Consider the following 72,089-nt stretch of genomic DNA (forward strand, 5'->3'; position numbering starts at 1 on the left):
TTTTTGTTTGCTTTTTATAAGGATGATTGTCTTGAATAAGTGTTTATTTTTAGGTTAGTGTTTAATTTTGTGAGTATTTAAATAAAATCTAAATAAACTATTATTTGTTTAAGTAAAATGTTGATATGAAATAACATTATTTTTGAAAAAAAAAACATAGTCAAGGGTTGCTATCATATCATATTATATCATATCATATCATATCATATCATTTATTGTATGTTTTCTTTGATTGAATCTCAATTTATATTGAATATGTCTGGGAGTGGGGCCGCTAACTTTTGCTTTTGAGTGCTTTTAAAAGTACACCGGCCTCTGAAAAGCATTAAATTATTTATTTTTTAATTTATTTTTTATAATTTTAATGTGTTGATATTTAAAATAAAAAATATATAAAAAATTCATTTTCATATATTTTTAAACGAAAATAACTATTAAAAACCACCAAACAGCATGACATCAAACACGCAATTAATATAATATCAAACTATTTTACTTGATTTTTTTGGGAATAGAAATTAAGAAGAGAGATTCAAGTCAATATTTTTTTCTGAAGAGGGGAACATGAATACCCTGATTATATTACATCATTTTCCTACGTCTTTGAAAACTAGAGTTGTTTGGTGGATGTAATACACAGCCAGTTTAAGAAAGAGCAGACCAAGCATTGTCGATCGTATGTTACAATACTCCTGCTTTTTGTGAGGGGTTTGGTCATATTATCATTCACTTATTCAATGAAAGATACCCTGATTGGTCCAGAGAAAAAAGGTTGATTGAAAATTAATAATAAAAAAATTCCCTATTGTTGGTTTAGGTTTATAAAAAAGGGATCTTTTTGGTTTTTGAAGAACACAATTAATATATTTTATCTTTCAATTTCATACCCTCATTATTGCTAATAATAATTCTTTACGTTAATCCAATATCTTTATTATAATTTACATGATGTATATGGAATTTGTTCAGTGAAGAAGTTTTTTTAGTTGGTATTTATAATTAATATAGTATCAGCTCAAGTTTGAGGCTTTGAATAGGTGGTCAAAGACAGCTCAAGTTCCCTTTACTCCTATGTTTTTTTAATTTGTAGTGGTGACTTTTTTTAAAAATATATTTTTAAAATATATTAAAATAAATTTTTTATAAATTTATTTTTATATCTGTATATTAAAACAATTTTAATTTTTTTAAAAAAACTCTAACACGAACATCACTTTCAAAAGATTCTGTTTGTTTTTACGTTTTAAAAGTGTTTTTGAAAAAATTAAATTTTTATTTTATTTTTTAAGTTGAAATTAATTCTTTTTAGTATTTTTAAATTATTTTGATGTGCTATATTAAAATAATTTTTAAAAAATAAAAAGTATTATTTTAATATATTTTCAAACAAAAAAATTCTTTAAAAATTATCTTTATCCCAGTCCTAAAATCACTATTAGAAAGAGGCTTTTAGACTTTAAAACGTAGTTCAAGATTTCGGCTTCCTTTTTGGTAGCCTGTTTTTAGTGATTTAGGTGATTAGTCCACAAGTTAATTCAATGGATTATGCAAATCACTTTTTTAAGTCGGTTCCTAACATCTCTAATTTGTTTTTAAAAAAGTAGTCAAAGTTAAACATCACCAAAGCGTATGGGTTTTAAATTGTCCGGCGACGCACCTAGCTCTGGCCTGGAATAATTAATTTTTGAGACAGGGTGTGGGCCCCGGAGATCTAAAAATATATTCCGAAATACTGGTCAATTATGTATGGCACCGAAGGCATTCCAACGTACCAAACTATTCGAGCAGCCCAACTACCTTTGAAAAATTGAAATAAATAAGCCTATTATTTATTGTCTCATAAAATCTTAGGCATTGGTCCGTTGGATATTGCATGTTTAACCACAGGTATTGAAGTTGATTCATGACAACGATTGAAAAAGTTAATCCCTTAATTTTATTTCTTAAAAAAAAAATTCAAAATATTATCATTTTATTTTTTTTCAAAAAAAGTTGATGACTTTTTTTGATAAACTTTCACCGGGTCAATCTAGATAGTAAATCAACCAGTATTTTTAACCGAATCATTCAAGTTTTCATTTATTTTTTGTTTTTTTATGAACCCCAATAGATTTAGATTTAAAAAATCAATCTTCTTAACTGTTAAATGTTTTATAACAATAGTTTATACGCATATTTACTTGAATATTTGAATTTTGGATGACCTTGAAAACCTTTCAAGAGAATGTTTAATTGAAAGAGTTGATACAAATTTCAAAATTTCTCAATTGAATAAAAAATTACTATAAATCACACAATTCTATGCATAAAAAACATGAACATGTAATATAGCATTGTTGTTGATGGTGCACTTAAAATGGCTCTTTTTTTTAATAAAAAAACTGTTTGGGCCATGTGGCCCAGATGTCAAGATTTGTTGTTGCCGTTTGGGCTACATGCCCAGACAGCTACAAAGTACACAAGGAATTCTCGGTCCGGCCTAAATGCACCTTGCACGTTTTTCTTTTTTTCGTAAGCACGTTTCAATATACTTAGTTTAAAGGGGTTCCAAATAATGTTTCATTAAATTAATTTTTTTATTTAAAATTATTTTTTATATTTTAAAATTGTTTTGATATGTTAATATTAAAAATAATTTTTAAAAATAAAAAAATATCATCTTAATGATTTCCGAGCGAAAAATACTTTAAAAAACATCCGTTACCATACTTCTAAACATTAGTCCTGAGGATTCAAAATGCGGTGCCGTGCACTACTCATGCATACAGTGTTTTTCATGATTAAGTAACACATTTTATGAAATTCTTGGCAAGTGCAAAATTTATGCACATATTTTAGCCAATAAATAACATTGCAAACATAAACTATTTTTTATTCAACTTAGATGTTTCTTTCATGACCAATAACAATTTCTTGCCAATATATTACTAACATTCATCATAACTCAACCAATAATAATGTTAGACACTGCAATCAATGAGTATCAATATTTTCACTAATCAAACGTAACATCATTCTCCACGTTTGAGGTGAGTTGATGTGATCAATATCTATAAATACTTTAGATTATCAAATAAATGAACAGGTTCTCAGACTCAATATTTTTTCTACAACTATTTACTCTATATATTTTTTTTTATAGATATTTACTGACTTAAACATTAAAGAGTTTCTCGTACCATAAATAACTTGTTTTTTTAGGGAAACTTTCATCATCGTTCAAGCCCAGCTACCAAACCCACATACATTTCAAGTCCATACCCAGTTCCACAAACCATGGAAGCCCAAATTATGTGGGAAGTTTTTCCCCACTTCATCACTTGTAATAACACAACTTTTGCGGCAACTATGTATATGCAATGTTTTATTGGGCACCAGGATCAACGGTGAAGAAAGTTTTGAGGGTGTTTGAATGAGAAGTAGAAGTGTGAGTTTATTTTGTGAAAACTTTGCTTTCTTGCAAAGTGTTTACTTACAGGAAAAGCTAACAAATGCCAGTAACTATGATGAGAAGATAATTTTGATGAGCACAAGGATAATTATCGGATTTTTTTTTTAAAATTTAATATGTAAACTGCATATCCTCCCTGTTTCTTTTTTTTCTTTTCTTTTATAATTAAGGCCAGGCTGAACATTTTAGCTCTTGACCTATTGGTTCTTGGCTTGCAGTTTTTTTTCTCCCTTGATACCATCAAAACCTCTGCTGCTGGCGCTCGAATGGACTGCACTTCAAGAGCCAGCACCACTTCCATCTCCTTTGACGGAGCCAGTGAGGACCCCATCTTCTTGCTCTTGGTCTAGCATTTTGAAGAATTAATCACTCCATTAAATTAAAAAAAAAATATTACATGAAAATTACTGAATAAAAAAAACATCTAATAGGTGTAAAATTATATCCAGCCATCTACATGCATGAAGTATATAGCTGGACACTATGACTACATTTTTGTCATGTAACAAATCATTCTATGAAAATAATCTTGTTTAGGAAATTGTCTAGTAAAACCAATTATATATATTTGCAAGATAATATAAAATATAAACAAAAATTATTAAATAAATGATAAGTATAAATAGAAAGTATTTACTTGTAGAATTTCAAATCAAAGCATTGCTAATTAAGGTTGATGTCCCTGCAAATTTAAACAGCTTTTTGTTCCTTGATCACTCCCTTTATCTACAAGTTGTCTTCCCTTTTCCAAGTTCTAAACTTTCACCTCCTACATTGCTTTCATCCTTCAAAATTCCATAGCTGCGACTGACTTCTTTCCACTCTGCCTCGTAAGACAGGTACCCATGTCGTCCCATGTATCGTTTCAGCTCAGCACGAAGGTTCCTTATGGGCTAACAAATAAACATTATTCAAATTTTAGTACAATAAAATCAAGCAAGGCAGTAGAAATTAATGAAGTTCGAAGAAGAAAATGATGGGGGGGGGGGGGGGGGGGGGGATAACTGCCAACATTGGAATCGAAGGCAAGACGAAAGAAGGCAACAGAAACGAGATGTTTGCCGACTGATTCAGCCAACATTGGAATCGAAGGCAAACGAATTAAGGCAATAGGGACGAAATGTTTGCCGACTGATTCAGCCAACTTGATCTGACCAAGCCAACAAGAAGCAGTTTCAAGCTTATCAAACCTGCATTTGCTACAATACTTTGCACTATGATAAGGGGTGCCTGCTGCAACTTTGTTCTCAATCATAGAATGTGAAGCCACCGGAGTCCTAGGCTCCAAAAGACTCGGCCGAACCTTTTCTCGGGCTTCTGTACTTTCTTCTTGAATCTTTCTGGTTTCTTGGCAACTTGATCGGTTGTGACATTTATGCTAGGATTTCCTCTTATTGTTATAGATTTGGGTTGCTTGGTAATTGGATTTTCGGTTGCTGTTTTGACATGAATGTTTGTGCTTCGAATGGTACCAAACACTCGCTTCTGCCTGGAAAAAAAGAAAGAAGGAAAACGAAGAAAACTGCAATGAAACTCAAGATCTTTGAAGGTGGAGATAGAAGTGATTCGGTTCATAATAAGCATTGATTTACTTGGGAATTGGAGGCTCCTTTTCGGCCGCAGTTCTTGTCGATGCATCAGTAATTTTGCGGGTAGTCTTGGGTTTCAAAGCCAGTGTTTTCGCCGCGAGCATCCCAAAGAAGCATGCCTGGGATTCAATGGAAAAAAGAATTATTTACAGCAAATTGTTTTTTGCAAAATAATAAAAAAAGTTCCAATTACCTGGAAATGGGATTGGATGATCCATTGCATGCATGGAATAATAAAGTGAGATATATATATCTCTGAATTTTTTTTAAAATTTTTCTTTGCCTATGTTTGCCGAAGCCAGAGGATTAAGCACGGTTTTCCTTTCAAATTATTCAATAATTTGAAAGGAAAACTGTGCATAATTTGATGCTTAAATTACAGAAACGGGCGGCAACAGTTCAGGATCATGATCATGGCAGTTGGATTAAGGAAGTCGTTTACATGGGCTAGGGTTTTGTTTCCCAAATAAGGCCTAGCATGGTATAGTTTGGGGCAATGAAGCTTTTAGCCATCCTATATAATAAATTCTTGACAGTTTTTATTGTTACTGGTTAAGAAAAACTGATTAAATTGAGAAAATAAAAAAAAAAATAATTGAAAAAATTGAATCGTAAAAAAAACCGATTAAAATTTTGAAAAAACTGACCGGTTCGGTTTTATAAGCCTGAAACCGAACCGAACCCAAACCGAAAAAAAACCGGAAAAAACCGAGCCAAACCGGAAAAAAACCGAGTTAAGCTGGAAAACTAAAAAACCGAGCCAAGCAAAAAAAAACCGAGTCAAACCGGAAATACCGAGTCAAACTGAAAATGAATTAATTATAGTATATTTAGGTTACAAACTATTAAATATTATTATTTATTATAGCATAACAATTTGTTTCTATCAAAACAAAAATAAATAATATCCATTTTATAACAAGTAAATCATTATGAGTTCTTAATTAGATTAGCTCAATAAACATAAAAATTAATTTAAATTCTTAAAATTAGCGAAAATACTGTAGATGTTACTGTGGATTATATCACATTTGCTGTAGACTTCAACAGTAAATAAGATCTCTTCCTTGATTTTTCATTTATTTTCTTTTTAATCCTTTTTTACATTTTCTTTTCGTGTGGAGAAGAAAACTCAGCCATTGCCTGAAGAACCATGAGCTCTTATTAATCCAGCCCTCAACATCCCCCATTCTCTTCCTTTCCCTTACCTTCCTCTCTCTCTGCACAGGGAAACAGGAGAATGAGGGGAAGGAACTTGCAAAAAAATTAGTTTCTCGAGAGAGAAGACAACACAACAACCAGCGGCAGCTATTGATGAGAAGGAATTGATGGTGAATCCGTTCTTGGTTAAGGCTCTGCAGAACAACATCACCATCGCACCAGTTAGTGCTTGCTTCCTTTTTTCCAGTTTTTTTGATGTGGTTTTTAAGCTTCTTTAGTTTGTTCAAATTTTTTGCGTTTTAGTTTATTTTCAACGAACAAATTTTTATTTTATTTTTTATTAGATAATTAAATAAAAATTATTTTATAAAAATAAAATTATTAAACACAATTAATTCTATAAACTAGATTGTGAGGTGATGGTATATTTTAAAAATAATTTTTACCTTAAAGTTTTTTTATAAGTTAATCCATAAACCTATAAAATCAATCTATTGATATTAACATTAAATCAGCTATCATATAGTTTAATTGAAAACTTACACCAAATAAAAAAAATAATCTAGGACACAAGAAATATAGTTTAATTGACTTTATTAGTGGGCTAACAAACCTAAAAGGCCCAACTCTTAGGGCCATGGTATAGCTGAGGCTGCTCTTTGTCGTCCACGTACACATACAGTGGGCGTAGTCTTAATCGTGGATGGTGGAATTACCGACACAAGAAATATATTTTGTTGCTACAATACCCAGTTTAGTCCGACTGATTATTCTGGTAAGTTATTATTTTATTTTAATAACTTTAATTCATATAAAAAAATATAATATTTTATTTTATTAATTAGAACAGCTTTAATTTAATAAAAAAGTTGGTTTTCTCCATAATCAACCAGGGAAATATTATAGCTCATATATTACTGGATTGACATGGCTGTTTCGAAGGTTTTTTTTTTTTTTTTTTTAAAAAAATCAAAGTTTTGGTTGATTAGTTGACCTGCGAGTCAACCCAGGAAGTTAAATTTTAAATAGAGTCGAGAGTCTTATAATTATAATATTTTAGTTAGTTTTTATACTTTGAAAATAATGATTTTATTATTATTCCTCCATTAAAATTGCCACATGATATTCCATCTAAAAAAAAAAAAAAAAATTTAAAAAGAACGTCAGAATACAATTTTAATTTTCAAAGCCGATGGAATGGATCTCAGGGAAGTCCTACAGCTTCTTCCATTACGTAGCTTGCAAAATCCATTACGCCATGCATTTTCATCTTCCTCCACCATTCTCTCTCGCCTGGTAGTGGCGTCCTGCTGTGATCATTTTGCCTTGGTCTTCTTCGACTTGCCTTGCTCACCTCATTAGACCTAGCTTTAAAGAATTACTGCAGGAAAGTACAAGGTTGGTAAGCACATATTTATATTGACAAGGACTTTGCAGTTAAATTCCATAAAGAGGATTTGATGTGTCCATTGATTCCACCATACGTGTCAACTCATATGCTTCTATTATCTTGCTCAGTTTTTCCCTTATAATTTCTTTTTTTTTGGTCAACTTTTTGCCAACTCTTGCCACTTGCACATCTACTAGCTACCTGCTTTTATCTTAGTCTCCAAACATTTGTCAGTCATATCCCCGGCCCATGTAGCACATTCCTCTAGTAGTAGCGAAGGGAATTTTAACTTTGTCCAAGTGCAAAGGGGAAAGAAAGACTCAATCCTGCTAACTAGAAGATAGCAATGGACAATATGGGTTCATCACTAGAGAGTGATCCTTCAAGAAGGCCCATGAGAAGGAGGTCTCATACTAGAAAGACTAACACCCAAGATCGTGTCATCAACATGGCTGAAGCAAGAAGAGAGATTGCTCATGCTTTGCACCTTCATAGATCATCATCAGCCTCATCCCCGTCCTCAGCCTCATCCGGTGCTTCAAGAAGGGATCCTACCATTTTGTTAGGTAATAATTACAGTAACTATGGCATCAATAATAAGTCTTGTTTTGCTAGAAATTCTCAGTACCTTTGCTATTCATTGACGGATACTTTGCCAACCCCTGAGCCTGTCTGGTCTACTACTACTACAACAACAGTTCTGACAACACCACCCCCAATGGAAAGTACAGAATTTGAGTGGGGAGAAAATCAAGCTGCTTCGTATAGTTGGTGGCTAGGGTTCTTAAAGACCTTGGATGGTAATAGTAATACCCGGCCATGTCTTAAAGATGAAGCAGAAATGATCAGTGATCCTAGAGTGTTTGGTCAGTGTGAGATTAATGTTTCAGGGCTTGAAGAATCAAGTCATGACCAGCTTACCTCAATATCTACAGATGAATGGTTGACGTTTCCAAACAATGAAGATCAAGATGAGAGGCAATTAGTCCCTTAAGTAAGTTTTTTTGGGAGATGAACTTTGGCTAGCTAGTTTAATAAGCTGATTATATTAAACCTATTTATGTTAGCAAGTAAAGGCATGCTCTAATCTGCGAGTTCTGGAATAAGGATGTTTATAGCTAGAGTCGTTTCTTGGGCTGTTAAACCTTGAAAGAAGTCGTTCAGTGTAAAAATTTCTCAATCAAAGCATGCCTGGTGCTACAATCTTGATGCCTGAGTGGGTCTTTTTATGGAATAAGACACATTTGCACCATGCCATGCCCACGCGAATGCGTTGCTACACCAAAGATAGAATTCTAAGTGCGTCTTTATGTGGAATATATTGACACATTTGCACTATGCATATGAATGTGTCTCCACATGAAAACATTGGTGAGGTCAGAATGCCTGCTGTACTTCAACGATGTTTGGTATAATACCATTGATTAAAAAAACTTGTATGTTTTCAAAATCCAATAATGTAATCAGCTTCGAACAAATCATTATAGCAACTAACAAAATAGTGATCAATGACTAAATTCGTATAATGTCGCTTAAAAAATTGCAAGAAATGAGTGACTTTTATATATCTTTCTCCAATCCTTAGCGTATATTGTTTTATTGGTTATGAGACGTCATTTAATTAAAGCATGGTTAAGTATATGTTTGGTGAATAGTGTTTTTATAAAAATATTTTGGATATTTTACCGGTTATACAAGCTATTTTTAAACTTATAAAAACAATCAATTTACATCGTGTCAAATCTAATGTTGTTTAATTAGAAACTTACACTAGATAAAGAGTTTTAAAATTTACTTATTTATCTGAGTTTAATAATATTATCAAATAATTAGTGACTCAATTTGTATAATGTCGCTGCAAAATAGTAAGAAATGAGTAACTTTTAGATATCTTTCCTCAATCTTTAGGTATAATAGTGATTAATGTATATTGTTTTTATTGGTTAAGAGAATCCTTAACGTATATTTTTCTTTATTGGTTAAGAGACGTCATTTAACCAAAGCATGGTTAAGTATATGTTTGGTGAATATAATTTTTATAAAAATATTTTTTAAATTGAAAATTAATTAAAATAAAGTTTTTTAATATATATTTTTAAACTTTTAATATTAATATATTAAAATTATCAAAATGACATGGGTACTAATGGTGTTAACTGTTAACTTGTATGAGTTGATTATTCTTCATGGGTTTAGGACAGGAATGTTGGGCCAAAGCCTGGTTTTGAGCAACATGGCTATTTGTGTTCCTGGATTCAGTATATGATTGTTGGTCCAAATCTTCAGATAACTATCACATTTATACATACTATACTAACAGTTATTTATTAAATATTTTTTATTTTAAAATATATTAAAATAATATTTTTTATTTTTTAAAAATTATTTTTGATATCAACCCATCAAAATAATATAAAAATACAAAAAAATTTCAAATACTTTTAAAATACAAAAACAAATAGACCTTGGCTCATGAAAAAACTAGACTTGTAAAAAGGTTTCTACTTCAAGCAATTCAAATTGGGATACTAGCTCAAAATTAAGCTTTGTCTGAATCCAAATTTAGATGGTACCATGGTGGCTTTGAATAATACTAAGATTTCTTACAGATAAAATTATAGATGTTTTAACCCAAATAAAATTATTCTCAAAGGATAAGTTTCGACTCACAGAGATATCATCATTGGCTAATGGTCCCCGGTATCCCGGGCAGATCGATGGATAAGATTGTCTACAAATTATTTCTTGACGGAATGTTCTCAACAAACCGACCTTAGCTCAGTTGGTAGAGCGGAGGACTGTAGTTGTTGCTGTGATCCTTAGGTCGCTGGTTCGAATCCGGCAGGTCGGATTTTTATTTTTTATTTTTTAAGTTCTTTTCCACCTATAAAAATTTCTTAAATTGTAGAACACAATTATCTTTGCAGAATTGATTTCTCTTCATTTTATCTTATCATTCCCCATCTTCATTTTATCTTATCATTCCCCATCAACACACACATTGTTTATTTTTTTTTAAGTTCCAAATGGGTTTCGATTAAATGTGAAAAAAATGACACAAATTTACAACCTAACATTAAGGATCCAAAATGCAGAGAACTTGCAATAAATTCTGAGTTGTAGCTTGTCATTTTCCAGCAATGGGACATTGAACTTTGAAGCCAATCAAGACGATATATTACAAGACAACACGACATGAACAGCAAGGATCCTCTAAAGTCCAGCCAGATAACAATGGATTAATTAGCGGATGAAAAATGGAGTAGTGGAGAAGCAAAAACGATTATCGCCATGAACGCATGCAAATCTAACATAAGGAATCTGTCATACTGTCATGCATCTTTCAATCTGATAGCAGCAACACTCAAAATCTAACGATGATCGATGGGATAGAATCCATGTGGGGTTTCAATTCATTGAACACTGCATTAGGCGAATATTTTCCAAATCCCATGCACACGAGTGGATCTTGATTGGATCCAACTGGTCTTCTTAAATGCATGGATGGGTACGTAGATCAAAATTAATATATATATGTATATATAATTGTCTCCTACTTATTTAGTCGATCTCTTCTTTATTTAATTTCTAAATTGAATAAAAAGAAATCGGTGTGGTTAGGCTTGAAGCACTTAGAGATTTGCATAGCTAGCAGGAGAGGGCTCCACTTTGATTGCAGTCCTTTCTTTTTCCAAGCTCATAATATTTTATTTTCATGATCATCAATAATATGAGCGTGGAGTCGTGGATTGATATTGATGGTTCACCAAATTAGCTAATGTTAGATAAAGACTCCAAAAACTTTTTATATTAATGTTTTTTTTTTAATGGAATTTAGGAATTTTGGGCTGCTTGTAAAGTAGATAATTACAATTAATTAATCAATATATATATCATCTAAATTTTAAGTTGTAGATAAATCTCTTAAGTGAAGAAAATAGCACTAGATCGCCTGTATATAAAAGTCTTTACTCTTTAATTAATTATCAATTATTTGGGATATTTTATTGAATTAATTTTATATATTTTTATTAGCATGTTTTAACCATTTTGTGATTTGTAATAATAAAAAGCAGGCATAGGCTTAGAAATTTGTTTTTATTATTTATACAGTTTCACTCAGCCTATAAATAAGCATGTAATAGAAAGAAATGTTTTGAAAGGCTTCTATTAATCAATTAATAATATATTTTCTTATAAAAAAGTCTTAGTTTTTTATTTTTTAATAAGCACGTCATGAATCCTAAAATTCATGCTTTACTTTGGTGGAATCCATGATAATTTTCAAATTTAATTATGCTTCAATTGTGGACCAACACCTCAAGTAAATATTGGTGTATGCTTGGGTGATAGAGAAAAATTACAAAAATATTTATAGAATTTTATTTTATTTTATTCTTGGTTTCGATTTTTTTTCTTCAGAAATTTCTTCTCCCCCTCCAATTGACAGTCGCATCGTAGCATCCGCTTTTGTCTCGAGCAATTCAGGTAGGATAATTGGGTGGCAGGAGGGCAGTTTGGGAATTTTAAATCACGCGCCCCCGGAAAGCGACTGGGAAGCTACCTGGAGCCGCTTCCACCAGAAAAGGACGACAAGAAAACAGTCAAGAAATGTGTCCAGCCTGGCATCTTTTGAGCAGCCACCATCAACATCACTGCAATTGAGAAGAATATCCCTACAACTCATTGCTCTTTGTGATTTATCATGTTTGTATATTGTGCTCAATCCCTATATTGCTTAAAAATTCACAAGTTATTCTCTTTAATTTCAGAGATCATAATTCAATTATTTGAAACTCTTCGACTATTTTTTTTAAGTTAAAAAATTAAAGTATATTCAAATTAATTTATACGTTAATCAAAATTATATATTTTTTTGTGAGATTTTAAGGATTTACCTATCATATGCAATGATGTTTTCTCAATATTTTAACTTAAATAATGGGTAGCTAAGTTGTATACTAACAAGAAAATATAGGTTCACGAGATTTGAGGTCTTTCAACAAGAGAGACTAACTTATTAGCTCCTCAAGATACAAGGACCAATTCATGATTTTTTCATTAGAAATATTTAGAAATGTGATAACAGTTATTTTTTAAAATGTTTCTCACTTGAAAATACATCAAAATAAATTTTTTATTTTTTTAAAATTATTTTTAATATCAACACATTAAAATGATCTGAAAAAAAAAATTAATTTGAAGTAAAGAAAAAAATATAAAAAATAATTTTTTTTATTTTAAATTAATATTTTTTTTTGTGTTTTCAAATTATTATTTTTTAAATAATTTTAAAACACAAAAATAAATAAACTTATCTTGGTGTCTCGCGATGATAACATAGATTTCAAGAAAGAAAATGAAGAGCTATATAATATTATTTGGGGATGTCAAAGAGTACTTATAAATTATTTCTATTTTGTTTATTATTTATCAATTAAAAAATTTATACATTGAGTTTGGGTGTTCATCTAATACCTAGTAGTATTTATTATTTTATAAAAAATAAAAATAATATATATATTTATATATATTTGAGATATTAAATGATAAAAATATAAATAGTATATATGTGTGCATCATGTTAATATTAATATATGTATATATTAAATTAAATTAAAAAAAATATACATACCTCACATACATACATACATATCGATTTCGAGCAAGTTTGTTAATATCCATAAGCTCAATTAAAAAATATTAAAGGAGAAAATCAAAACATAAACTATAATAACCATAATATATATATATATATATATATAGAGGTTTGACCAAAACTTATATTATTTAAACTCATATCAAAATCTATGTTATAACATGGAGCAAAGTAACTCAAAATGACTAAAAATGAAAGAAGAAGGGACGTGAACCAAAATATTTATTCCAAAGAGAGCAAATATTTATTTATACGTTGATGAAGGTTACTGTTGCTGCTGCAAAAATAATAATATGCTTTTGTTTATGGATTCAGAGCCTCAAAACAACACAAGTTGTATATGGGATCTTCACCAAAGTTTCAGATCTCATTCTTTAATTTTCAACCCACTTAATATTGTTTTATTCTGATTTTTTTATTTATTATATCGAATAAAGTAATTATTTATATTAAAAAAAACTATCCATCTAAATTGCCAATCCTAACTAATGTTATTGGTCGTGGGTTTCTTCTTTTTTACTAGCATCTGACAATTTTCTGTCCAAAATCCTTGGATTATCGATAAAACAAAACTAATTGATAATGCGATCAAAGTAGATTCGCACCTTCTAATTAATTAATTTAAAAAATATAGATTTGCAAACACTGATACACAAGTGAAACGCAATTTATGAAATTAATTATTTAATATTATTGTGCTTTTAAAGCATATTTTCTTATATGCTTTTGATCTAAAAAAGTTTTTTATTTTTCATATATTTTTCTTTGAAATCAAAGAGAGTTTGATTTTTTTTATTTATAAAAAAAACAGTTTTATTTTTATACAAAGAGCCTATTTGGCTCCCGCTGTCTCTATTATAATTATCATTAAAAGCATAATTTAAATTAATTAATTTTTTTTTTGAGAAATTATACATTTTCTTTAGATCAATTACTTATGAAATGAATTCGTTATTTTTAAAACTCACATATCATCAAAATTATAAGTAAAAAGAAGTAATAATAAAAACATTATATTTTTTTAAGTGAATAGAATTATTATATATGTAATTAAGATCCATGCTATTTTAAAATATTTAAATTTATTAACTATTCAATAAATATCAACTATATATAAAAAATAAACTGGGGTTAGGTAATTTTAAAATATTTAAGATTATTTTTATCTATTAAATAAAATAAGCTACAGGGGGGGGGGGACAAACGCAAGGTACCTCATGCTTTTCACCGGAAATTTTTAATAATTAAAATGACAACATACTCCCTTAAATTTTGTAAAACATTATATATACATATAAATTATGCTAGTGTTTTACATAATTCTAAAATTATGTTCATATTATCTTATTAATATAGTGAAAATAAAAGTTCTGAGCACTCATATAAGAATATGACTTGGTTAGATAGAGATATTCCATCAATGAATATGTAAATAGTCTAGAAATTTATTCATATATCAATAAAATAAAGTTAAGTCTAATAAGAGGTCAAATCAAAAATACTAATTTTTGATTTTACTCATGTATCATGCTTAAATGTTTTCAAGAGATTCTCAAGGTTTAGTTCTATAAAAGATCAAGCTCCGAAAGACCTTCAAATTAGATACCAAAAATGTTGTTTGAATTATTATTTTTCTTAATTTATTTTTGAATTTTATGTTATTTTTTTCGTTTTCTATTAGTTTATTTTTTATTCAGGGATTATAATTTTCTTTCCTTGTTAAGGTCGTCTAAAGTCTATTTAATGACTTCTAAACATTCTAGGAAGACATAACTTATTTGACTTATTTTTCATAAAACTATAACTTAGGTTTTTTGGTGTGATAACCCAACCAAATACTCTATTTTTATTTTCTCTTGTTTTTTTTTTATTTGTGTTTATGTCTACATCATATTTCGATTTTTTTAAATTAAAAATTATTCTAATAAAAACTATGCATATATACACACAAGTAAATATATAATTAAGAAGTTATAAGTCATTCACTATAAATATAATGAAATTATTAAAAAAATTTTAGTCTGTTATAATTTTTATTGGTTATTTTGTATCACTAAAGCATAACAATATGTTTTTTTTCTTCTAGTAACCTGGTGGCTATATATCTCAATTCCAACCATCTCAACTCGATTATTCACTATAAATTTATTTTTAATTAAAAAATATTTTTAAAAAGTATATTATACCACAAATAACAAAAACACACTCCACCAAGAACAAGGTAAAAGTATAATAATATAATTTAACTAAATATTATTTAAATATTATTCAAATACTGCCTTATGATCAGTTATTCTACAAAACATAACAACACGACAAAACATTTATGGTGCCAACATTTCAACTTGTAGAACCTGTAAGAAACTTATATTAAAGTTTATTGTGCATAACTTTATTAATAAATTAATTTATTTTTAAAGTTTACTCGAGGCCTTGTTCGACAAATGCACATTGAAATACGCTTCTCCCTCCCTCCCTCTTTTCTTTTCTTTGAGGTTTGGATCGAGCATTAACATTAAAATTATAATAAATTCAAGAGAAATTTTTCAACTGTAAATTAAGAGTATTATTTCATATAATTATATAACGTGTGCTTTCTTTTACGGTGAGAGGGGCACTATCTTTGCTTCTTTATCTTACTTTTTGACACTTCTAGGACTCTTCGATTCTAAGAGAATTCCACAAGCCTTGGAATTGGGAAGAAATATTAGCAGAAATTAACCTCTCTGTCTTTTTCATGCAATTGTTAGCAGAAATTAACCTCTCTGTCTTTTTCATGCAATTGGGAAGAAAGCCGCATGGCATGAAAAGGGATAAAGGGATGATATTAAAATGTCATATTCATTCTTTTCGAAATCTAAGATAAAACTTCTCTTTTTTCTTTTCTTTGTGTTTGTCGTAATGTAACTTTTGCGGTCATAATTTAAAAATACATATTAAAAAAAAAATATAAATTATATTTTTTTATTCAAGGTTTTAAAATAAAATTTTCTTGAAATTCATGTAAAACTATATTATGTACTAATTAAATAAATATTTTTAAAATTATAATTATAATAAAACACAGTTTAAACTACACCTCACCGTATTTTAAAATGCACCCTACATTTGATTCGGCATAAAATTAAAAAGAATCACATAATTAGCCAAATCTATCATCCTAGGGCGAGTCATTTCTTAGAACAAGATTCATATAAAAACAATGGAACAGACAAGAAAATATATGTTCTACGTTGATTTTAGCATGTAACTTGAAATGACATGACAAAACTTTTCTAGGGTAGATTAGTCATTCTGAGAAGATTGAGGATCAAGAATTTGTATCTATCTGGTGAAGATTCTAATCATATACCGAACACATTGTATTGTCCCCAGAAGAGCACTGAGCTTGTAATTATTGATAGCTTTATATATTTGGATCAAAATATTATTTCGGCAATCAATACATCTTATTCTTTGGAGTTAACATTGACCATTGGATCTCTCATGTCATCAAAAATAGCCAATCACAACCACTGGTGTCTCATCAATAATCATGGTGCCTCCCCCCACACAACTCTCCAAAATTTTGTTATAAATAAGTGCCATTAGCCATATCATGCAGCAAAACATTCAAGTTTTAGTTTACTAATATATTCCCTTAAAAAAACATCAGAATGTCTGCCAATGACGCCGTCGTATTGGCCATGCCGGTATCCGATTTGAATGCAGAAATGCAGAACAAGGCTATTGTTGATGCACTATACAAGGGATTATCAAATGGTGAGATCGAGACGGTGGCCAGATTCATTGCAAGTGACCTAGAATGGTGGTTCCATGGACCTCCAAAATGCCAACACATGATGAGAATGCTCACAGGGGAGTCGAGCCAGACCAAGTTCAGGTTCGAGCCGAGAAACATAGAGGCCATTGGTGATTGTGTGATCATAGAGGGCTGGGAGGGTGCACAAGTGTACTGGGTCCATGTATGGACCTTGAAAGATGGTGTGATCACACATTTGAGAGAGTACTTCAATACATGGCTCACAGTGACAGATATTAGCCCACATGGTTGGAAAATTAGGCATGAGAACCACACCTTGTGGGAGAGCCACCCTAGAGACCTTTTTAACCGCTCATTGCCTGGCCTTGTCCTGGGCATTTAGGGGCTTGTGTACTTCTGTATCATATGGGACATTGCCTTGAAAGAGAAATGGACCTTGTTAAGAATCTAAGTAAAAAATGGAAATCCTGTAGTGTATCAACTAGTTTAAGTCATGCTAATGTGTTTTTCTGCTGTGTAACTTTTGAAGAAATTACATGATGTTGAACTCTTAAGCTTGGACCCAAAAAACTAGACGCCCATAATCCGGTTAACTGGGTTGTTGCACCATATGCAAAATATGTCGATGATATACTTGGAGTCGTCCAAGACTTCATTTCTGGCAGGAGACCATAAAGTGGCCCATTGATATTCATGACACTGCTCCACCATTCAGCACCGGTGTGGTGTCTATCAAAGTATCTAATTGAGAGTGGCTAGAGAGAAAGGGGAAAACGTTTTTTTATTTTTTTAAATAGCTTTATCCTAGTTAATGGATTTCTCTTACGAACTACAATCATTGCTGTAAGATACCCCAGTTAATTAAAGAATTTCGATGTCTATATATATAGTTTGAAAACCGATGAACCAACACCCATATTGCAGTTAATTGAGCTTTTTACAATATTTTTTTATCACTTAACTTAGATAGGTCACTTATGCTTTATTGCGGGTCAAATTAAACTTTTTTTGTAACGTTAAAAAATAATGTTCGATCATTGCTAACGTGTTTTAAAAATTAATTTTTTTTTCTAACTCGATACATATATGTTATTGGATTCATTAAGTTAATTTCATTTAATTTTATAATAAAAAAAATAACAAGAGTAAATAAACTAAATTTAAAAGAATAGCTGAATTCAAGAGTTAATTTTTCCAATTGGATTAGGATTGAATTAAATTACTTAATTCAATTTTTTTTAGTGTGGTAATATCCTATTAGGATTTAATTAAAATATTTAATTAAATAATCTTTAGAATTTTTTTTTTTAAAGTAAGGATAGTTTTTAAGCCAAAAAGTTTTAATTAAATGATGCTAAAATAGTTTAGGATATTAATAATAATTATAATATGATTAATTTTTTTAATAAATATATATTAAATAAAATTTATTAAGTTAAAGAAATTATCAAATTGAATTTAAATTTAATATTTTAAATTGTTAAAAATATTATTTTAAATTGTACATAAAACCAATAATTATAAGTGGACTTATATATAAAGCGGTAAATTTGAGAATTAATAAAAGTATTAAAACTCTGAACTTGTTTGAATGGATTGCCTTGTTCTTCCCTGGCCACGATGAGAATTTAAACGGGTTAATTTTTCCATTGCGTCTAAAAGCCCAAAGCTACATTATGCTTTGTAAGGTGAGCACATTCTTGTTCCTCTGCAAAACTTAGTTCCAATCCGAGGTTAATGTACAAAAGCAAGTGTCCCAGGAGCACTGTCTCAAGATAAATTTAGACAACTGAATATATAAATTATATCCTGAAATTTTATCTAATAATTTAAGTTATTGGGTTGAGATGGTTCTTTGACATGATATCAGAGCCTTGATGACCAAGTGGTCTCGAGTTCGAATCTCACCATTTCTATTTATTTGATAAAAAATTAAGCATAAGGTAATGTGGGCTTGTGCAAATTTCAAACCCAAATGACTTTTACTTGAGGGGGTGTATTAGAGAATAATATAGATCATATCTTGAGACTTCACCTAACAGCTTAAGTTATTAAGTTAAGATGGTTCCTTGATACTAAAAACAAGGTTCTACAAGAGTGACTTCTAAGCCACCTTAATATGCCTTTCTCCTTGTCTTGTTAAATAGTTTCCATCGATAAGAAAAAAGTACATTCATCGAAGTTGTCTAAGAAGTCGACTTTACATCCAGGCTAACAATGGTTGCATGGTCACCAACGTCAAACCAGTGTCACTATAGGCTGGTTCATGATTTGGGCTCTTAAAGCAGGAGGTATTTCTGGTGGTTCGAAATTCATGATGGTTCAAAATCTAATTAATATGCTTGGGGATATACTTTTTTTTTTTTGGATATCAGATTATAAATTAATTAAATATTCATTTAAATAACTCTACTTTTCGTAGTAAAAGAAACAATTTAACTTCTAATACCTATAAAAAGTTATTTTTTAAGGGATTCAAGGACACTCACATAATAAAATTAAAAAAAAATATATTAAAAAATATTAAATTTTAAGAATAAAATTATTTGTTATTATCCCATCAATGTTTTGCAAAAAAAAAATAAAATTAAAAGTTGTTCCTTTTTAACTTGGATAATTCATAGCATATTTATAGGCTAAGTTAATCTCCAAACTTTACAAGAAATCAAATCAAATTCGGGCTAATGGTGCACAATTCTCTTTGTAAACATCATTTCTCGTTGATTTGTACTCCCATCATCACCAATCAACATTACATATTTAATGAAGGTGGGTTCAAGATTATATACGAGTGTGGTGAGCCAAATATTTGACCAGTCACCAAAGGAAACGAGGGGACCTCTACCATTCTTTCTCTGAGAAATTGCTATCAGAAGAATTGGCACTCATTACCCTCTGGCCCATATCTTAATTCGCCAAGGCCATCGGTTTTTGATATAGAAGGAGACCTGAGTAACCAAAATTTAGCATCGTCCTGTAAAAAAACAAATCATCATGACTCAAAAATTAAGGTACCAATTAGCCAAGGCCATCACTTTTGGTGTAAAAAGAGACCCATGCAACCAAACCTTAGCATCTTACTTTGATTAATTTGTTAAATAAGATTTTAAAATATAATTTATATAAGTTTTTAATATTTTTTTAAGTGAAAACTCATATTAATAAGGCTCTCATATTTTTTTGTCGAAACACTAAACACTTATATATTTAACCTCTCAAACTATTATTCATATACCCAAGCCTCTTATTATTTCCATATAGATCAAACCAGTCACATTATATATAGGAATCACTCCAACTACGTACCTCAATAATTTTGGGATCTATTATACCAACCAATTAAAAGAGTTTGGTCCACATGAACCCAGCTGATTACTGCATGGAAACTAAAAAAAAAAAAAAAAGACACATGAGATATTGAACCATTAAAATGTATTGTAAATGTGTGTTTTTTTTAACAGATTTACAGCTTAATTAATGCCAATGATCCAAATTGTAGACAGACCTTTCATCGACTTTGAACTGTAATTTGGCATTTTCGATCAATGAGATATTGAACCATGAAACCAATCAAGAGTATAACAAGACATGTGATGGAGTGATATGGACCTTCCTCCAACTTATTATGTCAAGAACTTCCGATGGATTCAGTGGCTGAGAAATGGAGGGTGAAGCAAAAGGATTAGCCTCATAAATGCATGCCTACGACTCGAGGGATCTGCCATGCATTGACTCAAATAAAACCAAACAAATGATGGGAAAGAATCCATGTAGGGTTTAAGTTCATTGAACACTCGAAACAATCTTGGACGTGTCTGTGCAGTTGTAGGAGAATGTCCAAGCCCCACATGAAGGAAGGCACACGAGGTGGTCTTGGCTGGATCCATCTGGTATCCTTAAATGCCATGGTACGTACATCATTGTCTTAATTGATTATTTAGTTTTAAATTCTTTATTTTATAAACTAAATAGGAAGAAAATTGGTGTGGTTTCTGGTTAGGTTTGAGATAGAGATTCGCATGGCTAGCTAAGGCTCCACTACGATTTTTGTCTCCAATTTCAATAAATGAGGGCTAGATTTTTCTAGTAAAAAAAAAAAGTTGTTGTTGTCACTGCTAATAATAATAATAGTCCCTATATAGCTAGATTTGAATTAAATCTCGTGTATTCTCTCATTTGAGTCTCTCTTTTAAAGTTTTTGTATGATGATATTTTTGCTATAAATTATAATAAAATATCAATTTAGATTCTTGGTGTGATAACCCAAGAATCTTCCACGCGTTATCGTGAGCCCTGTATGTACCAATTATTTTTTTTAGTTATGTTTTATATTTATTAAAATATTAATTTATTCTTTAACCCACTTTATTGTATTAAAAAAATCAGTGTAAACCTCAGGACATTCATTTCAGATTTTTTATTTTAAAAATATTCTGATTTTAAAAAAACATTTTCACCATCAAAATATCTAATAATGATCCTGTGCAAGTAGCGAATTACTTTCAATTGTTAGTTAATTTTTTTTTTTATGGAAAAGGCACAACGGTATGTTCCAGTGAATATTGCTTATTTTGGGTTAACAATATTTTTCCAATGGGACTTAGCTTTTGTTAATATACCAAAGCAAAAATTATGAGAAAAAAACCTCTAACTTGTGCTTGCCCATTCGCTCTGGAATGGGAGTAGTGTAATTTCAACCTAGCATTCTTGTTATTTTTTTAGTTTTATTTTTAATTATTATTAATGATTTTTTTATTAACATATATATTTTTTTATTTATTTGATTGTATTTTAATTTATACTTATAAATTTTTTACAAAAATACATCACAAAAAGGCTCTCTCTCTCTCTATATATATATATATAGATCAACATCTCAAACTACTCGAAGGATCACTAGCCAAGTAGCTAGTAGGAGCTAAATTGAAGGATTTTCCATGTTATAATTTAATCTCAAACTACTCACACGTGGAAAGCGACTAGCTAGCTACCTTGAGCCAGTTCCTCCAGAAAAGGACGCGAGGAGGAGTCAAACAGTCAAAGAATGCTTCCAGCCTAGCAACTTTTGAGGAGCCACCATCAACATCTCTCCAATTGACACAAATCTCCTCACATCACTTCTCTTAATCCCATTTCTAATCAATGATTAAAGATTTGTTTTTGTGATTCTTAAGGTTTTGTTGTGTGACAGAAATTAATTCTGTAATGTTTAAGTCAAAAGACTGAATGTTATTGGCTTTATGCAGGCCATCTTCTTGAAATAGTTTACATTCAAATATTTCTACAAACTTGTAAATCCCTTTATTTTGGAAGTTAGGATCGATGAGGCCTCCATTGCCAAATGCAAATTGAGCTATAGTAAATATCAATTATCAATTATCAATTACTAGCATGGACTTTCTCTTCTTTGATCCTCGGAGAATTCCATGTATTCATGGAACTCTACATATTGAATGACTGCACTCTGCAGCAACAATCACTACCAGAAAACCGGAGAAAAGCAACGGAATTACCGACGGAATTTTTCCGTCGGTATTTATACCGACGGAAATAATTCCGTCTCCAAATCTGTCGGTATATACCGACAGAGTATACAGTTCGTCTGGAAATACGCAACGGCATGGTGACGTCAGACGATTTTACCGACGGAAATTACCGAGGGATTCAAACTGAGATAGCCGTACAGTGACGTGACGCTTTTACCGACGGAATCACCGACAGAATGAATCCGTCGGAAAAAACCATTATATGCACCCATCTGCCGACACTCTCTTCCTCTGTTTCTCCTTCTTCTTCTTTCCCATCCCACCTCTCCCCTCCCAAACTGCAGCCAAACACCCATCCCAAACTCTCCACTATTCTCAACATGAGCACTCAAGTTTCTTATATCTTGTACGTGATCACAATATCCGTTTCTTGTAGATTTTATCATTTTTTTGTAAGTAAATCTATCCTTTTTAGTTTTAATATTTAATTGTGAATTTTATTGTTTTAGTATATGTATTTTGTTAGCGTTTGTACTTGTTTAATTGTTATTTGTCAAAGAAACTTGTAGTAGATTAGTTATTTTAATTGTTATTTGTCAAGGAATTGTTATTTTAATTGTTATTTTCACAATATTTAATTGTAAAAATTGTTATTTTAATTGTTATTTGTCAAGGAAACAAACAAGAAATATTCTACCCTAATTTTCTGCATGGAACTGCAAATGAGGCGACAAAACTTTCCTACGTAGATTAGTCATTCCCAGAAAAACCTTGATCAGGAATTTGGAGCTATCTAATACTGAGAAAAGGATTGATAAAGAAAGAAAATGGCACAAAGCTGATTACAACACTAAGGCATAAGGTGCCAAAGTGGCCACAAGGCCAGTAGTACTGGCAATGACTAGCAGACAACTCATCGTTTGTCCACAGAACGGCATTAAATTGTAATTATTGAAAATTAGCGATCATAAAATTCATTGGCATTAAATACATCTAATTCTTTTGAGCTAACATTCAACAATGGATCTCTCATGTCATAAAAAGAAGCCACTGTCCACCACTAGTTCTCAGAAATCATGGTCCTTCCCACAGTGCATAACTCTCCAGAATTTTTCTATAAATAGGTTCCACTTAGCCACATGCCACATACCACGCACCAAAACATTCAAGTTTAGTTCTAAGTTCATTAATTACCTGCCTTGCTTCTTAGTTTACTAAATTCAAATCCAGGATACAACACCATGTCTGCCAATGCCATTGAATCCCCTATGCCGGAATCCTTTTTGAAAGTAGAAATGCAAAACAAGGGCATTGTTGATGCACTGTATAAGGGATTATCAAATGGTCACATGGGGACAGTGGCCAAACTCATAGCAAGTGATCTAGAATGGTGGTTCCATGGACCTCCACGATGCCAACACATGATGAGAATACTCACCGGGGAGTCTAGCCACACCAAGTTCAAGTTCGAGCCAAGAAGCATTGAGGTCGTCGGTGATTGTGTGATTGCGGAGGGCTGGGAAGGTGCACAAGTTTACTGGGTGCATGTATGGACCTTGAAAGATGGTGTGATCACACAATTTAGAGAGTACTTCAATACATGGCTCACCGTGAAGGATATAAGCCCACATGGTTGGGAAATTAGGCATGAGAACCACACCTTGTGGCAGAGCCACCCAAGAGACCTTTTCAGCCGCTCATTGCCTGGCCTTATTCTCGGTATTTAGGGGCTAGTACTTCTGTAACAACTGTGACATTATTGCACGAAAGGGAAATAGACCTACAAGTAATAATACAAGAAAACTGAAAATCATGTGTACTGTACTTATTGAGAATAATATAAATCATATCCTGGAACCTCACCTAACAGCTTAAGCTTTCGGGTTGAGATGGTTCTTTGACATGGTATCAGAGCCTTGATGACTAAGCGGTCACGAGTTCGAATCTCACCATCCCCATTTATTTGATAAAAATTAAGCACAAGGTAATGTGGGTCTGTGCAAGTTTCAAGCCCAAAGGGCTTTCACTTGAGGGGGTGTGTTAGAGAATAATATAAATCATATCCTGGAACCTCACCTAACAGCTTAAGCTTTCGGGTTGAGATGGTTCTTTGACACCTATTAGCTTAAGCTGATCAGTTTTTTCGTCTTAATTTAAATTCTCTTCTGAAAAATATCTGAACCCGTACCATATATATTATGGAATCAAGCATGGTACCTAGTTTCTTACTGGAAGAATTTTCCAGTAAACTGGGACGTTGTTGAGCTCTTCAAAAGTTGTCTGATCATGATGTGGAAATTAAATAAGATGACCTGGTACAGTAGTACCTGGAGTGGTCCAACACCATGCAAATTAAGGAGTTAATTTCAGGCATTAGACCATGCAATGACTTGCGATATATAGGCCATTCTATATTTGCTCGTCCTTTTCTGTCCAGTCATACTACAATGACACCCTACCTAGGCACGGATTTTCAGCATTAATTAACATATTCAAGCTCAATCCTGGTCATTTCTGCTTATAAAGTGGACCCTTTGTTATCCATAATTGAATCCAATCAAAGACCAGAAGATATTAATCAAGTCAATTTACCTGCATGCATGGTAAAAATTCGTTTCTGTGTTGATGTATCAATCCCAATTCCCTACTGTAGAAGGTAACCTCTAAAAGCATGTGAATGGTAGAGAGTAGTGGCCATTTATGCTCAAGGGTATAGAAGTTTAAGCTGAGGCTAACGCAGACTGGCATGAGTTGCAGAAGGTCCTTGTCATGAGGAGCACTGAATCCAGTTAATGTCATGTGCAGCTCGTAAAACGTCTTGCACGATCATATAAGAATCTAATGCCTAGTTCAAGATGGTATCAGGAACGTAAGACAAATTAAAGAAGAATAAAAAACTACTCGAATTTTGTTGACGTTAAAAGATTTCAAGGAAAACAATCATAATCTTAGGAATGCTGCCATGCCAGCTACTGGTCTGTTGTAATGTAGAATTTTAGTTGATGCTACATCCGAAGAGCTCACGAAATAAACTATAAGTTAGGTGGCTTTAGCGCAAGCCATACATGAAGCAGCCTTCCAACAGAACAACACAAATCATGCTTTGAAAATAAGTTAAGCAGAAAATAACAGCTGAAACAACTGTATATAAGCAATCCCAAGATTCATGACTGCAGGATTTATGCAACAGATTGCGATCTTAAAATGTAAGCAGCCTTTGAGGGTCGTGATTAGTTTTTCCACCCCTGAATAGAGGATTATTCGAAAATAAATCTCTTGATCATTTAGCCAGGATATATAATTTTTTTGCGAGAGAGAGGTCCTCAAATGGAAGCAAAAGAAATAATGACATCCTATATGTTTTGGAAACCAATGAACCAGCACAATTACTGCAGTTCATTGAGCTTTCAGCAGTAGGTTTCGTCAAGCACCTAAAGACAATGCCCAAAAGTTAGCAAAGAGAGCAATCAAACTGCATGCAAGATCTAAAACTTGAAGTGATGGATTTCGGTTGCTAGCTAAGAAAAAATACAACGGATTCATAGAGGTAGACACAATACAACATGTTAGGTAGCATCAGTATGCTTTAAAATGAATCTTTGGAAATTAGGCACACTGTTGCGCATAAATCTCTTAATCAAAAGCGAAAGCACATGGTTGTTCTCTGCAGAAGTGCTAAAGGTGATTATTTTCTCTCAATATATTTTGAACAGTAACTTCCTTTTGTATCAAGGCCAAAGCTGGCGGGTTCATAAAATCGTCAGTATCTTTCATGGAAAAATCCTCCTCCACCTTGGATAACTGCCTGCCAGGACTATAATGATCTCTTGACAGTCTGCTTGGACTCGGAGAGCGCTTAGCCCCAAGCCCCAACAGTCTATGACCGTAATGAAATGAAGTTGGGCTAGACATGAACTGAACTACTCCATCTTCACGGGGCAAGGAGGGGAGTGTGGGGTGGTTAATCTCATTTGTTTGTTTCCTGCAAAACTTATCCTCGACAATATCATAGAAGTCAGCTGTGCGAACTTCTTGGGCAAGGGAGCACCAACAACAAAAAAGCCACTGTGCGCAGTCTGCAATGGCTGGTTTTCCAATAAATATGTTACTTTCAGGCAAATTGAATCTCTTTCTCATTTGGATCCTCCAGAAGCCACCATAGAGTAGACCAAACAAGCAGAGCGCAATACCAGTTAATCCAAGAGCCACCCTGACAGTCTCATTGTCAATGTTGATGGCAGCCAAGTTGAAAATCCAAAATGGAGCTGTGCAGAAGAGGAGAAAAGTGGCAATGTGAACATACATGTTTCCAAATCCAAGTCTTTCCATATTCCACCCAAAAACACAAAAACTGCAGAAAAGAGAAAGGTAAGCTGTACGGATGTTGTCCCGAAAGTCAAACAACCCCCCTCTCCACTCGGGTGCATACTCAACTATTCTCTGTTCATCTCTTGATACAAAGGAGAATCTTTTCTCCAGTGACATGCGGTGGTTAAGATGGCTAGCACTATTTGTGAGAGTTTGATTCTGGGCTTCCTCATCAAATTCACAGTCATACTCCTTACCAAGGGGGCTGATGATGGAGTACAAACCTGCCATTGCTGGAGCAGCAATGGCAACAGAAAGGCAGATACCAACACCTATAGCAGGTCGTTCAGATCTATTATATTCCAAATTAAGACTACATAAAGCATACTGAGCAAAGCAATTCAAATGGAGTAACATAACCACTACCATCATGTGAGCCCATTCATGAGGTTTATATGTGCCATTTTTGCAGTATATTTTTCTGAGTTTGGTTATGTCCTTCGACCTCCACCTACATAGAAGTACAAGGTGGTAGAATCGCTTTGGGTGTTGGTACAAACACATAAGAGTAAACAGAGCATTGAGGATTTGATTATTGACTTCAAACCATGCATCTCTCTGTGATTTCTTTGGTAGGGCAGCGTCCAACATTCCTGTCATTACAAGAAAAAGGATTGCTCCCGAGACTGCGACACAACTTATCCATAAAAAAAGCACCATGTTAAAGGGATTCTTGATCCAATTTCTGCAGATGCTCCATAAAGATTCCCAATCAATTTTCTGCGTTGTGAATCTGTTAAAATGTTCTCGATAACCTTGGCTAGTGGAAGAAGGTACAGAACGTGAAATTTCATCTCTTTCCTCTGCCATCTGCTTGAATTTAGTCGATGGAGAAGATAAACCACCATTGGAACTAAATTTCAGCATGTTTAGCCTCCCCGGAATAGCTTTTAATGCATTTTGTTTCCCCACGCTCAGTTTGTCATCACTCAGAAGTGCCTTGCGCGAAGTTGAAACATCAAGGGCAGCATACTTATCATTACTAGCCTTAGGATCATTTTCAGTCTGATTTGCCGGCAGCTCTTCCTCAAATTCTGCCAGGCCTCCTCCACTGCTATTTAAAACCATTTTACCAGAAAGCTAGACTCTTCTTGAATTTCTCAGGATCTGATATCTTTGAATCCACAAGCCTACAAATGGATGTTGTTTACACCACTATGCCAAATGCCACAGACCAGAATGCTAAACCAGGCTAAACCTCATCATCTTCACAATTTTCATCACAAAAAAAATTCAAAACCCATATCATGTTGGCGCTGCAAGAGTACCATCAAAACCTATTCAAAACTACACAATAAAGGGCCAATCAGATTCCAAACCAGGTCAATAACAATAAATATCTTGTCTAATATCACAGTAATACTATATCACCTCTACTCAAGAAGCAGAATTATAACCTTCTAATCAAATCAAAAGAAAATGAAAGCCTTAAGAGACTAAAGAAATCGAAAAGCCGAGCTTGTCCAAAAATTTCAGCTTCTAAAATCACTACAATGACACATTGAGTTGAATTGCTTACCAATAAAGAACTCACTGAACAAATAAACACAGGGAGCTTATTTTTAACATCAGTGATTACAAAACAAGACTTTTCTAATCCAATACCTGTAATCATTATCAAAACCCATGGAGAGAGAGTTAACTGATTTAGCACATCAGCAATAAGTTTCTATGTTAGTTTCAAAACACCCTAAAAGCCATAAACTTGAACAATCATCATATTATGAATTTCTTTCAAATCCCACCAAAAAGCTAGAACCCATAAGCTTTCTCATGACAACTAATAATGTGAAAGAAAACAACACACGAACACTAAAATTAGCGACTAATCATCAAACACATTAAAACAAGTCCCCGACAAACACAAAAATTGAAGTCCAAAAAACTTTCAAGACAATTCAGTGTGATAAGAAAGGTTTAAGGACAAACCCAGAAAGGAAACTAAAGAATGAAATGATTTTATAGGAAAAAAAAAAAAACATAGCAATGCTAAAGCTAAACAGTACCTGAAGGTTGCTCATGGAAGGTGATCCTCCCAAGTGTTTCCTTGCTGCCTAAACATTAACGAAAAAGAAGGGCCGAAGAAAGAAAAAAGAAAACGACCAAAGCTTTACCAAGTCTGGCCTGACAACAATCCCAAGAACACAACAGTGCAAGGGTCTAGCAGATGTCAGAATATAAGTAACATTATTATTTTGCTGTCTTTGTTCTTTTTCTTCTCTTTCAAAATTTAGGTTGTCAGCAACTCATGAAGATTCAAAAATTTACAGCCCAATTCCGTATTGCTTTTCTTTTTGAAAGTGGTCAAAAGGTTGGAGGTGACATAAAGGTTGTCGCCCTCAAATGCTTTTCTGTTTTTGTATGTGTGCATTTAGGGAGAAGTAAATATTCTTTAGTCCCCAAACTATTCTGTGATTCTCAACTAGGTCATCAACAAAACAAACTTTTTGTCTCCTATCATACATTATCAATTAACCCACATTATTCAGGTATATGACGACAAAAGTATAATTTTTAAGTTAAATAGGTCCCTCTTGTTTATGATTGTAAAGGAAATTTTTTTTAATAGAAGATTTGAGTTAATTGGGAATAATAGTTATGTACAAAATAAATTTTAAAATATAAAATTGTGTTCAAACTGTATTATTTTTTAAATATTTTTAACCTATGTTATTTTTTCAGAACTTTTAACAAATTGTCATTTTTAAAAAAGAATTCTTATTATGAAGTCTCATAGTCAAACCCAAATAAAAAATAAAAAATTGATTGGGATTTAATATTAATGAATAATAAGATATATTTAATTTTTAAATTTTAGGTTCATATTTTGAAGTTGGTATTGGAAAAATTTTAAATTTCTCGAGCTTAAAACATAGGTCAAGACATATTATTTGAGGGTTAGCCTCAAGTGATGCGTCCAAGCTCACAAAAAGATGTTGGAGTTGCCCAACACCCGGGCTCGGGTCAAAGCCTGAGCGCAACTCTCTTTCCAGACTTACATGTTTTACTCGAGCTCTTAAAAAGTATTTGGAAACTTGCTAAAAAATTTTGAGCGCTCATAAACATTATAGACTTCCTGTCAAAATAGAAGAAATCTTGATCCAGTCAAATTAAAATAAATTAAAATAAGAAAACTTATTATGTTACGTGAATCATTAGACCAAGAAAAATCTACATGTTTTTTCAGCAAAAATATCGTGCTGTATTCAAAATTACATCGTTGAATTATCATGTGGGACTTTAGACCTATCTGATGCTGAAATTTCTTATTGGGACTTACAGAAGAGGTTCCTTTTCTTGGGCTGAGAAAATTTTTCAAGTTGAACTCATGGTTGCTTATGGGCTCGTGTCTGTGGAACCCAGCTTAGGCTTAGGTTCTCAAGCCTCACTGGTTCCTGTAGCCCCCCTTGGGAAACAAAGAAGGTCGATCCATCTGTCGTTAGAAGGCTGCTGCCATTGACGGTCGCAACTCTCCAATTTTGGTTCTGCTGGCGTTGGCTGAGTGAGGATCGTCATTCTCTACGTTAAGACAAGAGCTGTCTTTGGAGAAAGTCAAATACTTGCATTATAGTGCCTCAGGCCCCTCAAAAGAATAATTTTCCCAAACCAGCAAAAGCACAATTGCTTGAATTAACCTCTGTCTAGAGTTTAGAGGGCACCAGTCGTCATCAAAATCCGGCTCAGGTCAAGTTTCAAATCATGGATTTGCCTATTAATTCTGCCGATTTGACCGGGTTTAATAGTTATGCATGCACTTCTGCTATACCTTTTGTGTAGGAAGAAGCATCTTCTCCCCTCGAAATTGAAACTCCACCTGCACCAACAATGCCTTGAAATTGAAACTCCACCTGCACCAACAATGACATATTACAAGAACACAGTCCTTCGTTAGGCTACTCTAATTTATAGCTTAGTTTTCTAAATCTTGTAAAACACTACTATACAGGAGCATTTTTGGAAGAATTTAAGATGACATCAAACTATTATTTGTCGGTAAACAAAATCAAATGTATTCAAGTAGGTTTTTTTGAAAAATATTAATAAACTAAACCCATGTTTCAAGTTGTTTCATGAAATCTGTTGGACAAGCGGATCCGCATCTCTTACAGCCAACACAGTCTTCTGTTCTTGGAGCAGAAGCAATTTGCTTAGCTTTACACCCGTCCCAAGGAATCATTTATAATACATCCGTGGGGCAGGCCCGAAAAGCAATCTTCAATTTTAAGCACAAACACTTGAGAGTACAGGCCATAAAAAAAAACACGCCACAATTCACAATAATCTCATAAAAGTGTGATGACAGTCGCAAAACCTTGAAGCAGTTTGGAATAAACCATTATTGCAAGCAAAATTGAACAAAAGAAAGAACTCACGAGCTTACACTACCACGAAACATAGCAAGGGTAAATAATCTAGTGACAATTTGCCTTTTTTACGAGAACCGGGAACATCATAAGCAACTGTAACTCCAATAATTGATCTTGCTCGAGCTGGTTTTTCATGCAAACATACGAGGACACGTTTGAGATCCCCAGGCCGGACCATCTAACAATGGGTGCTTATCACTACTTAAACTAACACAAGGAAGAGAGTCTTACCACAACTTTCCCAGAATTAGGGTCCAATTGACTGCTCGTGAACCACTTGATAATTCAGATTCTAGTCCAGATTTTAAGAGAGATTTTTAAGTAAAATTCATGAAAAATTATAACGTGTTAATTAACCAAACATATACTTGACCCGATTCTTATGCCCTTCTACTTGATGAGGATTAAAGAATTAGGTAATTTACACAAGAATTGAATAAGGTATCAAGACAAACCTTCATTAATATCTATCAATTTTTCACACAAAATGCAAGCTTATTTATTCCAGTATAAGTGCAAAGCAATGGACCTGAAAAAAAATACATATAAATATGTATGCTATAGCTAGTGCTATGCTCTTAATATATACAGCTCTGAGAGCAATATTTTGAATTATCGAAAAGAAGAATCACTGGAATTTTCAGGTCAAATCATCCTCTAGTTCTTTGGACTTCAGGGCATTCTTGACTTTCAACAGAAGTGTGACCTTCCAAGAATCCTACATAACATAACATTCCAGGTCAGTGCTAACTCTGTAATGTTTACAAAATGTAATGTTGAGATCAGTGCAGTCTTTGCCAAATTACGGTTGCAACTGATTCAGTAAACTTCAGATTCCAAAAGAAAGAAACTGCAAGAATTAAACTTCAACGCCAAAAAAAGATGTACCAGCTTGGAAATGCTATCAAATTCCTTGATAATGGAAGTGAGCTTCGGAACATCCTCCTCATCAATTGCAGTAGCTAAATCCTGAAAAGTTATAATAAAAACCAATGAGCATGATGAAAGCACTTGCAAAATGACACATCAAGGTCACCATTTCACCAGCAACCTATTGCCTAATCTTCATTCCATTCAACCAATTTCTTTACCAAATTAGCAGCATGCTATTACGTCTATGAACTCAAAATGCTGAAAAAATAAACTTAATACCGCACAAAGTAACTCAATTACATATGATGCATGAAAAATAGCAAGCCTGATAATTGAGAAGCATCCACTTACTGATAAAAATTTGTATTCCCGAGTTCTAGAAAATGTTGGATCCAAATTCTGCACAGCCAATTGATATTTTATTTATTCAGAAAAGTAAACGACATGTTGATACAGATACACATGCAAATAGATATCCATTGTCTATAGCAACTGAACCTCATATTGCTCCAGTGCATTGGTTATGGCAACAACATCGCCTCTGCAGAGTTGGCAAATCCCAGCATTGAGAAGATGTCCTCGTACTCCATATTTTAACAAGTTATTGTTGAGCGACTGTCGTGCTACATCTTCATATATCTGAATTGCTTTCTGATATCTGAAGAACAAAGTGAAACAGAATTAATTCATCCACAAGATAGAAATCATGCCGTCCCCACTATCCACAAGATTGTGATTAAAGAACAGAAAACAAAGTAAAACCAACTAAAGACTCCCAACTGCAGGAGTGTAATGGTATATTATCAAGAAAATTTAATAGCTTTATTATTTAACTGAATTCACTTACTGTTCAAGTTGAGCAGAAATTTCTGCAACTTTCAGCTTGCACTTGTTAGCAAGGGAGTTTGATTCTTGAAATTCAAAATAATCCGCAGCCTTTTCAAAGTACATAATAGCCTTGTCACTGTTTTGCTCGAGCTCATACAACTCACCAATTTCCTGAATCAGGAAAAAAAAAATGTCTAAAGATATTAGTTATCCATATCAACTGCATAACTTACACTTTAATGCTATCTAGACACTACAAATACACATGTCGGATGCATATGGGCAACAATAATTTTTTAATCATCAAGATTAATACCGAAATCCCTATATTATCAAAATAAATTAGCCCATAATCACTACATAAACAAGCAAAATGACTCCTAAAAATTATTCATTTCTACAAATCATAGTACCTTGCAATACTTTGCAGCATTGCTATACCTTCCCATATCAACATAAATATCCACTGCTTGCAAATAGCACGAGATAGCCCCTATAAGAACAACAACAGCATAAATTATTGACTTAATAAAATACAAAATAATGGGATTTTAATGTCATAATCAATTAAAAAATCAAATCTTAACAAACACCTTTAGTTGATGTTTTCTTGTAGCAGCTTGCGGCATCTACATAAGCAGTAGCAGCTTCATGTCTGCTATCCAACTGTAAAAACAATTACTAACCTGATTATCATCACAAACACTAATTACAATTAAGGAACAGTTATTAAATTACATCATAATCATACCTTTAAATGACAATTAGACAACTTGATGAAAACAGACCCAGCTTTATCCCCTGTAAAAAATAAAATAAAAACAATTATTATAAAATGGATTAAAAAGGAAATAAAAAGAAGAGGAGGGAAGTGGGATTTATACAAGATTTGGCGAGTTTAAATTGATTGGCGGATTGGGTAAGCAAATCAGCAGCATCTTCGTATTTAGAGCCCAGTAAAACCCAGCCGTTGATTTTCTTATCTGCTTTTTTCTCGAATTCTTCTCCTCTTCTAATGTGATCCCCCATTTCCTTGATCTTTGGTTTAGCAGTTTTCTATCTCTGCTTTTGATTTTCTCCTTTTCCCTTCTCTTTGTGTTGAGAAAGGAAAACAGCGAGAGGATGATGGGTGGTTTGGTTGGTGAAATAGCGCGTGAAGGATTAGTCAATCTTGCTTCAAACTTCACAATGAAGGCGATGCCTTCTGTTTCGAGGTATGATTTACCCCTCAAGTATCGAGGTCCTGTTAAAACAAGTTCCGTAATATCAATTTGTTGACTGTATCTTTAAGCCATAATTATTAAACCCGGACCGGTCGGGCGGGTCGATCCGTTCCGCTGGACCGGTCCGGGTTAGAAGATAGACCGGAAAATTAAAAAACCCGGCCATGACCCGGTCGACCCGGGTGAGACCCGGCACATATACATATAAACTTTACAAACAGCAGAAGGAAAGAACAATGTATTCTGCCCTAATTTCAGTCGAGTAGAAGAAGAAAGCCAAAGCTGTTCAGTGGTGAATCGGTAGATCAGAGTTCTTCTACAAGCGGAGAATTAACGGAATTTTCAAGCCAAGGTAAGAACCATATATTCTTTTAATTTTAAATGCTGTCTAGTTCAGGTCATTTAAATCCTTATTGCCTTTTCTGATCGCTTTGAAGCTTTAGTAAAGCTCTCGATTCGCTCGCCATAACAAGCTGAGCGTCATGGTCGAACACGCACACCCTTACCTTAAGGTAAGGCACGGTTAGCCGGTCAAGAGACAAGACTTTATTAGAAAAAAGGACAGTCACAGACTCGCGTTTAAGTCAGAGTCTCAGTGAACAAACACTCACTTAATCGAAAGCTAAATAATAAACTTTGACTCTGCCCAGTAGATAGGAAAACTGTGAATTAATGGAACAACTTAGTTTGTTGTGCGTCTACTCATTCAAAGCAATATACCCTGAGAATCAATAATCAGACTGTGTAGAATCAGACTGCATTCAAGTTCCTATTCCTGTCGCTTTAGTTGATATCGAGTTACTTCTGCTGCAAAGGCATGCATTTGTCTTCTACTGCAAAGGCATGCAAAAGGATGAACTTGATCAAACTGTCCTCAATTTTCATTGCCATTTGTGAAGTCAATTTAAATTGGTCTGTTAATCTCCAAACTTAGCGCGTGAAACACCGATTTGTTGTGAGGTTTTAATGTTCTGATTGATTCTAGAAAATCACAGTAATTCAACGTTCTGGGAATAAAATGATTGATAGTGATTTGTGTTTTGGTTATGATGAAACAGCAGTACTGTGTATATATATTCAAATTTTGTTATGTCTGTTATTGCCGTAGATTATAAGAATTGATTTGTGAATTAAATAGTAGTAAGGACTTATATTCTTAAATCATTACGTTCGTAGCTGTCTTCAGAGAATACAGCCAAAGCTCCTTGAAGTACAGATGGTTTTTTAGCCGGGTTGACCCACAAGACCCGTGACCCGGTCATTTTACCAGGTCAACTACTGGGCCTGGTTTTATAACTATGCTTTAAGCTATTATTTTTTTATAGGTTTTATATTTAATTTGAGATCAATTTGGAAAAAAATTGAATTATTGAATTATCTTATCAATGAACAAATCAATTATTTTTATTAATCTGAGTAAATTTAATGAGGTTAATGAAAATACTAAATATATTAGGCTGAATTAATATTCTATCTTGATTTTAAAATTTATCGTGACAAGTTGATTCACTATACAAGTTTAAATTAAGCTGGATTTCAATAACCACCCTCCCTCCCTTAACAGACACAATAACCCTAAAACAGTGAACTCTCTTCTCTCTTCTCACTGCCCCTCTTATCCTCTCCGGTTTCCAGCACCTCCCCAATTGCAGTTGCAGCCTCTCGCTTCTCTTGCGTGCAGCCACCGTCCCTAACCCTCAACAGCAGTGCAGCCTCTCTCTTATCTGTATGTTTCTTCTTTAAGGTTGGTTAGTTTCATTAACTCATGATACATCATGCATCTATTGTTAGCTATTAATTAGCTTTATAATCCATGTAGATGACTAATCAAATCCCTTAAAAAGATATATATAATCAATTCCCAATTGCGTATACTTGCATTGTTCAAGAATCATTGAATCTGCCATGTTAAACAAAACATTTCTGCATAAGAAATTTAGCAGCTGGAGTAGGTTATTTAACACAGCTAACTAGTTGATATATTATGATGTTGATGCTGACTTGCCCTCAAATCATTGTAATAGCTAAATTAATAGCTGATCTTGATGAATGGTTCTGGTCTTACATTGAATCTGATTTCTTTATTATGTTTTCAGTAGCCAGCAAAATGTTGTTGTTGCTGTTGTTGCTATGCGATTTTCCTATAAGATGTTTACGAAAAAGATCATTGCCTTTCAATCTTTTGTGCTGCTGAGCTTCACTGGTCTTTTGAGTATGTGAAGATCTATGTTGTCCTCTTGGGCATTTTTTTTTGTGTCGGTGTGTGTGAATTATCAATTATGGGAATTTTCACATTCTTAGGCAAGGAATTCCATCCAAGCTAGGTAGCTGATTTTTTTTAAGAAAAAAAAAAGGAAAATTTAATGGATTAATTATAGAGTTGGATGCACAAACTTGTGTGGAAAGTAATTGATGATAGCATGCAGTTCAGGGAACTGTTATACTCATATATACTTTACAAGAAAGCTTTTGAGCTAGGATATGCTGTTATGCTGTAGTTTCATAGTTTGTAAGAAAAGTCTGAAAAAAAGTAGTGAACATTTCATATGCTTCTATGCTGATTTATACAAGCAAGGTTTGATTGAATTGATCATAAATCATTGACATATTGGAATTTGAATATCTGAAATGTGCATCCTTTTTCTTTGGATAATTATATATGCACTATGACTTGATGGTGCCAGTCAGAACTCCATTCTGTTTTTAATTGTGGTAGTTGGTTCTAGATAATTCTTTCATCAAACTAGACAATAGAGTTGTTGGAAGCTTTTGTTGCCATCCTTTTAGGCAGAGGAATTTTCCAGATTTCATTTATTTTTCCTACATCCTGTTATCAATTTGGATGAATTGGATCACTTGTGTATATCTCAGGATTTTGCCTAAGCTGCCAAGTCAGTTTTATAGTCTATTTGGGAAGCTCATAGAAAAAGGGAATGGAAGATATGCTGAAGTAAAAATCCGTAGAATTATTTATGGGCTTGAAAAGCCCTTGGTAAAAACAACTCAGGGCCATTGTAAAAAAAGTCCAAAAGAAACTTTGAAAAGCCCAAAAAATTGTATAAATAACTCAAGCCCATTGTAAAAAAGCTTAAGAGAAGCCTTGAAAAGCCAAACCCAATAAAAAAAGCCCAATTAAAGTGTAATAGGTTTTACTAGATTGAAACAAAAAAACTGAACTAAATCGAAACTGGTTGGTTTGAACTGGTTTTTGGTTAGATTCCAAACCTTGAACAATTTTGGTTTGGTTGTTTTCTTAGTCCAAAACTAAATTGAAATGAAAATGATCACCCTTACAATATATCAAATTTATAGTCCAACTTTATTTTTCTATAACCCGGATAGTCTTGGATGACATATGCCATTAAACCTGATATTGGTATGTACTAACAAATATAACCCTAAACAAAGCCTATTATTACTTGCACCCTCACTATTTCTGCAACTCTTCTCTCTTCTCTTGTAATAAAAATCCCCTCACTCTAAAACCCACAAATCTCCTCTCAACAACAACCCACAAAATGGCCATAAGGACACCAATTTTTCACTTTTTTGCTTAATACCACCTCGTCCTTATGCCATTTCTCAACCACTACATCTGATTGTCACCATAGCTACCTGACCACTATTCTGTCCCAATACAATACACAAGCACATCAATCTTTCTTGATCCCACTTGAAGACCAACAACACCATCTGAGAAGCTCTCCATCCACACCCGTTCCTCCAAAGCAAACTCTCTCTCTTTCTCTGTATTAGCTGGTGATGATTTTCTTTTTTGCTATTGTTAGTTCTGAATACTTTTCTCATGAATAAATATTGTAATCTGATAAAATAGAATTTGATATTTACAGCAGGTGATTGATGGCTGATCAGAAGCACAGAATCCTGATGGTTTCAGATTTTTTCTTTCCCAATTTTGGTGGTGTCGAGAGCCATATTTATTATCTATCTCAATGCCTGCTAAAGCTTGGTCACAAGGTAGGTTTACTTGTAAGCTGTTAAAATCATCATCACTTGTGTTTTTCTTGAAAATGTGGTTGCCCACTTGAGAATGTCATCTGATTGGTGGTAGATGTGGTTGATTGTGTAAGCTATTTATTTATATGACATGATTTTTCAGGTGGTTGTTATGACTCATGCTTATGGTAATCGCTCTGGGGTGAGATACATGACTGGTGGCCTTAAAGTTTACTATGTACCATGGAGACCATTTCTTATGCAGAACACCTTGCCAACTGTTTACGGGACACTTCCAATTGTAAGGACTATCCTTGTTCGAGAAAAAATATCATTGGTGCATGGACATCAAGCCTTCTCAACTCTTTGTCATGAAGCGTTGATGCATGCACGCACCATGGGTTACAAAGTTGTATTTACTGATCATTCACTCTATGGTTTTGCTGATATCGGAAGCATTCACATGAACAAGGTGTTGCAATTCACTTTAGCAGACGTGAGCCAGGCCATTTGTGTTTCTCATACAAGCAAGGAAAACACAGTGTTACGGTCAGGTCTACCACCAGAAAAGGTTTTCATGATACCAAATGCTGTTGACACTGCTATGTTCAAGCCAGCCCCAGAGCGACTTGGCAATGATGAAATTATTATTGTTGTGATAAGTAGATTGGTTTATCGAAAGGGTGCAGACTTGCTTGTTGAAGTCATTCCAGAAATTTGCCGTTTGTATCCTAATGTGAGCTTAGTCCGTAATTCATGGATTTACTTGTTTTTATGCTCCTATGCATATGCAGCACTTGAATTACTTTATCAGATGGATAGTCATATACAGATGTTGCAAACCACCATAAGTAGGCATTGTTTTATGGGATTTCCTCCACTGTTTAAATTCTTTTTCCAGCATCCACTCCCCCAAATGTGATTACTCTTGTGTCAGACTGGCTTTTTATGTATGGGCCAAAGAGAAGTAAGAACATGGAAGTGATACTGGTGAATGAGTTTTCTTGATGAAATTCTTTTACCAGGTATTATACATGTGCCCTTTCATTATATTGAATTTGAAAGGTTGAGATAACTCTTTTGCAGCCTTTTCAAGTTCCCCTTAAGTATATAGGTACATGACCTCTTGAATGAACACATTTACATGCAAATGCTCTCCTGCCATTTCTTGAAATTCCAGCATGAAGATTATGACCATGAAAGTTTTTATCTTCTTTCATGAAATTTTGAGAATGAATGTATATACTTGAAAATGCTCTCCTGCCATTTCTTGAAATTCGAACATGAATACTAGGATCATAAAATTTTTTATTTCCTTTCATATACTTTTGACCCTTTGTTTCAATTTGATAGAATCATCAATGAGTGCATTACCACATCCTAATTTTGGCATCTTGCTTTTCCTTTCCATTAATATGTCAAACTTGCACGTGGTATCAGGCTTCACAATACAAATTTCTATCCCATCCTTCTTTTGGCTGGTTGATATTCATTATGGGACTGCATTACTAGGATGGGGCTCTGTGAAGCTTGTATTCAACTAAATCTTGGGCCAACTTTTATTTTTTGAGAAATAATCTTGGACTCTCCATATTCACAGAGCATCAGTGGGTAATAGGATCTGTATTTAGGCAATCAGAATTTTACTTATCTCAATTGCTTCTAGTCAAGTCATTTGGAATATGCATGTATTAAGGTCAGGTTCATTGTTGGAGGAGATGGACCTAAACGGGTAAGGCTGGAAGAGATGAGGGAAAGACACTCTCTTCAAGATCGAGTTGAAATGCTGGGTTCTGTACCACATGCTCATGTACGCTCTGTCTTGATTTCTGGCCATATATTTCTAAACAGGTCAGAGGTTCTCTGGATTCTAATATTAGACCATTCTTGTCGTTATTTTAATATAGTAGCTCGACAATTTCCTTTGGCATGGATGTATTAACCCTGAAGTGGAAATACAAATAGTAACAGAGCATTTGGTGGAGGTCTGCTATATATATCTGTTAGTAACATTATTGCAATTAATCATTACAAGTAGATTTATCACTGTTTGCCTGGAAAGAGGTGAAAAACCATCTATTTTTAGCTGTTCTAGATGGATTGTTAGAGATGTTGACTTAAGACTGATCTTCTACCTAGACAGGAGCCCTTCTTTTGCAAAATTTTTCCCTTTGCCTGTTTTTACCGTTTCCTCCTGGCCTTTACATTAAATTGATTTTCACCAATTAATCAAAGGCTTATTCAACAAGAGTCAGAGTTACCACTTCTGTAAATTTGATGAGAACGGGCACATTTCAATTTGATATGCTTTATGACCAAGAGGTGCATGCCTAGTTTTTGGAGGCGATTCTTTTATATATGCTGTAAGTAGCTCCATATTTTGTCAAGAAACTTTGCTTTCACAAAAATCAATTATAAATAATGACACAAAACCTGGCAAAAGGATCTAAAACTATCATAAAGCTTAAGAAAGACTCTGTAAAGGTTGGCAGCCAAAAAATGAGCTCCTGAACACCCAAAAACATCGGGTTGTATTTTGGACATTGCTTCAGGATAAATTTATGTTTTTGTTGGATATTGTCTCATTTTTTTAACTCTTTGGGCAGTTCTTTGACAGAGGCGTTCTGCATAGCCATATTAGAGGCTGCTAGTTGTGGGTTATTAACAGTCAGCACACGCGTAGGAGGTGTACCTGAGGCATGTATCATGAGAGGTTTCTTCTCTGTCTAGTTAAAATGATATCATATGCTTCTCATCTTATGTGAACCTTGCTAGAGACATGTTGCAGAATTGAAATTCTAGAAAATCCCAAATCATACAGAGCTAATTTGTTACTTCTTTTGATGTTTAGGTTCTACCAGAGGACATGATTGTACTTGCAGAACCTGATCCTAGTGATATGGTAAGAGCAACCGGAAAGGCGATATCTCTACTTCCGAATATTGACCCACAACAGATGCATAATCGCGTGAGTGAGCCATTCATGATAACGTTGGTCTTCCTGAGAATTTCATAATAACTGTTCACAATGGCTGAATCTTTGTTCTGCAATTGATGCTAGATGAAGAAACTCTATGATTGGCATGATGTTGCAAAACGAACAGAGATTGTTTATGACCGTGCTTTGAAATGTCCCGACCAAAATTTGTTAGAACGACTCTCACGGTATGCAACTGAGATTTTGTCTAATGAGATTAAATAACTGTTTGCAAATCAATGCAATTTAATGTGAAGTTGTAGTGACTGTTAACCCGCTAAATAGAGTTGATTGGTGTTTTCTGGTGGCTACACTACTTGTTTATTAGGTACCTCTCTTGTGGTAGTTGGGCAGGCAAGATTTTCTGCTTCGTTATGATAATTGATTTCTTGCTATGGCGTCTGCTGCAACTATGGCAGGTACTACCTGTTCCTACTTATATAGAGTCATGACCTTATAGACTAATTCAATTCTCCACATGATATTTGACCTTTTATTCTTTTCTTCACCCCTCTTTTTTTTTTTTTTTTTTGAATTTTTCTTCAGCCAACAGAGGAGATTGAGGAGGTGCCTGAATTTACTTCACCCCGTCACCAAGATGAGGAAATAATCTCAAATTTCAACTAGGAACAAAATTTGGGGTGGCATTGTAGGTTTAAAGTCCTCTTGGTTCATTGAGATGGCCATTGGTTTTGGGTTCCACAGCAAAGGATTCCTCTTCCTTCCATATAATTTCTTTCATCCCTGCGTGTGAGATGAATTTTGATATCAGATCACTTTGTTTCATATATTGATTTAGCTAGTTATTAATTAAATCTTATAAAATTTGTATGCATGTATGTTGTTCTATTTCCAATTAATTGTAATGTATGCTGAAAAAAATAGAGGTAACTACTAATTTTTCTTTGAACTCGGCATCAAGAGAGCCAAAATTTGCAGGAATGATCAAATTAGAGAGAATGTAAGACTTTTATCCTGTTTCGTAATAGTTATTTTTTACTTAAAAATATATTAAAATAATATATATATTTTTTTATTTTTAAAAATTTATTTTTAATATTTTTAACACGTTAAAATAATATAAAAATATAAAAAATTAATTTAAAATAAAAAATAAAAAATTTAATTTTTTTTATCTTTAGTAAGCTCCAAGGAGACTTGCAACTTACAAGTTACAAGCAAGAAGGCATCACGGGATGCTGATGATTAAAAGGAACAAAAGAAAATAGAAAATCAAAACAAAAAGATACATAATGAATACATTTTGGCTGCAACCACTCAACTTCTGCATCATCAACTTGCATATGATGCAAATGTAATATATATATATTTTTATTTTTTAAAATTTATTTTTAATATCAATATATCAAAATAATTTGAAAAAAAAACTTGAAATAAAACAAATATTTTTTTAAAATACTTTTAAAATACAAAAATAAATAGATTTTATCTAAATAAGCGAGAATAACCCAATTTCAACGATGAAGGACTAGGCTTTCTGTCAATAACTCAAACAAAAGTGTATATCATGATTCGTGTACGAATATTCATATAACATGCTAGAAAAAGAAAATAAGCTACAGGATTTCTCAATCCCTTTTCAAAATATTTTTTTTATTTATAAAAATATAAATTGATATTTTTTTTTAGTTTTCATGGTTTTTATACGTTAATGTCCAAAAATTTTAAAAAAATATTATTTTAATATATTTTTAATTAAAAAATATCTTTGTAAAAGCATCATGTACTAATTTATAAATCAATTGGAGTAAAACAATATGAACGAGGAGGAAAACCGAACTTAAAAAGACTTGCACCTTGAATGGCTTCGAACTTGGAAATTCTTGCTTCTGTTAACACAGAAATTGATAAGATCTATAAGCAAAGCGCAGGCTGCAACTTTCCTATGGAACCACGACATTCTGTACTGTATTGCTGTAAATATGTTCAAGCATGGTACATGGATTTCAACTTTTTATACAGGATATTGGATCATAATGTGAATCCTGTTTCAAGAATACAATTTTTCTAATTTTGTGAGTCCAAGTCAAACGAACTATACTAAAAGTTAGCTGAATCTTTTGTAGCGATCCCGGGTCAAAATAGACTGGATGTTACAAACTTTAGTTCCAACTTGACACAGATTATAACATCCTTCATCAAAACTTTTAATCACAGGAAAAATATTAGTCGGCAGATTCCAATGAAATTACATGAAAAAACATTTGCCGACATAATAAGATAATTAAAAAATCAAGAAATATATGTCAATAAGTCCATCAGGAAATTTACACGTTATTTTTTACCATGACAAAAATATTATATCACAAGTTTCCGTCGAAAATCTCATCAATCAATATAGAAATGTTCTCCTGCCAAGAAGCTGTGGGAGAATCACAACACTATTTGCTAAAATTAAATTTAAAATGTTATATTTTTTTAAAATGTTCAAATTCATGATTTGTTTCTACGTATCAAGTTGCGTGATTTCTAGTACAAGGCGTTTGAAAAATCAAAGAAATAAAAAAAAGAGAGATTTTCCATGCTAGAAAGACGTGGCTGTGTGGAGGGATTTCAGACCTCCACTCGTCTAAGAGGCTATATGAGAAGCTTATATCCAACATGTGATGTCTGAGCCTTTCATATGACGGTCGCAGTTCGGTGCAGAGAACTATAATAGAGAGATTCATGATTCAATTACCATCCATATCGGCATATCCATTCCATTCATTTTCATTCCATTCATTTTGCATATGAAGAGGATGGTAAAATTCTATTGTATTACATATTTTTTTTTAAATTGTTATTTTATATGAAAATATTTAACTAATAATAACTTCTTTTTGCAAGATGGTTCTTGGATGCGATCCAAGACCAATGAAGCTTTTCGTTAAAACTTATATGCAAAATAAAGACTGTTGGAAAGGGGTGCAACAACTCGTAGATAACTAGGCTTTAAAATTCATGGTAAGTTGGATTTCAACAATTGTTTTCTTAAGTTATTATTATTATTTTTTAAATTTGTTGACTGTTTTTTTTTTATGAAACATATAATACCTGATTGCAAGAGAGATACAAGGATAATCCTTCGACCCATCTAGAACTCGATCTGGATTTGTAGTTGGAAGTTGGATCGTCTGGTGAATCTGATAAAAATTGGGTTTACAATATCTCAAATATTACGACCGAGGATATGTGGACGGGTCATAGTGTATTGACCATTGGTTCCTTACAATCAAGTTCAAGCTCTTAATCATCGACTTAATGCTGAGATGGCCCGACTTAGGTTTGAGACAACCGAACTTAAGCGATTATACGGGGATTTGTTATCAACCCTCACTAGTACATATGGTCTACCTCATCGCCCACATGATCTCGGTGACGATCTGCCTCCACCTCCACCACCACCTCCTCCTCCTCCTCCAACTCCTGTCTAATAGATAAATTATATTCAATGATATTTTTTAAATTAATAATAAAATTTGGTTATTTTATTTTAGTTTTATTCTTAAAAAAATATTCAATATAATATTGATAGAATTACCGATGAAATTTAAATCACAGACGCAAAGACTGACGGATCAAGTCTCTCGGAAAGTTCTAGAGAGTTGGAAAAAAACTATATGACTTTTCCACTTACAATTACAGGTGGAATTACCGACAGACTAAGGCCCTTAGAAAATTCCAGAGAGTTAAAAAACAATTACAAGACTTGCCATTGACAATATGTAAATCTCCTATGGGTTAATAATTTCATTAGTAATATGACTTCAATCACCGATAGAATCACTAACGATAGAATCACTAACGATTTATTCTATCGGTAACATGCCATACTCACCGATAGAATTATTGATGAAATGATGCCGATAATTGTTTTTGGCATGATTTTTCTATCTTTAAATTCATTAATAATTATATTGTTGATGGAATGACCAATATAATAAAAATCATCAACAATATGTTTTTCGATGAATAGTTACCATTCATGATTCTATCAATAATCTTTTTTAATAAAATCAATATTTAAATATCGACAAAATATTTCTGTCGGTACTATACCTGTTATGGTTGTGTTTATAGCTAGTAGGACAACAATTCTGCTTGCTTGCCTAGTTTGACCATCGTCACCTCACTAACGTGACCCATCAATGGGTAGATACAAGAAAATCTTGATGTGGAAAGCTGAAGATCCTTGAGTGGGGGGGTTTTGGTCGTTAGTTATGGAAACAATATGCATGGTTTCTTTCACCTTCTTTCAACTTTTAGTCTTGTTGATTTTAACCCTAGCTAGCTATCTCCTATATCTATCAAAACAATGTAGCTTCTAACGACTCAATTATTTGAAGACTTAAAATAAAACGATCAGTATAAATGGTCAAGTTTTCCTCTGGGTGGGATGATCTATGATCAGGAGTTCAATCCAAGGCATATCTGGATAGAATTAATCTATAGAAGATAGAATTGGTGTGTGTGTGTGTGTGTCATAGTGAATGTAATTAATTAATCCATTTTTTTTATTTCCCTCTGATTGTTAAAGTTTATCCATTCTTTCAAAAAGGAAAAAAAAAACTAATTTTTTGCTTTCTTTATTTTTTTTTCCTCCAAAAATCCATATGAGCTGGCCCCCGTCGTCATTGATTTTATATATACGTTTTTCCATGTCTCTTCAATTTTTTTTTTTTTTTGTAGTGATTTGTCTCTTTGCTTTATTCATTTGATTTTTTTTTTTATGAATGGTTTCTTCATTGATCAAAATCAATTTAAGCAAATTGCTTGTAAGGTTTGTGCAATATGCAAACACTACAATACAAACAAAAGCAAGAGACAAATCACTACAAAAAAAAATGGAATTCTTTTCTTTTGTATAACAAATAAGACTAAATCTAATTTATAATACTATGATGGACTTTTTTAGTTTGATAGTCCTATAACTGCTCCTCGTTCTCATCTAAATCAATAATATAGCATCATTTTTTTGGAATAAAATATTTTAATAAAATTCAAGGTTTCACATAATTATGGATATAGGGCAATAATTATAAAAAAAACTGTATTATATAAACTTTCCCTTGAGCTTTTTGCGAGTCTGCAACCCTCCCTAATCCCATATAAAGTTGAAATCGCAAAGCACAAATATTTAACTAGGCATGTCGTCGAGGTATAATTATCACAAGAGCAAATTTATTTGTTGGGTCAGAACAAAACTGTATTTAGGCATATAAAACCAAGACGGTCTTTAATCAACAAGAAAGTGCTTTCTGTTTCACTTAGTGGATCGAGCTAAGTGCAATACAACTAAGGGACTTTCCATCGAAAACCATTTACTTTCTCACAAAAGTTATGGTCATCTCAAGAGATATGATAGAAATATGAGAAAGTTTGAGCGCAATTGATAGAGTATTCAAAGGTGTTAACGTGACATGGTGTGCTCATTATTCATGAATATCGATTACCTCCAAGACTAGATAAACTTAATTATTTCTCAAGATTCGTTTCAAATTGAAATCAGTGATAGAATGGGATTTTAGAATAAAAAAAGATTTATCCTTCGTTATGTAATTCAAATCTATTGGATCCTCCGACTAAAAAAAAAGAAAAAAGAAGAAGAAATTATGGGCAAAATGGTGAGGTCATATGATTTGAAGACCTAGAACCCACATGAGGACAGAAGACAAAACATTCAAGTCTTATGGTCTCCGGCTTTCCTGTAGATTCAAAACATGATAAGCTGCTTGTCACTCACTTGACTGACAAGCTAATCCCAGCGCACCAAACAGCCTACTAACCTAAACACAGTGTAATAAGAGTCTTTAGATTTCATGAGACCTAGACATTGCACTAGCATGACGGTGGCGCCAATATATTTAATAAGTGTTCTCGACTTGAAAGTTGTTTGAATAAGTTAGGTGGACGCAAATTTTAGGGCAGACAAGACGTATCGTGTCTCCATTAGCTAGAATCCCCCCATTAATTAGATTAATCTAACAATAGATTTTCATGCTTGAAAAGTGACAATTAGGTTTTGTTTTTTTTTGTTTTCTTTTATATTTTGAAGTGTTAGGGTATGTATAAGGTGTGGATTGTACGTAGTATATCACACTAATTTCTAAATCGGGGAAAAAAAAAGAAGAAAATACATCTAGCTCATAGAAAAATAAAAATTCACAAACTCCTATTACTCATGTGGCTTCAGGATATATGGAAATTATCATAACATTAGAAGACAAGATCTATTAGCTGTATAACAAGGGATCAAGATCTCCAAGTGTTGATTAATTATGGGATAAAGTGTATCATTAGCATCTTAATCATTAAAATCTGAACTACGATAGTCAACAATCAACAATGGAAGCTCTAGTTTTCAACATGTGAGACAAAAACAAATAAAAATGTGCACACCATATTTGATTATGTAGACCTCACAAGACGTTAACTAAGCTGCTACCCGTGCCCATTAATTATGCCTCCATCCCTCCCTCCACTGTTGGTGATATTGTGCTTGTGTGTCATGTATAGGTAAATTAATTATATATAATGGAAACTTTACCTACTTCCATCCTTGTCTCCCTCTTTCCTATTAAAAACTCTTTAACTTAGGGGGAGCACCCACCACTCCGGCGGCCACTAGGACTCCTTTATACTTCGTAGTTTGTAAATATATACTTCTTTTAGGGTGTGATGTCAAGTACATAGATTAGCGATTGACATCTCTAAATAAAAAACAAAAAATTCATCTTGTAAAGGTATTGCAGTATGTATCCTTCTTCTTATGGCTTGACAATTTGATGCAATGAAAATATTTTTTTATGTATATTTGTGTTGGCTTTTTTAGTCATATCTCTATCAGTGTTTGAGTGGAGTGGAATGCCAGGTCAATGGGCTGCATCGCACAAAAGAACAAGGCCATCCAGCCATAAAGTAGAGAATGTGGTTGGTCCAAAATAATAATAACATCACCATAAGATGTCAATCTTCTTAGATTTGATATGACTATTTGCGAATTTTCCCGTAATATTACACTTGATAATCCTTCAGTCTCTCTGGCATTCCTTATTTGGTTCAACATTACAAACTCTATTAAGCTTTTTTTTTCTTTTCGCAATGCCATAATTGAAGTAATTAGAATTTATAATTAATAGGATATATTGGATATAATTCGAGTGGTAAATCCCACGTTAAAACTAGGGAACGAAAGGTGTTTATTTTAAATATATTTGTGGATTTCTGTTGGTTTGTGCACAAAGCTAATGTATAAAAAGATCTATATAAATTCTGATAGGTGTAATTCAACTGGTCAGATTCTAAGTTTGCTTTCTAGAGGTTACCAGTTCGAGTCTCACAAGTCTCAGGACCACTGGAGGCTTACATGGTCGTTAAGTTCAGGGCCCGTGGGATTAGTCGAGGTACGCGCAAGCTGACCCGAACACCCACGTTAATAATAATAATAAAAATATCCATATACAAATTGGTGGGTCCTAATTAAATACACACACACAAATCAGTCTCAATGACAAATATTATTGCATTTGGCTCATTTCAAGCAAGTTCAAAGTAATAAATTCTTTAAGAAATAATAATAATAAAAATTAAAAAGCGATAATTCCTCAATTTTTTCTTTTATCACCTCTCTTGATGTAGACCCATCTAAAAAATCGCTTTTCACTTTGGCAATGAGAGTGCAACATCATAAAATTATTTAGATCAAAGTAGCACCGAAGAATCAGACAAATATAAATTTGGGTCCTCGTGAAAGTGAACACCAAGAAGTTATTTTCAATTTCAACATGCCTAGTATATTTAATTACCTTTGTGCTTTATATTTTTTCAATATCTAAATTTATTAATTTATTTAATTAATTAATTATCCTTGTTATTGATTTATAGGCTGCTGGAGATACCCACAATCCTCTTGAAGGGAAAATGGATGTCCACTCACAAAAATTAATGCTGTCCATATTTATCTCTTCTCTCTCTTTCGTAATCGCCATACAAATGACAGTTCCTGCAGGTCCCAAATGCCATTTCAATTTTTTTGAGGTATTTTCAGGGGACAACAAAAAGGTATTTGTTTAACATGTGACACTTTGTGTCTCTAACATGATAAATACAATTTGAATTCATGGTTAGGCTAGGAATAATGAATATTAACATGGGTTACATGTATGAATACGATTTAGATATGAAAAATCTTAAAGATTTAAGATATGATGCGTGGGAAATATATTCCTATAATATAAAGAAATTTTAATTTTTGTGGATAGTAGATAAAAAAAAATTAAAAATCTAAGATATAATAATATATACCCAATTAAATATAAGAATATATGAAACTGTAAAATTAAAAATAAATCATTTTAATTATTTATTATATCTGCTTTATAATTATAAATAAATTTAGATATTTGAAAAGTAAATTACGTTGATAATTAGTATGATGACTATGAAAGGAATAATTTCCGATTTTTCTTTCAAAATTTAATTTATCGATGCTTACCTCCCTTTTTTAATTTGGTAGTTGTAACAAAAAAGTATTGAATTTGAAGATAACATTATCGCGTCATAAAAAAATTTGAAAAAAAAAAGATTATTATATTTACATTTTTTTTAATTATTTGAGTTAGTACTTCTCATATAAATAAAACAAAAATGTTTTCTATTTTCATCTATTTTAAATCAATATTTACAAATTTAACCCAAAAAAATGCTAGTTGTACCCTCACATTTCTTGCTGCTTGTTTTACGTATCTAATTTTGACAAATAATTTTATGATAACTAGTGTTATCTTATTAGTTATTTTTTGAAATCAATAGAGAGATAAAATTAAAAAAAAATCGTAAATAAATATATTTTTATTACTTTTTATGAATTATGAATTTTATATTATTTCTCCTCTTTATTTTTGTCTATTTTTTCAAAGTGGGCTTCAGGGAGTAATTAATAAAATACAATTAATATTTGTATTTCCTTACTACATATTTATATTGCATACCCATTTGGATTTTAAAGGTTTTTTTTTTCTTTTAAGTAATTGTATTTTCTAAAGGATGGAATTATACTCATGAAATGCATGCAAACTCATATTAGCTAGCACTAGATTACTACCTCACGTTATGTTGCAGGTTTTTAATCATAAAAAAATTCCAAGCATTGATACCGTATTTTCTAAAGGAAAAAAAAATAATTTAATAAAAAATATAAAAACTGAAGCATATTTGATGACATATATTTTAATACCGAGATAGTGATATATTGGATAATATTTTTTTTAAAATATTAAGGTGGTAATGTATTGGATCAACCAACCAAACACATAACCTAGATCATGAAATAGTGATAACCCCATAAAAAAATAAATTAAAAGAAATAATGATGTCCAATTCCCATGCAACCCAATATTCAAAGACTAAATTCAAAATACAAATATTTAATAAAAAAAAGATAAAAAAAAAAATACTTGAGAGAACCTGAGTCAATCTGTTAAACTCACAATTTGAGTCATGCATCATACACATTCCCTTAAATTTTGAATTTTGATTTTGCTAAAAATTAATTTTTTTATGTTTTCAGATCGTTTTGATGTGTTGATCTAAAAAATAATTTTTTAAAAATTAAAAAACATTATTTTGATGCATTTCTAAGCGAAAATCACTTTGAATAGCAACCGCTACCACAATCTCAAACAGGTAGTCACAAGAAAACCAGAACCACGAGACTCTTTTTGTATCAAATTAAAAAAATAAAAAGAACAAATAGGACAGATGAGTGAGATTGAAAAACAAAAAAAAACAAACTTTTTTTTTTTAAAATCAAATAACAAAAAGAGACAATTAGATAACAAAGAATAATTTTTTCTTTACTTGAAGGGATTGGATAAGCATAAAAAAATATCTTTTTAAAATTAACTATTAGGCTAGGCGCGTGGGCCAACCCATGCTCTTGGCCCATCAAAAGAGGTCTGGCCTCATTTTTCTCAATATATCATCCACCTTCTATTTTTTAAGAAACAAACGATGTAGGTGACGCGCCATTTATATCTCCAGAATCCAGCGATCAAAGATTAGTTGAAAAATCATAGCAAAGTTATTTCATGCCTTAAAATTTATTTTTCAACCTATTTTGATCCAAAACATTTAGAAAACACCTTCGAGATCTTGACGAAAACCTTTTATGGCCTTAAACTGGTCTCAAACCCAAAATCAACCTAGATTCAAAAAACTTTCAGAGCTCAAATCTACTCCTTCAGGTGATAGGAAAGCTAAAGAACACCACAAAGAAACTCCTTCATTGAATAGAACTTAGTGACAAATATCGATCTTTTTAGTGGCTGAAATCGGTATCAACCGATATTTTCTCTCTTGACCATGAGATCTGATGACTTTCTCTCTTTTCTCTAAAACCAAGAACTAAAAAATAAAAAAAATAAAGTTTTGGGTCAAAATTAATTTTTAAAAAACTAAAGGGACCGTGAAAGGATTATTTGGAAAGGATGAGGACTAAAGTGATTTTTTTCTATTATTTTAAAACAACCACCTATCTTCCTTGTTTTTTTTCACTTTGTTCATCTATCTTTTAATATTCTCTCTTAATAAAAATTTAGAAGTAACTAGCTATCAATTTGAAAATAAAAGAACTCAATCAAAGAAAAAAAAAGTTCGGGGATAAAAAAAATCACTACTTCAATCATGCATAATGATTGGAGCTACAATATTTCCCCCCCTCAACTTAATTTCTTTTAATTCTATTGTCTATGATTTGTGATATAATTTTTTATATATATATAGAAACAGGAAAGAAATCTCATTTACTTGTCATGTTTTTTAGACATGAGAAGCATCTATGATTTGTGATGCAAACAGAAAAGAAGTCTCATTTACTTGTCATGTTTTTGAGACATGAGAAGCATCTATGACTTTGATGAGGGGAAGTGGACTTGGAAAGAGACTTGGGGCCATATTGGGAGAGGTGGGTCTTATAAAAAGACAATAATTACAATCATAATGTTTTTAATCAGTTTATTTGATATTGTTTGTGTTTTTATGCAGAGTTGCTTTAGACTATATAAATATTGTTTGATGAAGGTATATCTTGCTTTCAGTAGAAAATGCATAAAGTGACAATAAGTACAACCATCAAATTTAAATTTATAGCAAAACAGTTTATTACAAGATCCACTCTTTTTTTTTAAATAAATAAAAATACAATACTCTTAAAAGTATAGTAGTTAACTACTAAACAGTAATTATACTATTGCTCTTTTTAACTTTATAACATAACATAATAGTTGAAGTATAACACAACATACCACTTTAGAAAATTCATGTAATTTCTTCAAACGCTAAAATAAGAATTAATTTATAAAAAAGTAAAAGAATAATAATAAATAAAACCCATGATTCTACCTATAGCCGTCTCCTCGCTTTATAATGAATTTCCCAAATCTCTTTGAGGAGCTTTTCATATTAAAAAAAAAAGAAGAAGCTAAAGGGTAAGGTACAATCATTGTAGCCACCTACAAAACATTATTTATCAAAATAGTATTTTGTGGTATTTTGTGTGTGTGTGTGTGTGTGTGTGTTATAGTTATATAGTTTTTTTAATTTTTAATATTGGATTTATTGAAAATAGAGCTTTGTAATTTTTTATGAAGTTATCTCAGTCTAATGAATCAAGTCACAAATTTAACAAGTTAGCGTAGATTGACTTGGATTTTTTTTTTGTCTTTTTTTTTTATTTCACCATTAACATCGGGTTGGTTGGAAATTGGGTTTCATAATTTTTTTTTTATTTTCCATGGGGTTATCTCGATCTCATGACCTAAGTTACTAGTTTGACAGGTTAACCCGAGTAGCTTTTTTTTATCATTTATAATTTAGTATTGTTTTGTCCCTCAACATTAGATTGATTAGGAATTGGCTTTCATAATTTAATTTGATTTGCTTTCTGTGGGGTTATCATGGTTTCATGACCAAGGTCAAACATGTGGTAGGTTAACCTAGGTCGATCCAATATATCATTGTTTCAAAATTCAAAAACAAATGTCATCCAATATGTCATCATATCAATATTTTTATAAAAAATATCATCTAATATTTATCATATTTTGAGTTCATGATTATTATTTTTAATTATAAAACATGTTAGCAACACTTCAATAATTTTTATGTTAAAAAAACTAATCCGACCCGCAACGTAGCGCGTGTCAATAATTGTTTTCTAAAGTTTTTAAGTGCAGCAGATGAGATTTTTTTAAATAAAAGAAGATAGTCATTTAGGCCCCGTTTGTCTGCTGGAAAGTAGTTTTCTTTTGGAAAGTGAATTCCGGAAAAGTGAATTATTTTCTGATGTTTAGTAGTGTAATGGAAAATAAGTTGGAAAACACTTTCCAGTGTTTGGTTATGTCATGAAAAATGAGCTGGAAAATAACTTATTAATGTTTTATTTTTCTCAAGTTTATTAAAATAATAAGGAACAAATCTTACAAATTAAAAGTTGAATGAGAATGAAATTGAAAAAAAATATAATTTCATAAATTATCTCAAATAAAATAAATAATAATCAAAATAATAGAGATCAAATCTAAAAAATAAAAAAAAATGAAAGATGAAGAAATTAAAATAATAATAATTAACATTTCTTAAATTATTTCAAAAAATAAGTAACAATCAAAAGAATGAGGACCAAATTTGATAGATATAAAATTTCAATAAAAAAATGATAAGGGAAAGCAAATAACAATTATAAAAATGAGGACCAAAGTTAATATAAAAATTAAATTTTAAGAGATGAAATTGAAAAATAAATATTCAAAACAAAATATATATAGCAATCAAAAGTTTGAAGACCAAATTTGATATAATCAGCAAATAATATGACATTTCTAATTTTTTCACAACTTCCGGAAAGTGTTTTCCACCCAAATTTTCCAGGAAAACACTTTCCTGGAAACCAAGCCAAATCTTTCTTTGACTGGAAAGTGTTTTCCATTGACCAACTTTCCTAATGTCAAACAAATACAGGAAAGTTTGGAAAATGATTTCCTGAAAAGTAAATTCTGGGAAATAAACATAGCCTTAATAATGTGTTATCTTTTCTATTGTTCAGTTTCTCTATAAAGCTTACTAGTCTTGGTTCCTACGCTTCGCTACTGGCTCAAATTATTATTTTTATACAAAAAATGATGTTTAGGTATTGAAATGAGGTTAAAAAATGACATAAAAAACTAGTTATGACAAATATGTAACAACACTAATTAGGGTTAAATTAACACAAGATAACAAATATTTAATTATTATTATTGTTGTTGTGTCGTCGTCATCATCATCATCATCATGAACAAACCATTATTATTACTATTACTATTACAATTATTGTTGTTGTTGTGTTCCTATCATTATTATTACTATTATCATCAATAATATTATTATTTTCATTGCTATTTTTATTTTTATCACTATCACCACTATTATCATCATCATCATTACTATTTTCATAACTAACATTACTATTACTATTATTTTTATTTTTATTAGCACCATTATTATTATTATTATTATTATTGAAAAAATAAAAACCATGAACTTGATTTGAAGGACATAATTGAAAACTATAAAAACTTTGACAAAAAACCAAGAAAAATAATAAGAAATAAAAAAAGGGACCAAACTAAAACCACTATTATTATCATTGAAAAAACTAAAATCATAAACTTGATTTGAAGGATAAAATTGAAACCTATGAAAACTTTGTTAAAAGGGAAAAAAAATACAAAATTAAAAGCAGAAGAACCAAATAAAAAATAATTATATATACAAATTAGAAACCAAGGGTTAAATTGAAAACACATAAAACTTTAACAAAAAGGAAAATGAAAAAAAAAATACAAATCAAAACTAAAAAGACTGAATCTGGAATACCATTAATACTAAGGATCATAATGTATTTATTGGGGGTAGGAGAGAGAAATATAAAAAATCAACAATTAACAAAAAAAAATAGAGACAAAAGAGTCTAATACCCTTGGCCTCAATGCATTAAATTTCTTGAATCCAAGGGTACATTTGTAATTCAACTATATATAAAAAATTGAAAATACCTATATACCGTTACTTGAAATAATTTTTTTTTTTACTCTTGGGGGTATTTTTGTTATTTTATTATTCAAAAAATATTGTATAGACAAAAATACTCTCACACTAACCAATAATGACAAATGACCAGTGTGAAAAATATCAAAATACCCCTTAATCAAAGGTATAGAATTTCTTTTGCCAAGGCCATAGACATCACTCCACTATTATTGTGAATAATGAAGTGGGTATATGGCCACAATGATTCTTCCATGTATTTTAGTATATTTATTATATGTATATATCAAGAGTAATCAATAATTTATATCTAAAGTTTTTAGATTTTAGATTGAGTCATTCTTTTACAATGTTTTATCACATACCCATAAGTTTCTATGGTTGAAATTATTTTTAATAGTTATAATAACCTATGAGAATATGGATATTTAATATTCCTTTCAAAATTACAAGATAACTCGATATGTCCAGAAAATAACAACAAAAAATTTAGAGGATAAAAGAATAGATAATCAAATATATATATATATATATATATATATATATATATATATATATATATATATATATTACCGACGGACTCATGGATGATAACAGTCACAAACTCTAACATGTACAAATCATAAATTTATATAACAAATTTGTATGAGAAAAAAACTATAAAACAAGTAAACACACAAACAAAATACGTATGCTACAAAAATATGCAAAAAAATTAACATTTTAAAATTGAGTTCAAATAAAAAAGGGTAGATGGGAGGTTGAATTATATTGAGATTGGGGGGTGATTGTTTGTTGCAGAAAAAAAAATGCATAAGAAAAAAGAAGAAATAGAGAAGGTGGAGAGGAGGGTCAATCGTCAGGTTATAAATTAAATATTATCGACAGAATTACTTATGAATAACTCCGTCAGACATTATGTCGGTAAAAATATCATGTCATCGTATGATTTGTCTTTTTTGAATCCTACTGTAATACCTTTCGTAATTCCCTTGGTATATACTAAGGAATTTTTTCCATCAGCATATTTATGGCGTACTTTACCATTGTATTAATTTCGTCCATAATATCGTCTGTAAAAGTTATACGTCATTGTACTATTTGGATTTTTTTCATTTTTTATTTTCACACTGCAATTCTCTCAGTATATACCGAAGGAATGTTTCTGTCGGTGTTTACTAATGGATACAGGGATGAAAAATTCTATCGGTAAAGGTCATCGCAATATATCAACAAAAAAATTCTGCAAGTATTTCCGTTTCTAATTGATAATTTTCCAGTAGTGAAATTTATATATCTTGCTTTTTTTTTACCAAGTTATCTTTCTATCGGTTATTAATCTACACTTGAGATAGCATCGTGTTTAGCATCTTTCTCTTTATTTTGTGAGTTGGAGGCGTACCTATAAACATCATTCTAAGCGTGGGTCTATTGCTCACCAATGAGTGTTATGGGATGATGGGAGAATATAACTTGAAAAGATCAACGCAGGGTGTCACGGGGTTAATTTTTCGCAACTAAACTTAACCCAATGCGGCAGTCTAGTCCCAACTAGACTCAGCCTTGCCTCACCCTTTCACTCGTGTTTTCCTACGACTATGTGTTTCGCTCACTCAAGGAGGTTCTCACACTCGCCTCGTCGTAGACAACAAGTAAACACAAGCAACACAAGCAACACAAGCACACTAGAGTTTTACAAGAATCCCTCTCAACCTTTATTTATCTCGTCAACAAAGGAATACACAAAAATGGTGTGTGCTATGCACAAATCGCATGCTACACAGCAGAGGCTTGGCAGCCTATTTATAGCCAAATGTGAGATTCCATCCTCACCTATAATCCCCTAATTTCGGGGCATGGTGGAGCATTATCTCCCCCATGATCACCCTTTACATGGACTAGTGGAGCACTACCTTCCCCATTATCCTTAGTGGGTTGGTGAAGCACTTTGTCCTCCATTATCTGGCCCCTCCACCCATGATTCTGCCTGCCCTCATAGCAGCCCCAATTGTCTGCCTTGCTGTGTCAGCTGCTGACTTAGAAAGTCCATTGTCTAAGCCCCACGTCCATGCCAAGTCGCCAGCTCAAAGACTTGCACAGACCCTTGCACGCTGCCTGCCGAATTCGTTTCTGCCGCAGTCCATCGCTGCCGAATTCTAGGCAATGTGCCTTCGTTGGCGCGCCCCGCGCCTAGACCTCTAACAAACCACCCACACTAGAAGAGTCCGACGTCCTCGTCGGAATAGACGTGAGGTAGTCTTGTATTTGATCCTCAAATTGCCACAAGTCAGTATCTTTCTCCCATGAAACCTCCTCATTTTTCTTCCATTTTACTAAGAATTCTGTCCGCCGATTCTTTCGATGTTGGCCGAGTCTACGATGATCCATAATCTTGACAATCCCATCGTCAAATTGTTTATGAATCGTAGGAGGAGCTCGTTGTGACTTGCTTCTTTTTGGATCCTCGTTGTCTTCATAAAAAGGCCGTAAGTAACTTACGTGAAACGTAGGATGAAGTTTCAGCCGTTCGGGCAGCTTCAGCCTATAGGCAACAGCGCCTACCTTTTCGATGACTTCGAAAGGTCCATCGTACCTTGGCACCAGCCCTCGGTGCTTCGTCCCCACAATTTTCTTCCAAATCTGCGGAGTTAACTTGAGCAACACCTTGTCACCCACACTGAATTCCAGCAATCTCCGCTTTTGATTGGCATATTTGAGCATTCTTTTCCTTGCCTTGCGCAAGCTATCTTGCGCTTGCTCGAATAGCTCCTGCCGCTCCATCGCAAACCTGTATGCTGCTGGACTCTTCCCACCCGATATCTGCACTGCAATCTCCGCAGGAGTTTGGGGTTGAGCTCCCAACACTAGCTCAAACGGACTTGCTTCCGTTGCCGAGGATTTTTGAAGATTGTAGCAAAACTGCGCACTATCTAGCAACTCCAACCAGTTTCGTTGCATTGCTGTCACGTAGTGTCTCAAATATTCCTCTAGCAAAGCATTTATCCTTTCCGTCTGCCCATCGGTTTGCGGATGGTTCGCAGTTGAAAACTTCAGCCTTGTTCCCATCATGTTGAACAATGCTGTCCAGAATCTGCCCGTGAATCGCACATCGCGATCACTCACAATGTCTGAAGGCACTCCAAAGTACTTCACCACGTTGCGGTAGAATAATTCAGCGGCCACTTCGGCTGTACACACCGTCGGGGCAGCGACAAACACCGCATACTTGGTGAATCTGTCCACAACAACCATGATTGTGTTCATGCCATCCACCTTTGGAAAACCAACAATAAAATCCATTGAAACCGACACCCAAGGCTTTTCTGGAATCGGCAGTGGCTGTAACAAGCCTGCCTCTCGTTGCCGCAAAGTCTTGTCTTGTTGACACACTAGACAAGTCCTTACGTAAAGTTCCACATCATCCTCCATCTTCGGCCAATAATAAGTTTGCGACAAGAGAGCAAGCATCCTTTCCCGGCCAGGATGTCCAGCCCACTGCGGATCATGCGTCTCCGTCATTAAGTATTTTCGCAGCTCTCCCTTTGGCACGAAGATTCGACCCCCTTTTGCATAGAGTAGGTCCTGCTATAACCAATACCTCCGTATTGTCCCTTCTCGTACAAGTTCCACCATTTTCTTGTACGCTGCATCCTCCGTAGCAGCTTGGCGAAGTCGATCCAGCATATCTGACTCCACCTGAACAATAGCAAGAACAGTAGCTATTACCTCGCGTCTGCTGAGTGCATCCGCAACCTGATTGTGGCTCCCCGGTTTGTGCTCCCATACGAAATCATATTCGGCCAGAAATTCCTGCCACCGAGCTTGTCGTTGTGACAATTTCTTTTGCGTCTTGAAGAATGTATTAGCAACATTGTCGGTCTTGACAATGAATTTTGGCCCCAGCAGATATACTCTCCATATGCCAAGGCAGTGCACGACCGCCGTCATTTCCTTCTCGTGTGTTGAGTAATTCCGCTCCGCATCACTTAGCTTCCTACTCTCGAAAGCAATCGGATGTCCCTCTTGAATGAGCACTCCACCAATAGCCCTATCCGAAGCATCAGTATTCACTTCAAATGGCTTCTCAAAATCAGGCAGCCCCAAAACTGGAGCTGACGCTACCGCTGTCTTCAGCTTCTCAAAAGCTTGCTCGCAGTCAACTGTCCATTCCCATCTCCGGTCCTTCTTGAGAAGATCCGAGAGAGGAGTTGTCTTCTTGCTATATCCCTCAATGAACCGTCTATAGTAGTTTGCAAGCCCCAAAAATGACCTCAATTCCGGGACTGATTTTGGTGCTGTCCATTCCACGATGGCTTGGATCTTCCGTGGATCCATCTTCACCTGTCCTTCTCCAATTACATGGCCTAAGAACATAATTTCAGATTTTGCAAACTCACATTTTTCCTTCTTTACATACAGTTCATGTTCTCTCAATCTACCTAAGACTTTGGAAAGATGAGTTACATGTTCTTCAATTCCTCTACTATAGATTACAATGTCATCTAAGTAGACTACAACAAAATTGTCTAAGAAATCATATAACACATCATTCATTAAATTGCAAAACGTTGCTGGAGCATTTGTTAGGCCAAACGGTATAACTAGAAACTCGTACGAGCCATACCTCGTCACACAAGTAGTCTTATGCTCATCTCCGTCAGCAACTCTCACTTGCCAATACCCCGATCGCAAGTCCAACTTCGTAAAGATCGAAGCGCCACACAATCTGTCCATCAAATCCTGAATCAAAGGAACAGGATATTTGTTTTTGATTGTTACCTTGTTTAGCGCTCGGTAGTCCACACACATGCGAAGGCTCCCATCCGCCTTCTTTTGGAACAAAACCGGAGCACCATATGGAGCTTTGGAAGGTCGGACAAACCCTGAATCAATCAGCTCTTCCAACTGCTTCCTCAATTCGGCCAATTCTTTTGGCGACATTCGGTAGGGAGCTTGAGATGGTGGCTTTGCCCCTGGCACCAGCTCAATTCGATGGTCGATGGCCCTCCTAGGCGGGAGTTTCTTTGGCAGCTGAGGCGGCATCACATCTTCGAATTGCTGCAGCACGCTAGCAATCTCTTTCGGCACCTCCTCACAATAGTCGGCTTCCTCCTCCACTATTGTTGCTAGGAAAACTTCCCCTCCTTTCCGCAATGCCTTCTCAATAGCAATTGCCGATATCAAGCTCTTCTTTCCTTTCACAACGTTCGCAATTGCGACGTTTATACATGGGATGAAGCATGGGCATCCCTCACTCGCAACCATGATTCCATTGAGATATGGCATTAATACAATCTTGGCTTTCCGTAAGAAATCAAGGCCAAGAATAATGTCGTAATCATCAAGAGTTACGACCAACACATCTTGCTTACCTCTCCACCGATCCAGCACTATCGGCACATCGTAAGACATCCCAGCAATCCTTTGTGCCTTCGAGTTCACTGCCTTCATGGATGTCTGGCTATCACTCAGCCGCAAGCCAAGTTCCTTCACCAGCCGATCTGCCACAAACGTGTGGGTTGCGCCTGAATCCAGCATAGCATTTATGTCTTTGCCATTTATCCCGATCTTCACATACATCAGGTTGTCCGAAGCCCCTGGCTTCCCTTTTCTCAATGTATCAATTCTCGCCAAGTCTTTCTCAACATGGCAGGTTTCGGCAGCCGCATCCCCTGATTCAGCTACCAGGCAGTTCAGCACACGCATAGGATTGACGCGCGTGACTACCCCTTCTTCCTCATCGCTATTCCCAGCCCGAATAGCATTCAACTTCTCCCTCTTTGGGCATTCCCTCACAAAGTGAGGACCATCACAAATGAAGCATGTAAGGTTCGGTTTAGTACCATTACCTGGTGTGCTCGTAAATTTTGACTTGCCTTTCTCCGCGGCAGTAGCCTTTCCAGCACCCCCACCAAACTTCTTCTTTGGCCTTTCCTCCTTGCTCTTCCCCTTGAAGGAGGCTGATTTATAGCTCTCTCTCGTAGGAGCTTTATAGTCCACCAAGTTGTCCGCGGCAGCAATAGCAGAAGACAGATCCTTCACATTCTGTCGTCGTAGTTCCGCTTGCGCCCAAGGTTGTAATCCGGACATAAAATTGAACAACCTGTCCTCCTCGGACATATTCTCGATGTCGAGAATTAAAGAACTGAAAGACTTCACATAATCACGAACTGACCTGTCTTGTTTGAGTCTTTTCAATTCGTCTCGTGCAATCCACGATGTGTTGTTCGGGAGGAACTGCTCCTTCAGCTCCTTCTTGAGACGCTCCCATGTCTCAATCTTTGGACGTCCCGCACTTAGATCGTCTTTGGTTCTCGTCCTCCACCAAAGCTTTGCGTCACCCGTGAGATACATCACGGTGAGATCAACTTGTTCTGCTGCGCCTATCCTCGCAACACTGAAGTATTGCTCCATGTCCCATAAGAAATTTTCCAGCTCTTTGGAACTTCTTGCTCCACCAAAACATTTTGGTTCGGGCAACTTAGGCTTAGAAGAACTTACCCCAAGAGGAGTGTTTGTGACTGCCCTCTTTAGAACAGCAATCATCTCTTCGGCAGCAGCCAATCGCTCACTCGATTCTGCCGCAAGCGAGATGTACAAGCTCTCCGCCCGTTCAGCGCTTTCCATAGCTTCCTTCAAGCGATCCATTATAGAGCGATCTTCCTCTTCCTCGTCTGGCCCTATCAAAGTCTCCAGACGTGTAAGCCGTTCCCGAATGGCTTCCATGGCTTCGGGTTGCACGTTGTTGAATCAACCGTGCTCTGATACCAATTGTCACGGGGTTAATTTTTCGCAACTAAACTTAACCCAATGCGGCAGTCTAGTCCCAACTAGACTCAGCCTTGCCTCACCCTTTCACTCGTGTTTTCCTACGACTATGTGTTTCGCTCACTCAAGGAGGTTCTCACACTCGCCTCGTCGTAGACAACAAGTAAACACAAGCAACACAAGCAACACAAGCACACTAGAGTTTTACAAGAATCCCTCTCAACCTTTATTTATCTCGTCAACAAAGGAATACACAAAAATGGTGTGTGCTATGCACAAATCGCATGCTACACAGCAGAGGCTTGGCAGCCTATTTATAGCCAAATGTGAGATTCCATCCTCACCTATAATCCCCTAATTTCGGGGCATGGTGGAGCATTATCTCCCCCATGATCACCCTTTACATGGACTAGTGGAGCACTACCTTCCCCATTATCCTTAGTGGGTTGGTGAAGCACTTTGTCCTCCATTATCTGGCCCCTCCACCCATGATTCTGCCTGCCCTCATAGCAGCCCCAATTGTCTGCCTTGCTGTGTCAGCTGCTGACTTAGAAAGTCCATTGTCTAAGCCCCACGTCCATGCCAAGTCGCCAGCTCAAAGACTTGCACAGACCCTTGCACGCTGCCTGCCGAATTCGTTTCTGCCGCAGTCCATCGCTGCCGAATTCTAGGCAATGTGCCTTCGTTGGCGCGCCCCGCGCCTAGACCTCTAACACAGGGCTTATTAAGAACTACAACATTTCAAGTTCTTAACGTTTTCTTGATAAAAAATAATAATAATAATATAAACGAGTTTCTTCATAGAACACTCGACATAACTCAAACACCACATCTAAAACATGTGTCACAACAGTGACATTACTGATTGTAACACCTCATTCCACACCCAGTTTTTTTTTTTACTGTTAAATGTCATAATTACATTGATAATTACACCCCATTCTCTTCTATAAATAACCCCTGTCTTGCCTCATAGGGTTAAACTAACAATATGATACCAATATAAACTTGAGAGTTTTCCTTTAACAAGCCTATCTCACATTAGTAATCCCTCAATCCATACTTCATCATCCGACTAGGTGTGCCTAGTACTACCTGTCTAAGTGCTCTTTGCTTAATATTGCTTGCATTCCTTTCTTAACATCCCTCTCAACAATTTAGTTGTTATTGATTTTTTTTATATATAAATCATTTAGTTAGGTATAAAAAATAATGTTACTAATATTGCTAATAAAAGATTGCAATTAATGATATTAATATTTTGAATCAATTATGATGTTGAATGGAGGAATATAAAGACCAATTTTACTACTAAAAAGCCTAGGAGCTAGCCTACAAAGCTAAGCAAGCTTAGCTTCAACCAAAATTAGATTATTGCTCGTTTGAATTCTATAAGTTCATCCAATACCCTACTGCATAGGATGACCTACAAAGCGTGCACATGCTATTTTGAGGTCAAAACCAACCTCTAAGATCTACTTCGAAGCCACTGTGAGGTGTTTTGCAATTTTAGTTTTTACTGGATCGTTTACATGAGACATGCCCAAGCATAAACATCTAATACTCGAGTTATTAATTTAATTGGATTCAATAACATCAGGTAATTTAAGAATTTTATTTAAATTATAGGTAATAATAATAGACGAGCCATCATAAAAAAATATCTGGAAACAATCAACTAAAAAAAAAGGCCATCAATATTATACCTAGAAAAAAAGAAAAAAATTTTTGTTGAAAACTCACTGTCACTACATTGTGGACATCACTCATAAAAAAAAATAGCTTGTTGAGATGGTTCAAACTCAATTGCAACATTTTGGACGATAACATAAGAAGAAGTCATTGCTAGAGTAACGTCCCAGAAAAGCAAATCGAACAAAACAAAATGAAGTGAACATCCGTCTATATTCAATAAATCAATTCTATTTAATTCAAGAATAACAATTTATTTGAAAAAATAAATTTAACAAACAATAAAAAATAAAAGACATGAGGTAACCTAATTAAATAAAAAAAAATGATAAAACCATGGTCATAGAAAGCATGGAAAAAAAAAAACAGAGCTCAATCTTTAATTAAATAAATATTAAAGGATAAAATCAAAAAAACATCAGCTTAAAAAAATGATTAAAAAAACCTAAGCAATCTTAGGAAAACCTCATGAAGCCGGGTTAATTTTCAAAGCTTGCAACCCGTGAAGTCTTAAACAAGTGCTTAACCAAAAAGCTTAAATTCAAACCAATTAAATGCTGAAGAATTAAATTGAGTAAAAAAGATACTAGTTTTGAAAATTTTACAAAGCAAAAAAAAAAAAAAACAATCAAAACAATAAGGATAAAATATATTAGGAATAAGATTTACGGAGGGTGAAATTGCAAAAAAATACAACTCCAAAAATTATCTTAGATTACAAAAAATAAAAATTAAAAGAATGGGGACTAAATTTGACAAAGTAAAAAATTGATTGAGGATGAAATCAAAACAAAAATATTATTCAATGAATTATTAAAAAAAAAAATCATAGCCAAAAGAACAGAGCTAAATAAAAAAGAAATAGAAGTTTAGGGGCTAGCTTGAAAAATCAGGTGGTAGGGCGCAAAGACCGAGGAATAGAGAGGAAAGAAAAAAAATAATCATCATTGACAAACCAGAGTTCTTATTAGTGTACGCGCCGCATATCCATGGAAGAGATGCCGAAATGAAGCTGAAGCAACCCTTGAATGGCCTTTTTGGTTGTCGGAATCAATTGCACGCGCTGTTCATAGATGGTGGAGCGACTAACACACTAACCCGTTCTCAACACGCATCAACCTTTTTTTATTATTTCTTTTAATTTCTTAAAAGACCACAATGCCCCTACCCCACCTCAAAAACAACAACAAAAACTACTTACAAAATAAGTAAAATACTCTTTGACCCTAGGCTTTAAAAAAGAAGCTTAAAGGGTAAGTCGGTCTTTTAACTATACTTATAAAAATGAAATTACAAAAGGAGCCCCCACTATTAGTTAAATTTTTTCCTAACTGGAAGGGTCATATAATAATTTAATTGTACACAATAAAATAAAAAGATAGAAATACCCCTTCATAGCAAACAAACAAATTCTCTCTTTTAAAATCATCAATGTAATTTATTTGTGCAAAAAACAAAGAGGAAAATTTATGTCCTGTCGTGGCCAATTTCAAAATTCCAAAATGCTCTCATTAAAAAGACTATTCTACCCCCAATTATTAGCCTATACTCTTTGTTTTGTAAGGGTGAGATGGTAAATTAACTATTATCATCCATAATGAACTGTGTCTAGGTAAACAGTGAATTCACCATCCTCTTTAATTAGTTTTTTTTTAATTTCATCCATTTTATTTATTATCACACATTGATTATAGTAATTATATGTCCTATACTGCGGGTCAAATTATTTTTTTTTTATGTTAAAAAAAATCTAACATGTTTTGTTGGAGAAAAAAGTTGATTATTATAAATTAAAAACATAATGCATATTGAATGACATATTTTTTTTTAAAAAAAAGTTGAAATGGTAACATACTGGACGACATTTAAAAAAAAAACACTTAGAGTACAACATACTAAATCAATTTGAGTCAACCCAAACTAATATGTTAAATTCACGATTTGGATTATAAGACCATGATAAACTCATAAAAAATAAACTGAAATAAATTATGAAATCCAATTCTCAATCAACCTAATATGATAGAATAAATTGGAAAAAAAATATGAAATTAAAGAAAGGAAAATAAAAAAGAAAAGAGTGAATCCGTGTTCACTTAGCAAACTCGTAACCTAAGTCATACACCTCACCGGTTTAATAACTTTTGATTTTTGAATTTGTTTTCCAATTATATGACAACATGCATTTCCCTCCTTTCAATTCAAATAATAATATTTTATTTTATTTTAAAAAAAAACAAACTAAGATTATATCTGGAAAGGTTCCACTCTCAATAATGTACTACATGTTGCTGACATTAGAAAGAACTTAGTATCTGGCTCATTGTTAGGATGATTTTTTAGAGTGATAAACTTATACTCACTAAGAGTGATATGTTTGCAGGAAATGAATATCTCAGTGATGATCTCTTTAAAATAAATTTAATGACCATTTTAACTAATAATAATAATAAGAAGAAGAAGATTGCTTATTTTTCTTATTTGCTTGAATCTTATAATGTCTGGCATAACAAGTTAGGTAATGTGAATTATAATATTAATATAAAAATTAATAAACCATGAATTGTAATAAAATACAGCTTTTGAGAGAAATCATAAATACAAGTTTGTGTAGAATTAAAATTCATATAACTTGAAAAACATCTTAATTTAGTAAGATGCATAATCTAGCTTTAATCTTATAAACATAAAGGAACATATGAATAGAAAAGCATACTTAGTATTAATTAAAATTCAGTTTTCCATGGAATTCCAAGCACTTCACCTTCTAGTAAATTTTTTAGAAACGAATTTGCCTCAAGATTTAAGACAAATACATCATTTTCAAGTTAATTATGACACATGAATGAATGGCATGTTCTGTGGCGAGCAGCCATGTAGGAATATGCTCACGATAGAAACAAGTCTAGATGACCTTGTGGCAAGGATAAGTCCACTCATTGCGATTTAAACGGTCCATTTCTTCTTGGTTAGGGCATTCAGTATGTTCCCTTTTTAAGGAATATTTCATTGGTCGATAAACAAACTGTAATTCATGTGATATTATTTTTTTTTTCTCATAAAAAGTTTTCGAACCTCTCACTGGGGAAAAAAAAAAAAAAAAACCTGAAGCCTTTCTGGCCAATTATCAATTATACAAAGTAGCATTAATGTCTACAGAAAATCGAATCTTGATACAACAGGCTGGAGTATTTGATTGAAATTCTCCTTTATGCATGTATCCAACACATTACTTCTCGTGTATCTATAAATAAAGAAAATGAAATGTTATTTGCATTGTAAACACTTCCATAATCTTCCAACGAGTCACTGTTCCAATTTAAATGGAAGATCATGGTAGGACAAACAGGATCTCCGAACTGAATGTGACTTAAGGTTTGGTTCTATGTCCACATCCAACTAAAGGGGTGGGGTCGGGGTTGAGAGACTGAAGTAGGGCATGCATTGACAATTCATTATGGAACAAGATGCCTGTGATGACCTCAGATATCTTGCCAAGCCAGTTATGATATTCGTTGTCCAGGGACCATTGGGAGTTCAAATAATGAATATGCAGTCATAAATGGATCCATGGGAGCCATAACTTGACCATGCTACCTACTGATGCTCAATTTAAGTATAAATTTGAAGAAAAACTAATCAAAAGAATAGAATTTTATTCTTAATATGTTAGAATCGTAATTAATTACATGTACAGAATACAAATTTTAAATACAGAGAGAATACTAACAATCTTACTCCTACAATCTTGCCATGTCAATTCTTATCCTTATCATATCTATAATCATGTTATCCACAACACCTAATTTACATAACAAATAGCAATAATATCACAATAATTTAGCTTTCCTATAGCACTCCCCTTATTAAGGGGATTAATTGATCCAAACTTAGACAACAAACGATGGAAGTGAGTAGAGGAAAAGTTCTTGGTGAACACATTAGCAAGTTGATCATGGTTGCAAGTGTAATGTGTTTTGATAATTTGGGGTTGAACTTGTTGATGAATAAAATGATAATCAACCTCAATGTGTTTTGTTTTTTTTTAATGAAAAACAAGATTAACAGCAAAATGCATGACAGTTTGGTTATCACAAAACAAAGTTGTTGTTACCCACTTTTGACCCCATAAAAAAATCAACAAAAAAAAAATCCAAAATACAAGAGGATATACATGAAGAAAGCCTAGAAGATTGTTCAAGTTGGCGGTGAAAGACCAAAATAACAAGTGGAAAAGTTGGATGACAAGCATGTATAAAATTAGCAAAATTGACAACCCAATTCAGATTGACAAATGACTTATTTGGTGAAAATATTTTTAGAGAAAGTAACAAATTTGAAAAAGAAAGAACCAAAAGGCAACAACCATTGTTTGAGCTTAGAAGTTATAAAACATTCATTTATCCTGGTAGATGATGTCCATAAAGCACATCTCTAACTTGTTCTTTCATGTTTTATGGTGTTTTTGAACATTTGTTGCATTATATTGCTATTAGATTTGATTTTGATTAATACACAAAATGTTTTTTTTCTTTATTTGATCTTGTTTGGAGTTGTCTATTAGTGTTGTTAGATGTTTAGAATATGCTTGAATGTTTAGATTAAATGGAATATGGTGATTTGGAAATCTAACAGTAGGATTATTAATTTTTTTTGCTGGTTTGTTAGTGTGTTTTTTGTTCATGAACATGGTTTGGGTTCCAAGTATTTAAAGAGACAGTTTTGAATCGAAATTTGATGTTTTGGTTCGCTATTTTAAGTTGGTAGTTTCGAGATTTGGAACCCCTTGCATGATTTTGATATTTTAATGTTATTTGTTAGTTGTTTTTATTCAAACATGTTTGGTTATGGTTGTGTAACTTGCTAAAATGAAGAAAACATGTTTTAGAAGTAAAAAATGCTAGTTTTGGAGGCTTGATAGTGTGTTGAGTTTTTGGGTTGTTGGGCAACGTTCTTCTTGTTCTTGGAAAGAGCATTGTCTTAGTTCCATGATTTGGACCAGTTTTGTTCCAATTCTTTACACAGAATCCTTTAAACAACTTTATTAGTTAATAATCTATGATTTTCTTTTTTGCATCAATAACATGTTTTCAGTAGGTTTTAATTCTAAGGTTTCATTTTTGAACCAAAACTTATTCTGATAAAATCACAGTTTTTTAGTGATATCTGAAGTATATGAATGCTAGATTATTGATCTTTGCATGATTTCAAACATATTTATGTCCTTAGTTTTTTCGTATCTAGTCTGATTTGATATCTACGTTGCTAGGTTCATGTTGAATGTTATTTGGTGTTCTCCATGTTCTTTGTTTTTCTGGGTTTGATCCGTTTTGATAAAAAGTTTTTAAGTTTTTGTGTTTTTTTAAAGTTTGATTTCGTTTTGGATTCTAGGTTAGGTTTTGGTTTGTTTTTCGAGTTGAACCAAAAGTTTCGGGTCAACCTGGTAAGGTCAAAATTGGGCCAAAGGTTAAGACCCTGTTTAGATGGCAATGTTTTTGCTAAAGGTTTTCCTTGGCTTAAGGGTGTGTTTGGAAAACACCCCCTAAGCCTATTTGAACAGTTTTGGCTTTAGGGGAAAATAGGTTTTTTTTTTTTTTTTCCAAATATGACTTTTTTTAAAAAAAAATTATGCTTTTTGCATATGGTCTAATCCTTATAAAAAAGAGAGAGAGAAAATTTAAGCATTGTTTTAGAAATTGTTTCGTATTACTTTGCATTTTTGTGTGGAATTTACAATAAATTTGTAAAATTCCTTCAGGATTTAGCCAATATTTCAATAACCCTAAGTTTTTTTTTTCTTCTCTAAAAATTATTGGTCAATATTCTATTATAATTTTTGGGGCTATATGTAGGCTGATATTTAAATATTAGGAGTTAACTAAGAAATTCTAAAAAAAATTTAATATTCACCAATTTTAATTAAAAGTATTTCTCACCACAATATACAAGTTATGGAAAACACTTTCACCTTCCAAGATAAGTGAACCCTATCAGGATATCTATATGAATTCTTCTTATAAGAATTTATATGGGCATATGAGCCCATAATAAATTCGAAATGTTAGTTTTGTTCATAAGCATAAAACTTTGTACTAAGTCATTGACGTACCATCGACTAGGAACTCATCAACACCTTTAAACCACATCCATACCACACAATGCATCTTACCTCATGTAAGGTGCACTAGGGGTGTTAATATATTTCCTAACCACAACCAGTCCCTTACCTTGAAATTTTTTATAAGATCAGTCCACTCGGGTCTCTTAGTGACCCTAAACCAAACAATTAAGTGATGATTCCTTGACCTCGATATCCCGCCACGCCGCATGCGCACTTGTAACAAGAGTCATAGGAACACTACTTGAAAATCCCAGCTTAGAAAGAAGAACTTTAAGCTAAATTAATTCACAAGCAACTGATGTCATTACACAATATTCAACTTTAACACTATAACATGTTTTTTTGCTATGTCAGGAGACAACATTACCATGAACAAACATACAATAACCAGTGGTTGACTTGTGATCAATAGAATTTGTAACTTAATCTAAATAATTGTATCCAGTTATTTCAATGTGAACATTATTAGGCATGACAATTCCATATTCAATAGAACCTTTGAGATAACACATGATTCGCTTGACAATACTCAAATGAAAAATAATAGGTGCATGCATGAATTGACTAACAAGACTAATTGCATAAGTTATGTTAAGCCATTTAATAGTAAGGTAAATAAGCTTACCCACAAAATGTTGGTAGTGATTGATAGACCGGAGAGGCTCATTAGTTGTTTCAAGCTTCAATTTACTATCCAATGGAGTAGGGTCAGGTTTAGCATCCATCATCTCAACATCTTTAAGTAAGTCAAAAACATATTTGTGTTGGTTAAGGAATAACCCTTTATGAGAAACCATCATTTCAATTCCAAAAAAATACTTCAAGTGGTCGGGATTTTTAATAGAAAATCGTTGTTGCAAAGTGGACTTGAGATAAGAAATGGAATCAATATTATTTCTTGTAATAATAAGATCATCAACATAAATAAGAACCACCAATGTGTCATTGGGTCAAGATGAACAAACAAAGATGAGTCGACATTACTCCTTTTAAAATCAATTTCTTCAAGAACAACACTTAACCTATAAATTGATTTGTGAAGCTGACACATTTAGACAGGATCTAAGCTTTGAGGATGACTAGGGGGTAATTTCATGTAGACCTCTTTCTCAAGATTCTTATGCAAGAAGGCATTTTTTATATCCATTTGACACATTAACCACTCATTGTTCACAATAATTGATAATATAACACAGACAATGTTCAGTTTAGCAATAAGAGCAAAGGTTTCCTTGTAGTTTACTCAAAAAGTCTAAGTAAATCCCTAAGGCATAAGATGCAGCTTGTGTCTGTTAGTAGATTCATCTGAATTAAACTTTGTTTTATATACCTACTGACTGCCAACAACCTGTTTTCCTTTGGGAAGTTTGCAATATTCTGGGTTTGATTCTAAGCAAGAGCTAGAAGCTCATCATTTATAACATGTTTTTGTACATCTTGAGAATTAGATTCCTGAAATTTCATGGCCCGTAAACACTAGGAATAACATTATAAGCATATGAGAGGTGATGATATATAAGGGAAGTAGAGATAAGATGTTTGGTTGTATAAACACTAGGAATAATAGTAAGAAAAACATCTTAATTGAAGGAGCACGATTACAACTATAATAGGACTGACAACCCTTGAGCTAGAAAATACGTCTGTAGTTGATGTAGAAATATTGCTACTAGAAGTATTGCTGACATCAAATTTAGTATGTCCATGACTACCATCGACAATAATAAGACAAAAGGTCCCTTCGCCAGTAGATATATATGCAGTTGATGAAGGGGCATTGCTAGCAATAGGAGGTAAAGCTGAGGGAGAAGCTACGTCTGTAGTAGCTAGACATGGTAGAGGAAAGAAATATTTGAAGGATGCCTGCTGACTTAAGTTATCATAGTATGAAGTGGCTTCTTCAAACCAAACATCTCTTAATACAAAAGATTTTTTAGAATAAGGATGATAACATATATATCCCTTCTTGACTGATGAATATTCTAAGAAAATATACTTACAACCTTTAGATCAAGCTTATAATAATTTAAAGTTTATACATGCACAAAATAAGTGCAACTAAATACTCTTAAATGAGATAAGTCAAGTGATTGTCTCTGTAAAACATCAAGAGGGGATTTAAAAGCAACACTTGGTTTGATAGCCGATTAATAATATATACAACAAATAACACCCCTTGAGACCAAAAGACCTAGGAACATGCATTTGTATCATCAAGGCTCGAGTTTTCTCCAATAGATCTCTATTTTTTATGTTCAGCTACCCTATTTTGTTAAAGTGTACCAACACAAATAGACATGTATTCAGTGCCATTGTTAGATTGAAGGA

The 72,089-nt window shown here is 33.2% G+C and overlaps 5 protein-coding genes, 1 long non-coding RNA gene and 1 other non-coding gene across 11 annotated transcripts; 4 read left to right on the plus strand and 3 right to left on the minus strand.

The window, feature by feature from the left end:
• Positions 1-3,480: 3,480 nt before the first annotated feature.
• LOC7460409 (uncharacterized) lies at positions 3,481-5,498 on the minus strand. The gene is made up of 4 exons (XR_002978304.2): positions 5,234-5,498; positions 5,044-5,159; positions 4,089-4,940; positions 3,481-3,797 (listed from the first exon to the last, which is right to left on the minus strand). It is a non-coding gene; the product is annotated as an uncharacterized LOC7460409 (long non-coding RNA).
• Positions 5,499-10,358: 4,860 nt separating this feature from the next.
• Positions 10,359-10,442, plus strand: TRNAY-GUA (transfer RNA tyrosine (anticodon GUA)). The gene is given in 2 exon segments: positions 10,359-10,395; positions 10,407-10,442. It is a non-coding gene; the product is annotated as a tRNA-Tyr (tRNA).
• Positions 10,443-16,843: 6,401 nt separating this feature from the next.
• On the plus strand, positions 16,844-17,567 carry LOC7460410 (wound-induced protein 1). The gene has a single exon (XM_002323000.4). It carries the CDS (start codon positions 16,907-16,909, stop codon positions 17,393-17,395), a length of 489 nt encoding a protein of 162 aa, XP_002323036.2. The 5' UTR covers positions 16,844-16,906; the 3' UTR covers positions 17,396-17,567.
• Positions 17,568-23,637: 6,070 nt separating this feature from the next.
• On the plus strand, positions 23,638-24,774 carry LOC7460411 (wound-induced protein 1). The gene has a single exon (XM_002323001.3). It carries the CDS (start codon positions 23,741-23,743, stop codon positions 24,224-24,226), a length of 486 nt encoding a protein of 161 aa, XP_002323037.3. The 5' UTR covers positions 23,638-23,740; the 3' UTR covers positions 24,227-24,774.
• Positions 24,775-25,985: 1,211 nt separating this feature from the next.
• LOC7460412 (uncharacterized) lies at positions 25,986-29,206 on the minus strand. Its single transcript, XM_024587283.2, has 2 exons — positions 28,874-29,206; positions 25,986-28,154 (listed from the first exon to the last, which is right to left on the minus strand). The coding sequence occupies exon 2, from the start codon at positions 27,933-27,935 to the stop codon at positions 26,175-26,177; it is 1,761 nt and encodes a 586-aa protein (XP_024443051.2). The 5' UTR covers positions 27,936-28,154; positions 28,874-29,206; the 3' UTR covers positions 25,986-26,174.
• Positions 29,207-31,666: 2,460 nt separating this feature from the next.
• On the minus strand, positions 31,667-34,197 carry LOC7488763 (alpha-soluble NSF attachment protein). The gene is made up of 9 exons (XM_002323614.4): positions 33,820-34,197; positions 33,687-33,736; positions 33,529-33,601; positions 33,349-33,428; positions 32,955-33,106; positions 32,606-32,765; positions 32,459-32,506; positions 32,123-32,203; positions 31,667-31,952 (listed from the first exon to the last, which is right to left on the minus strand). The coding sequence occupies exons 1-9, from the start codon at positions 33,962-33,964 to the stop codon at positions 31,875-31,877; spliced, it is 867 nt and encodes a 288-aa protein (XP_002323650.1). The 5' UTR covers positions 33,965-34,197; the 3' UTR covers positions 31,667-31,874.
• A 177-nt stretch (positions 34,198-34,374) lies between these two features.
• LOC7488764 (phosphatidylinositol N-acetylglucosaminyltransferase subunit A) lies at positions 34,375-42,002 on the plus strand. Of its 5 annotated transcripts, none has more exons than XM_052448120.1 (10): positions 34,390-34,510; positions 34,596-34,670; positions 38,010-38,136; positions 38,279-38,851; positions 39,812-39,966; positions 40,722-40,812; positions 40,967-41,083; positions 41,177-41,280; positions 41,421-41,511; positions 41,639-42,002. In XM_052448120.1, exons 3-10 carry the CDS (start codon positions 38,020-38,022, stop codon positions 41,717-41,719), a joined length of 1,329 nt encoding a protein of 442 aa, XP_052304080.1. In that variant the 5' UTR covers positions 34,390-34,510; positions 34,596-34,670; positions 38,010-38,019; the 3' UTR covers positions 41,720-42,002. The 5 variants fall into 5 exon arrangements, with proteins under 5 accessions (XP_024443834.2, XP_052304080.1, XP_052304079.1 ...); XM_052448119.1 differs by lacking the exon at positions 34,596-34,670 and adding an exon at positions 35,335-35,428; XM_024588068.2 differs by lacking the exon at positions 34,596-34,670 and adding an exon at positions 35,794-35,902.
• Positions 42,003-72,089: the final 30,087 nt, after the last annotated feature.

Source organism: Populus trichocarpa, chromosome 16 (genome assembly GCF_000002775.5).
Source record: "Populus trichocarpa isolate Nisqually-1 chromosome 16, P.trichocarpa_v4.1, whole genome shotgun sequence".
Lineage (NCBI taxonomy): Eukaryota > Viridiplantae > Streptophyta > Magnoliopsida > Malpighiales > Salicaceae > Populus > Populus trichocarpa.

What these genes read in the sequence shown, in the direction of transcription:
- LOC7460410 (XM_002323000.4), top strand. Translation starts at nt 16,907, where the DNA reads ATGTCTGCCAATGACGCCGTCGTATTGGCCATGCCGGTATCCGATTTG.
- LOC7460411 (XM_002323001.3), top strand. Translation starts at nt 23,741, where the DNA reads ATGTCTGCCAATGCCATTGAATCCCCTATGCCGGAATCCTTTTTGAAA.
- LOC7460412 (XM_024587283.2), bottom strand. Translation starts at nt 27,935, where the DNA reads ATGGTTTTAAATAGCAGTGGAGGAGGCCTGGCAGAATTTGAGGAAGAG.
- LOC7488763 (XM_002323614.4), bottom strand. Translation starts at nt 33,964, where the DNA reads ATGGGGGATCACATTAGAAGAGGAGAAGAATTCGAGAAAAAAGCAGAT. An exon ending in ATTTAAACTCGCCAAATCTT is followed by an intron (nt 33,737 to 33,819) that starts GTATAAATCCCA and finishes TATTTTTTACAG; the next exon opens with GGGATAAAGCTGGGTCTGTT. An exon ending in ATGCTGCAAAGTATTGCAAG is followed by an intron (nt 33,107 to 33,348) that starts GTACTATGATTT and finishes TTCCTGATTCAG; the next exon opens with GAAATTGGTGAGTTGTATGA.
- LOC7488764 (XM_024588066.2), top strand. Translation starts at nt 38,020, where the DNA reads ATGGCTGATCAGAAGCACAGAATCCTGATGGTTTCAGATTTTTTCTTT. An exon ending in CACAACAGATGCATAATCGC is followed by an intron (nt 41,084 to 41,176) that starts GTGAGTGAGCCA and finishes AATTGATGCTAG; the next exon opens with ATGAAGAAACTCTATGATTG. An exon ending in GTCTGCTGCAACTATGGCAG is followed by an intron (nt 41,512 to 41,638) that starts GTACTACCTGTT and finishes ATTTTTCTTCAG; the next exon opens with CCAACAGAGGAGATTGAGGA.